The sequence below is a fragment of the Sceloporus undulatus genome, chromosome 3, assembly GCF_019175285.1.
Source record: "Sceloporus undulatus isolate JIND9_A2432 ecotype Alabama chromosome 3, SceUnd_v1.1, whole genome shotgun sequence".
Taxonomy (NCBI): domain Eukaryota; kingdom Metazoa; phylum Chordata; class Lepidosauria; order Squamata; family Phrynosomatidae; genus Sceloporus; species Sceloporus undulatus.
Window position 1 is genome coordinate 220,795,139 of NC_056524.1, and position 72,089 is coordinate 220,867,227.

Genomic DNA, 72,089 nt, shown 5'->3' on the forward strand with positions numbered 1-72,089 from the left:
TATAGTGGTTTGAGCATTGGACTACGACTCCAGAAACCAGGGTTTGAATCCCCGCTCAGCCATGGAAACCTACCAGCTGACCTTCGGCAAGTCACACTCTCTCAGCCTCAGAGGAAGGTAAAGACACGCACACACCCTGTTGCTCACACCTGCTACTCAGTAAGTGGGGACAGGGTGTGTGTGTGTGTGTGTGTGTGTGTGTGTGTGTGTGTGTCTAAAAACTGGGAGACACTAGTTCACTACATAACTAAGGTGGTCATGTAGCTAAATGGATGATCCCTAATTACAAGCATGGTTAGCAAACCTACCTTTTATCAGAAACTATGCTAGAGGAGTATACTAGAAGTTAGTTCTTAATGTGGAAAGAAAAGGAAATACCAACAACATCACAAACCATATGCCCACTGTCTAAGTTTAACCCATATAAATTTAGCCCAAAATATAAACAATGAACTGCCACTGAATGCCCTGAGAAGCAAAGTGGTGGTAAGGGAACTGCTTTTCAAAGATCAAGTGCATACGGGCTACTCTCTCCTTGATTATTAGTCAAGATATGTGACCACATGTGGTGGCTGGGTTCCCAGTCACCTCAGGACTTTTCATGAACTACAAAAAGGTTAACCTGGGGGGAGGAGATATGCTAATGAGCAGCTACATCATAGCTGATGTAAGGCTCTCTTGGCCAATCAACAGTGCCAGAGTGGCAGTTTCAAACTCTTGGCCAATCAACAGTGCCAGAGTGGCAGTTTCAAAAAGATTCCGAGAGAGGGCTATAAATACCCCTGTAAGACCAGTTGTCCGTTGTTCTCCATCTTGGCTGTGTTTGGAGAAACCAGAGGTTTGTCCTCTGAGCAGTTTGGGAGTAGCTCAGGAACAGTGGTAGTCAGTACGTCTAGGTTTTGTTATGTTTATTTAATAGCTTGCCGGAAATGAATATCGTTGTAACTGTATTTTCTGATCTGCCAGGCAAGGATGCCTGGCATGAGTGATACCTTCCTATTCTATACTATTTCTTTAAAATAAACTTCTTTCTTTTAACAGCATCTGCTATCTCTTTGGCTCCTGTACACGTGCCTTATCTCGGTTACTGATTGCTGTGGATTAGCAAGAAAGAAAACTAGATCTCTCTCTCAAGCAAGTCTCAGTGTGTGCTTGGGAAATATAGTTCGTTGACAATTCACTGAGTGGTGGCAGCGTAAAGTTCTTTTATTTAAAGGGATCTCCCTGAGAGTAATAGCCACGAACAGGGCTTTGCTCCCAAGGGAATCATCACACCACAAATACAGAAAAGGTATTTGAGGGAAAAGGTGGCCTTGATATGCAATCACAAATAAAATCATTTCTGCAAACTATGTATCTCATGGGAAATGGTGGTTTTCTTCCACCAATTATATATAAGACCCAGTCAATTAAAGACACATTTATCTGAAGACATTTTTATCAAGACGCCTTCTAGCACCATCTGTACAATATCCTGGCCCAGTATAACAAAGGGGAAGAAAACCTTAGAAGAGGGAGTAGCCACATTTGTATTCACTGTTTAATTTCTGGAGAATCAGGGGAGATGTGTGCCCTAAGGCAGAGTGAAGGTTACAATTCAATGAAGAAAAAAACCACATTGTTCTTTTTTTGTTTAAAATAAATCTGGCAATGTTTAAAAATATCTACAGAACGGCAAACATAGTAGGCATTTGATGTTCTTATCACCTGTGATGTCACAAGCACTATCTGATATATGTCCATGAAAATCTGGGGCAGAAGGCTAATTTAGGGAGTGCAGTGCAGGGCAAGTTCTATAGAACACATAGCTCTGTGGTCATTTGGTATCTGCTGGGGTTTGGTTCAAGGACCCCCATGGCTATCCAACATCCATGGAGTACAATCATATACAGTGGTGTAGACAAAATGGTCTCCCTTATACAAAATGGCAAAATCAACATTTGATTTTAGGATATATTTTTAAAAAAATATTTTACAGACATGGATGGTTGACTCCATGGATGCAGAATCCATGCATACAGAGGGCCAATCACATTGCCAATAGCTGCTTCTTTGTGTCTGTTGGCTGGGGTGGATGCCTCACTGTTTAATTGTAGAAATGGCCCTGTTTTTTTAATAATATAACATAGTCTTTTTTTGTTCTTCCACACTTAGAATCATAGAATCATAGAATCATAGAGTTGGAAGAGACCACTAGGGCCATCCAGTCCAACCCCCTGCCATGCAGGAAATCCAAATCAAAGCATCCCTGACAGATGGCCATCCAGCCTCTGTTTAAAGACCTCCAAGGAAGGAGACTCTATCACCCTCCGAGAAAGTGCATTCCACTGTCGAACAGCCCTTACTGTCAGGAAGTTCCTCCTAATGTTCAGGTGGAATCTCTTTTCCTGTAGCTTGCATCCATTGTTCCGGGTCCTGTTCTCTGGAGCAGCAGAAAACAAGCTTGCTCCCTCTTCAATATGAGATCCTTTCAAATATTTAAACAGGGCGATCATATCACCTCTTAACCTTCTTTTCTCCAGGATAAACATCCCCAGCTCGCTAAGTCGTTCCTCATAGGGCATGGTTTCCAGACCCTTCACCATTTTAGTCACCCTCCTTTGGACACACTCCAGTTTTTCAATGTCCTTTCTGAATTGTGGCGCCCAGAACTGGACACAATATTCTAGGTGGGGCCTGACCAAAGCAGAATACAGTGGCACTATTACTTCTCTTGATCTAGACACTATACTTCTATTGATGCAGCCTTGTACACTCCTAAAGTGATAAGTCCATCCTATGTTGTCAAGGCACTACAAACAACAGATGGGGCAGATGGCATGGAGACAGCGAATTTAGTGATAGTGTCAAAGGTTAGCATTGCTGAGCACCTGCTGAGCAGTAATTATTTAAAATCCTAAGATCTAAGCTTGGTTTCTATAGTAAAGCCCCCGCTGCTGCTTCCTTGAAAACACCTCAAGGATGCATTAACTACGTCCAGGATTCAAATAATCAACTCAGCCCTGACCAATTGCACAAGCTAGGATGAGTAACTGTTCCAGAGAACATGGTAGATTTTGGTTATCTGAGCAACCTGTCCACATGCCTAGGTAGCACACAAAGAAATTTATGGATACTAACATGATTGGAAGGCTCTCTAGCATTTCCTCCCTGTCTAGAATAACAATGGCAGCCAGGTCAGTATGGATGAGACTCCTGGGAGTGATTTTAGCTGCAAAATGCTACATACACTGGTCACATCAGGTTTCCAAGTTGTCCACTATTACCAGGGACAAAATGTAGGACAACTTCTAGACCAAACTGTAGGACAACTGCAGGACAAAACTCAGCCCAAAATGTGGGACATTTAAGGTCCTACATTTTTCTTAAATGTCCTACATTTTGGGCTGAGTTTTGTCCTGCAGTTGTCCTACAGTTTGGTCTTGAATTTGTTCCACATTTTGTCCCTGGTAATAGTGGACAATTATGGCAACCCTATTCCTTTCACCATTTGACAGAGCTTCAAAGGACAATATTGAGCATATGCAGTGGCTTCAGAGAAGGAAGTTTTCCTTGTTAACATCATCATCACCACCAATCAAGATAAAAAATGAATTATTCTATATGTATTTATTTTGAGACTTGTGTTGTGACATACACCATTTGTGACATATTCATTGACCCTGGCATTTCATTAGTCCTAGTTTCTAAGCGTGCCAAAGAGCAAAATATATCTCTGCAACTGAGTCAACAACATTTGGGCATGTTTCTATCAATACCGCTGGTCATCCCCAGTACATGCTGGTGGCTTCAATGCCAATGAAATGGTGAATCCACTCAGGGTTCAGTCCAAACTTGGAGAAGCTGTCTGAAGTTCTGAATCCATTTGCCAGGTGGAGTTGAACACCTTGCATAGCTCCTTTGCTTTCTGAATTTTACAAACAAAAAACCAAGGCAGATTGGCCACCCTATTGACATGAGAGCTGTCAGCTTTTGCTGGTTACTGCCCTACTACAGGCATCATTTCAGCAAATGGGGAAAATGCAGATGAGGGGAAATCCTCCAGAGACTTCAGACAACCACATGGATTCAGTAGTCTCAAAATGGGTTTTCAATTCCAATTTGCAAGATGATCGAGTAACAATTGGGCTGTGCCAATGCAGACAGTAGGTTCCTACAACCATAGGCCATCTTCTATAGTGGGCCCTTGGTATCTGAGGGGTTTGGTTCCAAGACTCTCCATGGATATCAACATCCATGGATGTGCATGTCCTTTTATGTACAGTGGTGTAGTAAAATGGTGTCCCTTATATAAAATGGCAAGATTAAGGTTTACTTTTTGGATTTTAAAAAAATATGTTTTCAAGCCATGGATGGTTGAGCCTGTTGATACAGAATCTATGGGAGTAGAATGTGTGGATACAGAGGACTGACTGTACATCAAATAAGAGAAAGAGAACCAAAATATGTATCACAAAATGTGCTAGGTCAGCTATTATCATGTCCCACCCCTATAAAGGTGATCTCAACATGGATTTTAAGATCAGTGAAGAGTATCATTCTTGAGGACCTCAGTGTCACAATCAAGACCATTGACTGCTAGATAGATAGATGGCCAATACAATGCCAATCCAGTTTCAAACTCCTGCTATGAGATACAACCACACAAAACTGCATAACGTTTGACAGGATACATGACCAGGGATATGAAATCCAGAGACAGCTCCCTGTCTCTCTGTTCAAACCTGGTGCTGAAAAAGACAACTTGGTGGACACATATGAGAGCAGGTTAACCATTCTCACTTCATCCAACTATATCTGGGGGTGGGGAGGGGGGCACAAGCTGAAGTTGGCATGTTTTTTATGGACTGAATCAGAAAAAAAACATTCTATTCCATTAGCCAACCCTTTCCCTTCCTTTAAATATAGGAAATTGTGGGCAAATTAGTAATGTTAATGAGGTGAGAAAATGAACTGGAAAGCGATAAAATGCACAAATGTCTCAATCCCCTTTTGTTCATCTGATGCCAATGCACCCCACAAGGATAACACCTTCTGTGTTTTGCAGTTCAGCAACAGTGTCCCCTTGCTCCTGCTCTCTTGAAAGTATAACAGACTAAATGCTAGCATCTCTCTTCCTCCCTCCACTGGTCCAGACTATGATGCCTGAATATGGCTAGAGGGTCAGCCTTTAGACAGAGTGGCCAAAAATGCAGTTGCAAAAGTAAAGCTAGCTAAGTGTCAGCCCATAAATCTTGCTCAGATCACCCTCTCTGCCTTGATCAGGAGACGGCTCAGTTATTATTGCAGCCAAATATGCCAGTCTTCATTTTGTACAAGGAGAAGAAAATGTCTTGACTGGCATTTGCAAACTACTTGAGGGTTTCAGACACCCAGTTCCCATTTAATTTAGTGACAATTGAGTATCCCTTAAATTACTTTGCGACTCTCAGTCAGAAATAGTACTAAAACTCACATGCCTAATGGCATTTTGGCCTTCCCTTGGGAAGACAAAGTATCCCAGTCATTTCAGCAGGCAGATGATGATGATGATGATGATGATGATGATGATGATAGATGATAATGATGATTATTATTATTTGTTATTTCTAAACTCATCAACTATGTTGTTGTCATGAGAATCAATGTACAATGAAGTAAGCAACAACCAATAAAAAACCTGATAGAGGCTACAATCAAAATGGCTAAGGTTAATTGCGTGGCATATACTTTGACTTATAGAAGTCTTTCTGGTATTCCAACAGAATGACACATTACATCACTTCAGTGAAAAAATGAGGAGGAATCCACCTTTCTCATTGGTGTTCACTACAGCCCATGAATCTTGAAAGGAAGGTGCAGTTTTTTGTGGGATGGGGCAGGAATAGTTTTGGTGTGAGACATGAGGGAAGTGAGGGAAGGCAAGGACTGGTGTACCTCTTCTGCAGCATGATAAGTCTGACCTGAACAATAAAAGGAAGTTTATCCTGGTTGTAGAGATGGGCCAGTGTTTCAGCTTTGCTTACCTACACATTTGAACTTTGCAAACTTTGATAAATGCTGATCAAAAGCCAAGGGAAATGAAATTCTCACTTCTCCTAGTTGGAAGACATACTTGTCATTTTGAGACATGTATTTTAAAGCATCAACAATGTCTATACTAGTCTCAGGCCTTATCTGTACAGACCAAAGACTTATTCTCCCCCTCCCCACCATTCTGGTGTCATCCTGTTGAGACGGGGCACATCCCAAACCCTGGTTCAGGTGCAGCAGTTTGGATAATATCTGGCACATTCCACACCAGAACTGGGGTTTAAAGCCTTAATGCAAAATTTAAAAACTTACCTGTCACTTCAGGTCTTCCAGGAAGATCCAGAGTCCTTTGTTTCTGTGCCACAGTAGCTGTCTGCATGGACATTCTGTCAAGCTTACCAGTGCATTCACCACCACTGCAGGCCATTCGTTCTGAGGTCAGAATGAAGTGCCCAGCCATTTGCTTATCACTGGGTGCCTTATTCTGACCTCAGAAGAGAGTGACTCATGGTGGTTGTGGTGGCAGACACACTGGGCAGCTTGGCAGGATACCTGTGCAGACAACTGCTGAGGCTTGGAAACAGGCTGAGGTAAAAGGAGAAGGTTGCAACAGCTGCAGGGCCAAGATATCCTGTGCTACCCCCAGAGTATCCTGGCCAGTGCAAACGAAGTCAGAGTTCAACTCCTGAAACATAAATACCTAGAGTGTGCAGAGAGGCTATATAGGAAAGCACACAGTCAGATCTTTGACACGTGATCCCTGGAACAAGGGTGTCTGAAATATGATGGCTAGGTGTTGTCTTTTTTTTTATGTGTTTCATTTCTTTCAGTAACTCTGTGCTCCTGAAGGTATCACAGTATGTCACATTTTCTTGATATTGATGGAAGTAAGTTGAAGTAAGACATAGATGGTCTTCTTGTGTCTATCTTGACTTATGGTATTTATAGGAAAAAGCCAGTGAATACTGAATTGCAACAACAGCAATTCCTGACAAGGCAATGGTGAGTATGTAACAGTTAAGCAGTGGCCTTGCTGGTGAGAATCCCAAGTTCAAATCCCTGCTGAGCTGTGAATCCTTCCAGACAGGCTTGAGAAAACTACAGTCTCTCAAGCTAACAAACCTTGCTGGACTGTTGAGAATTAAATCACTGCTGAGCTCCATAGAGAAAGGAGGAGCACGAGGTTTTTTTTAAACCTCTTTTAAAAGAACTGGCAAAAGGAATTGTAGTGCTGAGTATTATATAGCCTCCTGTTGTGTTGGTTTTGTTAGTATTATATGGTCACAACTGCAAAGTTTACCATAATTTTAATCTACTACATGAGCTAACACAAAGCCCACATAAAAAATATGTTAGGTGTAGAACATGTCACGTGAATTATTGCCTCTTTCCTTCCACTGTATCAGTAGTCGGGGACCTCTTTTGGTCAAGGGGCTGAATTCCAGCTCTGCAAAAATCTCAGGAGCCTCATTCTAGCTGTGGGTGGGCCTAAGGGTATAGGACTGAGACCAAAGCCCTGGTGGTGCAGTAGTTAAATGCTGGTACTGCAGCCACAATGTTGTGAGTTTGATCCAAAAGGGTTCCAGGTTGACTCAGTCTTCCATCCTTTCATAGGTCAGTAAAATGAGTGCCCAGCTTGTTATGGGTAATTGGCTCAGATCGTAAACCACTTAACAGGCTGAGGTAAAAGGGGAAGATTGTAGCAGCTGCAGGACCAAGATATTCCAGGCTATCACCAGAGTACCCTGGTCAGTGCTAATGAAGTCAGAGTTCAACTCCTGAAATATGAATACTTAGGCGGGTTACAGACCGCCCATTTGGGGCGGTCTGGCCCCGCCCCTTTCCCCGCTGGAGTGGGGCCTCAGTGGCTAGAACGGCAGCCGCTGAGGCCCCGATCCGCCACTTTTTGGGCTACGGGGAAGCGGCAAAAGGCTGCTTCCCCGCAGCCTGAAAAAGGGGTGTCCCTGGGGCTTCAAGCCCCAAGGACACCCGCGGTGGCGGGGAGCAGAGAAAGGGGCCGCTTGGCCCCTTTCTTGTTTAGTCCGCTGGGCGCAGCCATCTGAAGGCTGCGCCCAGCGGACTAAACCCGGAAGGAGCTCCGAAACGGAGCTCCTTCCTGCTCCGTGTCCAGGGTGCACTAAGCGCCCTGGCGCGGAGCTACTACATCATGGACGCGCCGCCCCGTCTAAAGGCGGCGCGGCCATGACGTACTCACGGTGGCGGCCGTGCGGAAGGGCCGCCGCCGTTTAGTGCGTGTTCGTCACGCACTAGGGTTAGGGCGGTGCGGAAGCACCACCCTTTCGTAACCCTAGTGCGTGACGAATACGCACTTAAGTGCCGGTCTGTAACCGGCCTTAGAGAGTACAGAGAGGCTGTATGGGAAGGCATGCCGTCAGACCTTTTTGAGTTCTGCTTGAGTTCTGCTTGAGCACACAATGAAACAATATGGAAATGTAAATGCTATTGCTATTGCAAAGCGCTGCAGATGGGAACAAAGCAGAGATGGACATGAGAAAGTGTGATTCTCATCAATTTTGGAATTACAGGTCAATTCTCTGTATATTTAGTGGCAAGTCCCAGTCATATTCATGTTTACATAGACATTTAAATACTTGATTTTTTAAAAACAATTATAAAGTATGAAAAGAATAGAATATTTAAATGACTTGAAATATGCTCTTATTACCAGTTACTGCTTGCAGATAACAGCTGGGTTTCTGCTGTCTTCATTCAGCTCTGAGGAGGGAAATCCCAGCTCATATCTCCAATAAGTCAGCAGATACAAGTACAATGCTGGAGGAAGAAGAGAGGCATCTGCTGAAGAGGCATATAGGCCAATGGGGAATCTCTGTAGGCCAAACCCAGCCTATGGACCAGAGGTGCCTGATTCCTGGTATAAATCTTAACTGTTGAGTGGAGACCATTGGCAATTGGGTAAGAGTCGTCTTGGTTGTAGGTTTTGTTTCCCAAGAAGGCACATCCCTGAAGCATTTCACTATCTTCTTGTTGCTATGCAAATTTTTTATTATTGTAGGATTTTACAGTTAAGGTGTAACTGCTGTTGATTTTATTTACTGCACACAATTTATAGACTGTTCAGTGTTGTGTTACCTTCACTAGAAGTATTTAAGCAGATGCTGTGAGCTATCAGTGAGAGATGCAGCAGTTGCATTTTCATTGTAGATCAGGTACTGAAAATTTTGTGGGGAATGGCTTGGACAGGATGACCTCCAAGATTGCTTCAAACATTTAAGATTCTAAAATCCTATAAATGTTTTACATTTTGTTTAAATGTTTGAACTGCCTTTATATTATTTATATGAAAAGGCAGCATAAAAATGAGTAAAGTAACTTCATAAATAAAAACAAAAACAAAACTACTTTGCTGAGTCTTGTGATGTTCTGTGCCTAAAGGCAGCAAGTGCCAAGGAAAACAGACTTTAGTAGGGAGAAGCAGTCCCACGTGAAACAGGTAAAACAGATACACAAGTAATCACTGTGCAGGTCTCCCTTCTGACTTCTAATCAGGGCTGACCTTGCTTAACTTCTGAAATCACACAGGATCTGGTTCCTTCGGGTATTTAGGCATTTTCACTCCAAGTTATTGCCCTAATATGAATGGCTATCATGGCTACTGTTGCACAATTAATATTACTATGTTTCTTTTAAAAATGCTTCAAAATCATAATAGTTCATAATTTACCTATCCAGGAGATGTTATGAAGAGAACTCCTGTTCCGTTTCTGGGTGTTGCCAAGTGAAGTTCTCCATTGGCAGTGGTGATTCAAATGTCAGTGAGGCAGTGAATCCACTATGGATTTTTGTATTAATTCTAAAGTAGCTGTTACTGAATGCTGTCTCCAAATTGGTTCAGCACCTCCTTTCCAGTTCAAACTAAAATTGGAGTGGATTTACTGTGCAGCTGGCTTATGGTTTATCAGCTGCCACATGACATATATAATTAGAAATGTCACCAAATTCTGACATCCCAGTAGATGAAATTTGGCAATGATAAATTGGTATTTCTGATATGAACCATGTCAGAACAGTTGTAGTTCTGGAACACGAATGGATAACATATAGCCCTCTGGATGTTTTGGAGAGTCTGGGGCTCCTGCCATCCATTACTACCCTATCTATCTATCTATTTATTTATTTCATTTCATTTATATGCCGCCTTGCTCCCCAAAGGGATCCAAGTATCATCATCATTATTATTATTATTATTATTATTATTATTATTATTATTATTATTATTAAACTTAATTTATGAAGCGCTGTAGATGTAGGTTATCCTAGCAGGATGATGGGATGATAGTATGATGATTACTACCCTACCTTACTAAGCTACCCTAGTAGGATGGTGGGGATTCACAACAAAAACTGGAGTATCACATGTCTGTCTTAAGGCTTCTGCAATATGGTAGCCTTTGCTATTATGTATACCATTGACATAATACTAAATACAATGACAACAATGAAGCAGGTTGTTGCAGAAGTGCTCTGTTGGTGCTACCATAACTGATATTGGTGTATTGGCAGCAGAATTCTGACCACAAAAATCTAAAACAAATTTTGGAAAAGGAGGTAAACATTCAGTATGTTTGGAAGGGGGGTAGGGAATGAAAAGGTGATTCTTTTCTACCCATTTCTGTATCCCTTTGTTTGCTTGACCTTATTATTTCATTGGAATACTTTGAGTCATCTCTTGTCTAGGGATGTAATTCTGTCTAGGAATGTAATTCTTTCTAACAGTGGAAAGAAAAAAAATATTCATTGCTTCTTTTGAGAAGCAATGAATTATTTTTTCTTTACATTGTGAGAAAGTCTTTGAAATCAACAGTTTTTTGAAGCCTGTTTGCAATTCAGGACGTATTCTGTACAAAATAAGCATGTTGTTACAGGAATCAGGAAGTAGTCTTTTCTGCAAAGAAATATTATTTTGGTGCAGAAAATGCTGTTCTCCCATGCAAATTTGCACTTTCTGCACAAGAAACATTTTTTTCTATGCAGGACATAATAGTACAGTTGGCTTTCCTGTGTGTGTGTGTGAGAGAGAGAGAGAGAGAGAGAGAGAGAGAGAGAGCAAACTTTGATTTTTGCCATTTTATCCAAGGGACACCATTTTACTATGCCATTGTATTTAATGTGATTTGAGCATCCATGGATTTAGGTAGCTATGGCAAGGTGGGTCCTCAAACCAAACTCCAGTGGATACCAAGAGCACACTATATTTCCTGGCCAGAACATGCTCTTTTATTTGTGAAAAACCGATGTGCGAATTTTATGTAGAATAGGTTCTAAACTGCAGGGATTCTTATCAGTGCAGGAGTCTTCTCATCAAGCTCCCCCAACACTCAAAAAACAAACATATTTTTGAGATTCCCCCCCCCCAAATATTTTTAAAATATTATTTTCATCCCTACTCTTGTACCCATACTAAGACCTTGGTGTGATTGGAGAATATGAAGAAAGGCATATATCAATTATAGCAAATCCCTATTGAACCCCTGGGGCACTGCTGCTCACAGTGGCAAAGTCCACTGAAAAGACCAGGAGAATAGCCAGCAAAAGGCATGGAATCTGCCTCAGTATTGTAAAATCTAACCAAAAGATTGTTAGCAGGTGTGGGGTTTCTATACCTCCTCCTCCCTTCAGTCTTCTGACTTGTTGCAGTTTGTTTTTCTGCTGTGCACATCAAGAATAGATGCTGCTGCAGCAGCCTATTGAAGCTAAGACCATGTTTGACCTTGGAAGGTAAGTGCATTAATCCACTGCACCAGGCAGTCCTTCCTTTCCTAATCCTCTTGCTGATGAAGGACAATATTATCATGTTGGCAAAGTCAATGGTAATGCCTTACGACAAGCTGCTTCCCTCCAGCATCCCCTGCATTATATTAACTTTATCTAGAGATTGCTGAACTGCTGGCAAAAGAAAGGAAATGGGGGAGGCTGGTTCTGCCTGACTTGTTAGGCAATGACCTTCTTTTAAAATATCCCTAGAGAATATTAAAGAGCTATGTGAGCAAAAGAGATCCATTTGCAAAAGCCAGTACCCCACTGCCCTCATTTTAATACTCAGTGTGTCTTTGCCTCAAATGCCTTGTCTGCTTTATGACTGGGGTATCCCAACATCTTGGCACGCTGTCACTATGCCAACCAACCAGCCAATCATGCCTCATTTGGTGTCACATTTTTTCTCATTTTAAGAAGTGCACTTTCTTAATTTTTAAATGACTTCAAATCTAACAATTGTGGGTGGTGAGACCTTTTGCTACAATACCTTAACTGTTCTGCAAACCCATTGTGAATAGCAGAAGCCTACAGACAGAAAACAGGGATGATTAAAGAAAGAAACAAAAAATAATGTTTCACATTAGCCTTAAACTAGAATCATTCAACCCAGCTTTTGGGTGGGGATTGTTATATAACTATCTAAACTTCAATATTCTGAAGGTTTCACATTCAGAGTCTGATATCTAATTCAATGACTCTGCAGTCAAATCAGCACAAATACACAAAGGCTAACTAATTCCCAATCCAGTACACTGTTCTTTTATTTACTTCCATATTTAAATATTTATCTACTAAATTTCCTCTTTGGAAAAGTGTGTCAGGGTGTGTTTATGTCCTGCCATTTGTAAGCACACCTTAAAGAAACAAGTGGCTGCATATTGTGGAAACCTGGTTCTCTTGCAATATAAATAACATATCCACAGAAGAATATAAGAACATAAGAATATTGGATCAGTCCAAAGGCCTATCTGGTGCAGCATTCTATTACCACAGGGCCAATGAGATACAGGACATGATTTTAATAACATCTTTTCCCTTGTTTTCCCCAGAAACTGCCATTATGAGGCAATACATAGGAACCATGACTAATATCTTCCTTGCCCTGCCACTATTTGGTATAACACAACTGGCTTAGGGAACTAGTGTGGCATAATGGTTTCAGTGTTGGACTATGACTCTGGAGATCGGGATTCATTTCCCAGCTTTGCCATGAAACCCACTGGATGACCTAGGCAAGTCATATTCTCTCAGCCTCAGGGGAAGGCAATGGCAAACCTCTTCTGAACAAATCTTGCCAAGAAAACCCCAAGATAGGTTTGCCTTAGAGTCACCATAAGTCAGAAATGATTTGAAGGAACACAACACACACACACACACACACACACACACACACACACACACACACAACTGCCTTAGGCAACAGGTACTGAGGAGTAGCAAAGGTAGACCCTTGGCCTGAGTCCTCTGCCTATTCCCCTCTGTTGATGGCTGTTATTGAGTTACCAGTATTCAATTGATAATCCAGATAGTTTCTCCATGTGGAATGCAGCATGGTCCAGGTGGAACTGTCCTTCACTTCTGGAATCAAAATGATTTGGTTCAGTCCTGGATGTTGTTTCCATTGCCCTCTTTCTCCCCCCACCCATACACACACACACTCAATTTTTTGCTTACTTTTGTCTTCTTTCAAAGAGTTTTCTGTAAAGATGCTCCAGCCAATGTGTTCTCTTTTCTTGTTATCTGTCCGCACCTTCTGACAACAATATTGCTCCAGCTCCCAGCTGTTCGTATGCATCACCATTGCTGTCACTCACCTCTAGAGATGTAGGATCCCCCTGCAGATCATCCATTAGGAGACACTTTAACAGTTTCAAAGTGAGTATGTCCTTTACCTGTGCTGATTGATTTGAAAGAAATGGCTTTTGTTTCTTTTCTTTTCTTGTTTTGTTTTGTTATTGACTGTGCACAAATAAAGCATTTTCTTCAAGATGATATTAGTTTGTTAGCATAGCCAACACAATGCTGACTTCAGCAGGTATGTATGTTTGTATGCATGTATATAACACAAACACAATTCTTTCATGTTGGTACAGAAGCCAAGAGCCATTTAGAGCAGCAGTCCCCATATTATCTCATTATATAAATTATCTCACCTTTGGTAACAATGGAAATTGAGGAAATTCACCCCGGAAGAAAAGAAAGCTCAACTTCCTTGATTCTTTGAGTTAAGAAAGGTTGAGAACAGAAATGGATTGAGAGGCAGCATAAGTCACCATCTAATAAAGCTTCATGTAAAATTCATGAGAAGTAGGCCTAGGACCACACAGGATCTCTCATACTCAGCACTATTTGGAAGAACCACAAAATGTGGTGGGAGGATAAAGAGAACCAAAGTATTTCTTACCTTTTAATATGACTGTGATCAATCACATCTCTAACTGACACTGACATCCACTTTTCAAGGTGAATTTAGAGCATCTTTCTGTTTCTGCTCTTTGACAACTTGCCCAACAACTTTCCCCAAGCTTCTGCCCTCATGGTTAATGATACTTCAACATCCAACATCCTGCCCCTTCACATGGAGGCATGGGGATTGTACTCTAACTTGTTTGGAGGCCAGAACACTAGGTTGAGAGAGGCTATTTTAGGCCACTAAAGACTGCCAAAATAAAGCTGCTTCGGGTCTCTTTGGAAGTATACTATTTAAATGATGCATGGGTCCGAAGAGTCCGGAGGTTGCGCCAAAGCCACACTCCATTCCTAAGCACTGGAGTGCAGCTTTGGTGCAGCATCTGGATTCTTAGGATGCATGCATCATTTAAACAGCATACCTCCAAAGAGACCCAAAGCAGCTTTATTCTGGCAGTCTGTAACAGGCCTAAGAAACCTTAAGCAAGTCACACTCTCTCAGCCTCGGAAGGAGGCAAAGGCAAACCCCCTCTGAACAAATCTTGTCCCTATTCCTCCCTGACCCCCCCCCCCAAACCCTCTCTGACTTGTCTTAGGGTCGCCATAGGCAGAAATGACTTGAATGCACACAAGTGCTCTTTGGTGACATTTATAGGTTGAGCAAGAATTTGAGAAATGTAAAAAATCTACCAATGTCTCATTTATGGCCAAGACAGACTATCCCATCAGGACAAGACATCCTATTGATGATTGTCAAGCTCTTACAGGATATCTGACTTCCAGTGTGAGAGTAAACACTTTGCTTTGTGCAATTTGTACACAGAGAGAGAGAAAAAAAAACCTTTAGATTTTTAGTTTTATGAAGCTAAGCAAGAAAAAAGTACAAATTGATTACTGAAAAAACTGGAGACAACCTATCCAAATGTTTCTACATTTAATAGTCTATGCAACAAGGTAAGAGTTGCTGCAGTTTTGCACTTTGTGCATTCACAGAAATGCTCTAAAATTGGTTTCACAAATGTACAATTTCTCCAGCACACACAATCTCACCATGTTGCAGTGAGGAAGAAAATGTTACCTTTCCTATTTAGTGCAGAGTATGAACCACATCACAATTTACATCCCCAATAAAGCTAAATGTGATATGGGAGGTACAGTGATATATTAGTGGAGAAAGACTTTGAAAGGTAATAGGAAGGTTTCTGATATTCATGCTTTTATGCATGACAGTGAAAGTTATGGCTGATATAAGCCTGGCTCCCAGGTGCTGTGTTTACACCAAAAAGTAAATTCATCTTCTCTTGCCTGAAAATATTTACCACTGAACAGTATCACTGCAATCTAAATATAAGTGGACAACTTGTCACCTTGTCCCACAACAAGGCAGTATCTGCAGTTCACTTATTTATTTTTAATTGCATTTCTACCAATGCAGTCATGCTAGCTGAAAGACAGAATAACTAGAGCTGCCTGCCATTGCCTTAACTCTACCACAGGTGAACCCAATATAGTGTTTACTCTTATTTCAGTTTCAAAAATCATCATGGATATGAAGAACATTTTCATTAGAGATTGACCAATTAGCCTATCTCTGAGCTATACCAGTTTCCTATATATTGAGTCATGACTGCATTCCATCCAACTTTCACTGTGGTAAGCATTAAAAAAATACCCCACAAACATTAAAATGTTAATTTCCCTTCATAAGCAATTTTCCTTTACTCATGTGTCCTGTAGACAATATCCTTTCCCTGTGTACAATTTTTTACCCAGAGTTTTTGACCTGAAAGCTGAATTTCAAAGTTCAAAAAAGTACACAGTGCAAAAAATAACTGTGAAAATCCAATCTATAGATTAATCTGGCAATGTAAATTAGGCTATTTCAATTAAAAACAAGGACCTAATGACATTCTATTCCATTTTGTCATTGTTTTTTCCATATGGTTGGTCTCTTGGCCCTACATGGCTTGGGTCCAGAATACTTGAGGGAATGCCTTCTTCAGTATTGTACATTAAGGTCCTCTGGGAAGAATTTATTACAGCCTAAAAGATCTAGGCTAACATCAGTTTCCCAGAGGGCTATTGTTGCTCCAAAATTATGGAAGGACCTGCTGGAGGAGACCCACCACATTTCCACTTTGACAGCTTTTAAGAAAGCACTCAAGACAAATCTCTTCCAGCAGGCCTTTACAGCTTAGTTACTCCTCCCCAGATATATAGATATAAATCTGGATACAAACCAGACATGAACATGATCACGATTATGAAAAATGCCTCCTTGTCTGCTTATTTTCCTCCAAATTCTAGTTGAATGTTTTTAATTTTTTACTGTTTTTAATGCTTTTATACTATGACTGTTTAATCCTGTTTTAGCATTGGGAATGGGGGGCAGGTATAGGGATTGTTTTCTTCTTGGATTTTATTGTAACTTTGATGTATTTTACTGTTGTAACCTGCCTGGATTCTCTGTGATAGGGCGGGCTAGAAATAAATCTTTATTATTTTTATTATTATTGGCGTGATTGGGCATTGTCTAATAACTGTGGAATTGTACAGACTGGCGAAAAGCTCCAGCCTGTAGGTGGAGTGAGGGCTGTTGCCAGGGTACCATGGTGACACACCTCTGGCACTGCATCCAAATCATGCAGCACGGTGGCTATGATGCCCCTTTGAGGGCACAAAAAGGAGCCAGGTTTTTTGGCTCCTTTTTGTGCTCTGCAGAGGCCAGATCGGTGCCACAGCATGGGGTTGCCATGGCACCAATCTGGCCAGTTAAAGGGGCAGCCCATGTATTGCCTGAAAGGGTAAACAACACTTTCCATAGACCAGAAGCAAGCGTCATGGCAAAAATATTTTGTAACTCTGTTGTGTGCGTTAACTTGCCAATAGAAGCCTCTCCATGAATATTTATAGTGTACTGTGATTTTAGTCCCCCCCCCACAGGTACACAAATACATATACACACACCCTGTAAAACAAGAAGACTGAGCACAAATAGGAAAAAAGAAGAAGCAAAAAAAAAACACCTCTGATACAGAATGAGAGCACTTTAATGGAGTGCTCTTGGCACAGGCCTGTCAATTTGCTGGTATCTATTTGTTAACCAAAACCATAGCAAAGCTAACAACCCAACCTCTCTGATTTTCTGAAAAGTAAATACTGTTTCCTACACACCCCCATGGCAGTGGCAAGACACAGCTGGATTCGCCAGGGAAGTGGCATGCTATTAATCATTTTCAGAATGGATTGTTCAACCTTACTGTTTTCGTCTGAGGAACAAGCTCAGCATGGAAGCATATACCTATCCATTTCTATCATGGGAATATTCCAGTAACTGGATCTTGATGGGTTGGTTTAATATCTCATAGGATCAGACTTAAGTGTCACAAGATCACTGTGAGGCTTACTGAACTCTGATGCTGCTATTTATTTATTTTAAAAAAATGAACTTGGGTTAAGAATACTGCCCCCTTTCCTGAAACTTTATTTCTCCCTACTGTCTAGCAGAGTGAATGGGAATACAAGAAGAGTGTCCTTGGGCTATATATGACCCATGGTCCACAAGTTGCCCTGATGTGTCATAAAATCATGATGTATTCCATGAAAAGTGCCCTTGCCCTTAAAATAGCAACAAGATCATCATGATTTCATGAGTCAATTTTGGTCCTGTGGAAACTGCAGTCATCAGGCTAGAACCTCAAAGCCACCTTCCACCATGAGCACATACTCAGGGTATGGTTGCTTTAACGTTTATTTTTAACAGAAGTCTCAGTGGATACTGTCGTTGGCTAGACTTTTAAAACTGGGAATTTAACTTGGAGAATACATTTAGAAAAGGAAGAAGGAGGAGTGAAGACAGGAGAAGGAACATCAACAAGCTAAGATATATGGATGACACCATACCACTAGCAGAAAACATCATAGACTTGGGACAAATACCAAGGGATGTTAAAGAACAATGTCAAATGCAGACTTACTGCTAAACATAAAGAAAACAAAAATAATGGATTTACATAAATTCAACCTAGATAATGAGGAAATCAAAATATTCAAATATTTCCCACACCTTGGATCAAACATTGATCAGAATGGAGACTGCACTCAAGAAATCAGAAGACTAGGAATGGGAAGGGCAGCCATGAAAGAACTAGTCAAGATCCTAATGTGTAAAGATATACAACTGAACATTAAAGTTAGTGTCATCCAAGCCATTTGCATTACCATGTGAAAATGTGAGAGTTGAACAGTGAAGAAAGCAGATAGAAAGAAAATCAACTCATTTGAGATGTGGTGCTGGAGAAGAGTGCTGGGGGTACTGCAGATGGCCAAAAAGACAAATTAGTTTTTGAACTTTCCCTAGAAGCCAAGATGACTAAATTGAGACTGTCATACTTTGACTACATCATAAGAAGGCATAACTCATTAGAAAAGTCAGTAATGCTAGGAAAGGTGGGAGTTCTTACCTCCAACCTATATCCTATAAACTGATAAGCCCTTTCCCACATCTATCTTAGGGCTGAGAGGAGCTCCACTTCTCAATGTGGGGGCTGGAAAAATGCTTACATCCAGTCTGCAACTGATTAAGATGGGGAAAAACAGAGCTTTCCCCACTCAATAGTTGGAAAGGGAAACTTTTCAGTGCTGGATAGGAAAAGTAACTCCTCCCTCAGATAATTTGCATTACTTAGCTAAGAAGATAGGGAAGGAGAGAAGGAAAAACAAAAACAAAACAAAGAGATATAAAATTGAGATTTTTTTTTCAACCAGACCCCTTGAGACCTCTGACTAAACCCTGATTTGGGGCTCTGCACACCTGAAGAAGGTCCCAAACAGCAAATTTTGCACACCAAAAATGGCTGCAATATCATTTCCGATTCTGATGAAGCCTACATGGTTTGGAGGGCTTAAAATAGGGTGGGCACAACATCTGTTCCTCTGCAGCCACCCATGCATAGTGCATGGCACTTAAACAATATCTTTGTGTTGAAATCTGGGAGGGGGGGGGGGAGATTTAAGATAGAACCCTCATCTACTACTGGTATGCTGCCTGTGGTGTGTTGGGTCTTAGGCCAAAAAATACTCCCACAACAACATGAGACCTACTAAGAGAAATGGGCACACGTCTTTGAATGTTCTTTAGAAAAAAATTGTTACCATATTTCCCCTCTCTTATCTGGTAGTAGTAGCACATGGCACCGCTTGCAGACATTAATCTGGCAACAGTTTCTCCATCCATGCTGTGGGTTGCACATTTTAAAAATTTGTCTACCATGCAACTACTAAAAGCAGAAGGGAAAAAATAGAAATATTATAGGGGAAAAAAATCTAGGGAAAAAAAATAGCAACCCTAGCCATGGCTGGTTGTGTTTAGAAGTTAATAAGAAGACAGAAGTGTGCTATGAAAGTTTAAAACCTAAACACAACACTTTGACTATTTAAATTATGTGTCTCTGTGTTTTGAAAACCTGTCTCCTAATATTTAAGGCTGTGGCTATCTTTTGAAGCTTCAAGGCTGCTGGCACCGTGTTTCTTCAGCAGGAGAAGAACTGACTACTGAGGCTGCTAACAGCAAAGAAAGAAACAATTTCAGCATTTAACAACCTCTGGATCAGTAAGCCATATATCTCCTGAGCCTGCTGTGCCCTGCCAGGATTTCATTCTGTCTCATTAGCTGGAATGTTCCATTTTTGGTAACCCCAGAGGTCACTTCTTTTGCACATTTCTTACTGCTTCATAGAGGAAGAGGTTTTCTTCCCCTAAGTAAGAAGCTGCAACTAGTCAGAGCTTTCTCTTTACCTCCTTGCTCACATTTTCATCTCCTCATGTGCTTGTGAAACTGACAGGTGGAAGCCACCAGTTCTGCTATGCTGTTAATGAGTGGGGCTGCTCCTTCCCAACTCCTTTATTCACTGTAGGCTGGGAAATACCCCCTGCAGTTATTAAAAACACTGTTAATCTTTCCAAGGTGTTTGTAATTGGTGTAGCTCACCCACTGGGCTTAGCAGAGGAAAGAAGGAAGGTACAAAGGTCTCTTTCTTTTTCAAAGTTAGATTTTAAATTTAGATCTCAGTAAGTTTTTTTTTTTTTCATCTGTGGAAGGTCAAGTCTACTGATTGTTCTTCCCTAAGAAGGAAGTGACTCATACGGGGAGAGCTTTGCAATGCTTTCTTGTTTTTCAGACCCTTAAGGTGTGCTGTAGAAGCAAAGCAGACTTATTCCATAGATGGCAGTTAATTCTTGTAAGAAAGAAATCCAGTGTGCCATTGCATTCTGTCCCTCTTGCTTGCCCAACTAAATACATTTATCCTAGCTCACTATGCACTACCCTCCACATCATGACAAATTACACAACAAATCATCAGCTAATGAAGGAAATACAGTGGCTTGATACTCTGCAGGAAAAAAACAACACAGCTCCGTCATCCTGCCCCTGTCCACTATTCTGGTGCTGAAAAATCCTCCTAATTATTGCCACTTACACAGTGAACACTAACAGTTTTATATTTGATATCCAGCATTTGATCACTGATGTTCAGTCTTTAGGAGTCATGTTTGGGAATCTTTTGATGGTTTATTAGCATTGTGTGGTTAGCTGCAATGGCTGACCTTGTTCATCAGCAATCAACCAATTAATGACTTGATTACTGATGAGGAATATTGGTCACAACAGCCAAGTGCATAGTGTTACTTTGTGGAGCCCCTGACCTCTTGCTTCCTCTTTCTTTTAATTACTTTTTCTGTGTGAGTGACTTTTGCTCAGGAGGACATGCTAACCATTAATTTTTGCTGACACGGCATGTGTGGAAGCATAATGCTATGCAGAAAAGATTAGAGCATGTTTTGCCTATGTGCCCTCTCTGCTTGGTGAAGAGCAGCATGAAGAGTCCAAGTTAGTAGTAGCATGCCATATAGTAAATACACTCTCAAAGCAGGCACCCTGTTCCCAAAAAAAGGGATCTAACATTCATTAAGAGAGGGAAATAGTTTGTAGCTGAAACCAAAACAGCGTGTCAGCATCAGTTACATTGCACTGTATAGAGAGTGCATCTATACTTCATAGAGACAGAAGTTTGATACCACTTGGTTATGGCTCCAGCCTATGGAATCCTAGGATTTGTAATATAAAGAAATATTTAGATGTCTCTGGTACACTCCCTGAACTATAGCTCCTTAAAAGAGCGGAGGCGGCACAGCAGCAGCGAGGGAGAGAGTGTTTGGTGAAATTACTGATATGGGCAACAAAAAACGCTTTAGAACAAGCCCTGATACAAACAAGCAGAACAAAGCTTCCAAAGAGCTTAAAATCGATGATTTACTTGTTAATGAGGAAACTGTGAGTATTCCATCTACATTGGCAAACTCAAACTTAAAAGAGCATTCTAAGTACCTCACTAAACTAGAAATCTCAGGAATTTATCGGATGGAGCCACTTAAAGTAGTATCAGGCGGGATACAGACCACCCAAAAGAGCAGTCTCCCATCACCCTCATTTGTTGCATGAGGGAGCCGCAGCGGACAAACCATGTGGCTCCCTATCGCAACAAAAAGAAGTTGCAAAAAGCGGCTTCTTTCTGCGGCACCATTATGATTCTGCAAGGCACCAATGGTGTACTTGCGGCGTCATGAAGGCGGTGAGATGTGAAGATGCTAGGCATCCATCACTTCAAAATGGTGGCACCCATGTGTATAGGGCGCCACCATTTTTACACCCTCATTACGTGTGAGGGGCAAGGCATGTCAGGAAGTGCCGCCCCTCGCGCATAATGACGGCGCCCTATAGGGACTATCTATACAGCACCTCAGACTGCTATAAATGTGTAGTTTAGTTAGATCCCAAGTGAAACAGCCACCCTACAGAAATCAACAGGGCTAGAAACAGAACTCATTGATCAAATATATTAAATTTATTTCAGTGGCTTCACTCTGACTATGTTTGTATATATGCAGCCTACTGCATTTCCCACTAGCTAAAACCCATTACCAACTGAAGATGTGGTGCTAACCCCAATGGTACAGGTCCAAAAACAAATAGTTATGATTTTGTTTTGTTCTGCAAAAGCTGTGAGAGAGAGAGGGGGGGAAGAGAGAGAGAGAGAAGGAAGATCTTACAGCTGTAATGGTGCTGTATACAACAGAGCCTGTATCATACAAGCTGCAGTTATCAGAAGCCCCTTTTTATTAAAATTCATTATAAGTTTGTTCCCTCCTGTTACTTTAGTCCTGTATACTCCTGCCTAAAAAGCATTCTATTTTCTGCAAATTTAATTATCCCAATGCTTTGAATTTTCCCCAGGCCATTTAGATAAGTGAAGTTATACTCTGTTACACAATTATCAATTTCTTCTTAAACACAATGCACCAAATTGCCTTCCCGAGCTTCAGTACAGGAAAGTCAGGATTAAATGAAAGGAAAATGTTAATCCTGATTTTATAGACCAAAGCTCAATAGCACCAAGGCAATAAATGCTATTGACCAAGAGAGGCTGACAGTATTTGTATCATTTCAGGTACATTATTGTCATGGACCCATGGATGTTAGAACAACTTTCTAAATTCTACAAGGAACATAGAGATAGAGATGTGGGCTCTATTCAGGCATTATTGATTGAGGATTAAGTAAACATGCAAGGAGAGGGGGCACATGAGTCTTGCCCCTCTCCATTCCCAGTTCTGTCATTCTACACATGGAGGGTGACATTCTGAAGGAAAAAAATAAATCCACTTCTATGTAGGGTCCCCTGGGAAATCAGGGTCTTGAATTACAGGGAGATTCTTCACAGATAGCTTTTCTTTGCAAACTCATGCTCTCCTCATGAAGACAGTGACAGAATGAGTTAGCAGAGTCCCTTTCCTTGTGTGTTAACTTAAATAATATTTGATAAGGCCATAGCTCTAAGCCCTATTTGGACATTTTGTTTTGCAACTAAAATGAACACAGGTAGAAGGGGAGTGTGCTAGTCCCAATTCCCTCTATCTTCATTCTCTATGTGTAGACACTGGAAACAAAGTGGAAATGTTTCCATGGGCAGGAGAACTATTTTCTTTTTATTTTCCCTTTCCCTGTGAGGAAACTGATGACTGAGAGAGTTAGGGTTAGCACACTCAATTTTTGTGGTTTTGCTTAAAGTGCATAGCACAATGCTTGAACTGTGCTATAGCTACAGACACAAAAATTAAAGACATGAAGCAGATTTGGTCATTCTGCCTATTCTTACTTTACCTTGTGGAATAGCTCAGTAATTCACAATCTGTGTCCTGCATATGTCCTATTTTTGGTCACTGTAGAAGTGGGGGGGGGGACTCAACACTTCCCCAAACTTTCTATACAGTCCTCCAGTATTTTTTCCATTAAAAAAACCTCTCAGGAAACCAGTTTTTCATTGTTGATTTGAATATTTTTCAATATTCTTTCCATCCTTACTAGAGGGTCACTCATTTTGTACCCTTTCCTTAACTGTTAATGCACCAAATGTTTGGATGTGCAATAGGAACTACCCCAACCTTCTTTACAGTTCCCCTGTCTCATAGTGTAGATTGCTGGAATGTCCATTCAGTAGAGAATGGGTGTGGTTGAAGAGCATCTGGCTATGTCTTGACAGGTGCCTGCATAATGAAGGAGTCTTCCCCAGGGATCTCCCAGGGTCCTCTGGATAATTATTGTGTATCTGACTATAGGAACATAGCTGGACACTCCTCCACCACACCATACTCTCCACTAGCCACTAAATGGCTGTGTTAAAAGGGTCCCAGCATGAGACAAGTGGGCACTGAGAGAAAGGTGAGCATGATCTCAGGTAGCTAGATCTGTATGCCTTTTCTACCAATGCAGGATCTTGGTCTTTTTGTTTTTTGTTTTTTCTTATCGTGCTAGGGGGAAAAAAGGCCATTCTGCTGGATTTTATCTAAATACCTCTCCCCCTCTCACCCACACATATACTCTAGACGAATGCTAGGTTCAAAGTATTTTGCTTCATATTAAATTGTAGCAAGAATGCCACACTGCCATTTGCAGTGGTAGCAAATAAGAACAAGAAACAATTGTACTACTGGTTTGTACTACTGGTTTGTACTACTGGTTTGTACTACTGGTTCTGCTAATGCTGTGCTCCACAGTCAAGAAACTGCATGGCATGATCTATCCTCTGGAGAAATATGGTTTAATGCTCCCTGCACAATCTGTTTCTTTTCCCACAGAAACAAACAAAGCCATTCATGCACTCCTGTAGAATTAAGTTTTGAATATAAGTCCCATGAAGAAATGAATAAGGTTTAGAGTCACACATTATGCTGCAGCTGCAGGCAACCTTGCACATTATAACAAGCACTGAAAAAGGATGAACCATTAATACATATCTCCTAGTTTTACACTGATATGCTTGAGGACAACACAGATGCCACATGTATGCAGCACAAAGATGCTGATGGGGGGGGGGGAGTTCAGGGTTGCACCAAATAGCCCCTTCCTACCTTGCATTCAAGTTGACCTTGAACAGATTTACCTTCACTTGTAGGCTCCATGCAGGAATGATGCTGAGTGCTTTTAGGGTAAGGAGTGGAGCCAGAAGACTCCTGTGTCTGAATCTTGGTGAAACCAGGCATGACAATAAATGCATGATATTATTTATCATGATGTTCAAGGGATTTCATCATCCCCCCCCATTAATAATAGAAACTGCAAAATGGAGGAGATGGAGAAAGTTCAGCTATGTGACATATGGGGGCACAAAGACCAAGACATTCATTCTATAACAGCCCCACACTAAACATCCCCAACCTACTTCCCACTTCCATTAGGAAACTTCCATTGATGCCAACAATACCATCACTTCAAAGGGCAGTTGCAGCTTTTCAAGGGTGGTGTTCTGACAAAATTTGGGGGAAGCTTATCCCACCCCCCTTTGCATGCACTGAAGTCCCAGTCCAACTCAATATTCTCCATAGCTATTGTTGAAAGGGGGAGAGGGAAATTGAATGCATGAGTGCATGTAACATTAGGTCTGTATTGATCCTGAGTGTGGACAAAGAAAACATCTGTACAAACCAATGCTTTCCCAGGAAAGAGACAGAAAGAACAACCCTGAGTTTTTTTATGCCCCAACCTTCACTAAGAAGATTATGGTCATATCAGGTCTACAGACCTCCTCATATAGACCCCTCGAGCCTCTGCTTTCCCTCTTCCTTTTGTCATTGTCTTCATGACCAATTTTGCTACCCAGAGTGCTTCCTGATTCTCCATTCCCAATTATGCAAATTGCTGATGCTTCCTTTTGACAGGTTTCATGTGCTATGGATATATGCTATCATAAGGAAACATTCCTTATGAGCAGTACCATAGGGAAATAGCATCACTAGCAGATTATGCAAGCAACAGATACACATAATAATCTTCAGAGAGGCAAGGAGGAGGTAGTGGAATTTTCAGAAAGAAAAAAGGTTGTCCATAAGATCAGAGAAATATTTGAGGTAAAATGATGGAAACACAATATCCAAATAATGTGGAGTCTGAAAATGATAAATATCAGCAGGAACTGGAAGGTTGCAGTGTGAAACTAGAGACATGGGCCTCGAGAGGAACTAAAATTCTAAGGAGAGTTGCAAAGCCATGACACCTGGCTGGATGAGTCAGGACCAGAGCTTGGGAAAGTTACATTTTTTAATTCCTAGTTTCAACAGTCCTTCAGTTGGTTCTTGCTGTTCTGAGACCTATTCTCTACGCTTTACACCTGTGCAGTGTTCTTGCACCTGGGATGAACATAGAAAATCTGCTTTGACAGCACATTTGGCCTTAGTATTACACTTGGCTGTCCTTTCTCACCTCCAAATGCATGCCTTTGCCAAGCCTTCATTTCCTAGAAATGTTCTTCTTCTAACTCTTGTCAGTTGTAAATGCAATTGCTATTCACTTCCCATCAGCTTCATCAATGCCAGAGAGGGAAAAGGGAGTGCAGTTTAGCATGTGGGATTGTACAGCAATGTTGTGAACAGGAAATAGATATTTAGCATGACAGACCACATCATTTTCAGCAGATAGTGTGTTGTGTGTGTGTATGTTTCTTTAAGTTGTCTGTCGACTTAGTGCAAGCCCATGAATTTCATAGGTTTTTTTTTAATGGCGAATAATACTCAGAGGTGATTTTGCCAGTTTCTTCTTCTGATATATAGCCTATAGCACCTAGTATTTTCTGATGGTCTCCCATTCAAGTACTAACCAAGGCCAAGCCTACTTAGTTTCCAAGAGCAAGTGGGATATGGTGCCTTTAGAGTATTTAGAATCTAGAGAGTATGTTACAAAGGGCCTATTCAAGGTGTTTTTGTTTCTGAATGAGTACCTTCTGACACAGAAGCCCTGATATTTGGAAGAATATTCAGTATTGAGCACAGCACATCCAAACATTTGATGCATTGATAGTTAAGGAAAGGGTGACAAATGAGTGGCCCTCTAGTAAGGATGAAAGAATTCAAAAATATTCAAATCAGTAATGAAAAACAAAACATATTTATTTTTGGTGCAAACCCCCCCAGTATTTTCTTTTTAAATTTTTTAAATTAAATTTTATTTTAAAAAATTGTACAAATAATATTCCATCAATACATCTCCAATCTCATAACCTTATACATCGAATAATAGAAGTCTTCTAAATACTGTTTCTCTTTAGCATTTCTGTACTTCCTGGTGAGCTGAAGTTTTACCACATTTACTTAATGTTTATTTTACTGAACTCTTAGCATTTTCATTACCACTATTGCTTTTTGAGCTTTCCAAACTTAACTTCCCCCGACACTTCCTACTATACCAACTACATCTACTTTTTCCTATTAAAAGACAAATTCTTTATCATCATAATTTCTTTATCATAGATCTTCATCTATTCTCAACATCCATATATACAATTAACTTTAACCTAATTATAAGTATAGCTTCAACTAATAAATTAGTACTATCCCTAAATCAGAGTATGATTAAGTTTCTGAAATCGTATACATTTTGTTGTCATTTTAGTTTTGCAGATAATCTTTCAAGACCTCCCATTCCTTATAGAAGCTTTCGAGTGGCTTGTCCTTCAATAAATATGTCAGCTTGTCAATTTCATATAGATCTAACATCTTCCATTTCCATTCTTAAATCCCTGGACACTCTTCTTTTTTCCAGTTTTTAGCAAATATAATTCTTGCAGTAGTCAGGGCGAATAACATAATCTTCTCGTATTTCTTATCCAGATTAAGATCTTCCATCATATTCAAGAGATATAATTTTGCAATCGGTCTTCCTTTAATTCCAAATATTTTCTTCATCTCTGTGTGGATACTTTTCCAAATATTTTTGGCTTTAGGGCAATTCCACCACATATGTAGATAGCTACCGACTTCTTCTTTACATTTCCAGCATGTGTTTTTATTTTGTTTAAACATTTTTGCCAACTTATACAGAGTAAGGTACCACCTATACATGGATTTGTATATATTTTCTTTTAGTTCAACACTTATAATTTGTTTAATTTTTACCTTCCAAAGTCTCTCCCATTGTTCTAATTGAATCACTTCATTTAAATCTTTCGCCCATTTTAACATAAATTCTTTAACAATTTCGGTTTCCAATTCATGTGTCAGTATTAATTTATATAATTTTGAAATTTGTTTCTGTGGTTGTCTTCTTATTTTTTTCCAATTGTGATTCTCCTTCTCCAATTCCACCTTCTCTCATATCAAGTAGAAATCTTTTCCTAATTTGTTTATAGGCAAACCAATTAATTATATACCCTGCCGACATTAAATCTTCTCATGATTTCATTATTATTTTCCCTTCTTCCTATATCGTAAAGTCTTCATAAGTCACCCATTCAATCTTTTTATACTCTTCCTTTCCAAACATAGCTTCATTAGTTGATGCTCACAAAGGTATTTTTGGGCATCATTTCTTCTTCTATTTTAGCCATACTCTCATCAAAGGTTTCCTGATTAGGTGATTCTTGAAATTATTATCATATTTGATTTTGTCATACAGCATGTATCCGTGCAATCCAAATTTCAATTCAAATTTTTCCAAATTTAAGTTTCTTTTATTTAAAACCAGTATTTTCTATGCAGAATGCAAAATGCAAAATGCAAAAAACAAAACAAAAAAACAGTTTTTGATGTTTTCAAAGAATAAGTCCTGAACTACAATTTTGTAGGATTATCTCACAAAGATTGAGAAAAATGGCAGAATTATTTGTTCAGTGCCTTGAGGACTGGACCACAAATCTGGAAAACAAGGTTTGATCCTTGCTTGACCATGGAAACTCAATGGAAGAATCTGACCAAATCACACTCTCCTAGCCTCAGAAGACTAAGACAAACCATTTCTGAACAAATCTTGCCAAGAAAACCCCATGATAGAGTTGTCTTAGGGTTGTCATATGTCAGAAATGACTTTAAGACATAAAACAACAAATGAAAATGAAATGAATATAATTTTATATCCCTGCCCTCTAGATGTTGTTACCACAGAAACAGTTTATTAACTAAGGAGTAATTTATTGGTATTAATTAAGGCATAAATTCACTAAAATTCAACCATACAGATTAACAGTTAGGCTAGATAATTGAATTTCTTCTGCAAGAAAAATCAAGGTTTCTTTGGATCATATAGAATCCACACACTAGGCTGAAAATCTACTGATTAAATCAGGGGCAGGAAATGCCTGTGATTCCCAAGAACCCAATATGATGGGCAGGTGAATCGTTCTTGATTACTTTTGGTCGTCAGTAACCGAAATTCCCTCTAGGTGACATGGAGGAAGTTCACCATGATTTTGTCCCCGCATTTTAGTCCTGGGGAGTCATTTTTCTAACAGGTGAACTGATAGTTGACTTCCATGGCCCCATCTCCACTCACAGATAAATCAGTATGCGATCCGAATTGATGGATCAATTCAACAGTGGAACGTGGTTCCCACTATATTTGTCCTGATCACATTTTTCCCCTCCAAAATAATCCACTTGTGGTTCACATTCAAGCATGACTCAATTCAAAATGAACTCGCTCCAGCCAAAGGGCAAATTTAAATCGATTCCAATCCACATGTGGTTCACATTTGTGCAGATTTGATTTATCAAAAAAGAAGTGAAAAAAATCAGGGTCAAAAAGACATGGGTTAAATGGGTCTAGCGCATGGCCTCCTTCTTGGAGTCGCTTCAGTGAATCAGATTATGTGGGAACCAGGGTCATTTGAACCGGTTCAAACCAATTCATGGTCCGGTTTAAAAGATAATGGGAGTGAGCATTTAAAAAATGGATGCTTCTGGGTCTAAAATGCACAGGGGTACTAAAACATGGCAAACCCCCCCCCCCCCCACACACACACACAGCCATAGAGAGTATTTGGCAAAATTTTGGAGTAAAGTGGTTTGTAGGAGGTATGCAGTGAGATGTGTGAATCTCCAACACCTTTAGGAGGGGCACGTGGTCTCCTAACCACCAACAGTTGCCCCCACCTTGTTTAAATGCTCCAAAATAAATATGTATGAGGAATATGTTTCATAATATGTGTAAGTATTTTCTTCGTCTACTTCTCCCATAAATGTAAGAAACATGTAAAGACTGCAGATGAGAAGGGTAACCATAGACAGAGAAATAACAAGCAGCATGAAGGAATCAAGAAGTACAGTACAACAAAAGGAATAAGTATGGTCGATGGGAAGAGGGGAAAATGTGAGAAGAAAACTCAGATGGAGAGAAAGGAATAATTACTAAAGCCATCAAAATAAGTCACCAAAAGCAAAAACAAACAAACATGGCTTCTTAACCCTCCCAAAAGTTTTAACTCACATATTCTTTTGGTATCAATATCTGTCCCTCTGTTCAGTTACTGTCTCTATGCAGCAAAGAGGATGGAAAGTGAAATTATGAGCCTTCACAGTCAAAGCCCCTTCTTCAAAACATAGTGATTTGAGAGCTTCTGGTAAAAGTGTCCACATATTAAGGTGAATTTGTCCATCACTTGCTTTCATAGAAACAAAACCTGAACAACACTCCACCATGCCTTTCTAAAGTCTGAACCATTGGTACTGATGCACATCTGATGCACATCCTCAATCCAGATCATATTGCTAACTGAAACTTTTCATGGAATACAAAAAGGTGGCACTCTTCTTGCTGCAGAAAGGGATTCTGTCTCACACAGATATTTTCTTAGGATGGGGCTAATGGGAGTAACCAAGTATTCTTTATAAAAACAGAAAAAGTGTTCAAATTTTTATCCCCCCCCCACTCCTCTTTTTTTGTCAGCTATTGATGTGATAACATCACCGATCAATCCATTTGTGGGTACAAGTGTAACAAAAAAAGTAGGTATGGATACAGAAAAAAAAAAATCAGTTGACTGTGGTTTCCCATTCTGAAACATCTGTTTGCACCTTGAACTGTTAACTCACAAAATGGATGCCAGGGAATTATTATCCTCATATTCTTGTTGCCTCTCCAGGTCACTCACAGCTAAACGTCTATCTTTAGGGAGCCTATTTTTTTCCTCGTTCTGGATATAACAATTCTCCTTGTTTTATTTAACCTGATCTTTTGAAAGAGAAGTGCTCATGAAGAGAGTCTGATTTAAGTGCTGCCTATTCTCTTTAGCCTCCGGTTCACCTCTTCTGCATGTAAACAAATCAGAGACTAACTACACCTTAAATATGAATGTGAGTGACTGAGCGCTGATGCCATTTAAAAAAACAACCAGAATGCAGTAGCTCAGTCTTAAGACAATGTGGATCTTTTCATTATGCACTGGAATAGGTTAGACCTTGAAGGAAACATTAGAGAAGAGGTATTTACAAGGGTAAAATAATAACCCTATGTAGTGGCTTTCTCTGATAGCATTCACAGTTCATTGTATTATTTCATTATATATATATTTTCCAAAGCTGTTTACACTTTAAAAATAAGAAAAGCAGTTCTCATTTATGGAATGCCTAAGGAAGTACTGAGTGTAAGGGGAATGTAAGATGTATGGAAGGTGATAGGATATTATGTTTGATATTTGGATTTTAGGCTCTACTTTTTTTGTACTGTTGGTGTATCATGTTTGTATGTGTATAATTCTTTTAAACGATAAAGATTAAAAATAACAAAAACAGCTTTGAGAGAGAATTAGAATGGCAAAGCAGTGATGTGCATTCATGTACACACAACTGCCTTCTAAACCCTTTCTTCTTCTGTCATTCTATCCTGTAATCACTCTTCCCTGCAAGTCCCTTTTCAATTTAGGAAATATGTTGTCCTATGAGAAAACAAAACAAAACAAAACAAAAACATGCTTGCAAACAAGCATTTGAGATTTTGCAAGAGAGGCATAATTGATGGGAAACTGTTGAGAATACCTTCTTCTATTCTAAATTACTGTCTTATTCCAATCAAGGATGGAGAAGGTGTAACCTTCCAAATGTTGTTCGATTGCAACTCCTATATTCATTCAATATGATAGCAAAAGATGATGGGAATTAGAATTCGCCATGTTCTTCAAATGTAATATATGGGCTCAGTTCAGGACTCACTTACATACATACGTGTAATGTGTAGCCAACTCCTCACCAGAACTTAGAATAATTCTCCTGATCACCTCACCACAAAATTCCTAAGCAAGTGTACAGCTTGCTGATATCAGGCATACAAGTGAGGTGGCAGGGGTGTAATAAATATCAACATATGTTCCTACCTACAGACAAATTATCTGTTCCTGACAGAACAAGAGCACTGTTCGGGAAGAATTTTGCCTTCCACAACTTCATTCCCAAACTGTGAGAATGAACAGACCCTCATTTATTTTGAGCCTATATGATATAGGAAACTTCCTATAATCATTAATGACAAGTCTACTTAAATTGCTTTGAGATCAACTTTTCCAACAAACTGGAAAAATGGTCCAGTGTCACAGAAATGTAGTATAGTTAATCGGAGGTTGTGGTGGTCCCCCCCCCCACACACAATTTTCAGAGGAAGATGGTTGTTAAAAGGGAGGGCTTGGAGGATGCCAACTGCCCAGTTTCACACTTGCATGACATGGTGCTAGTCACTGACCATTACTGCCTGACAGTTGCATTCCATGTTCCAAATAAAGCACACAGATCTCCAGCTCTTAAACTGGATTGCTCAAGTTTTATGTTGTCTAAAGGGGGGGGGGGGAGAAGTCCCCACTTCATAAAGGCCAAGTTTCTTGTAACGCTGCTCAATTTCCTTTTGGTCTCCACTCATCATTTCAACCTGGTTTGTGGAAAAAGGCACAGAAAATAAGAATATATCACATGGCATGAGTTGAATAGAATAGAAAGCCCCATCCAAGAGGTTTTCATGGCCCTTTGTATTCCCCTTTTCCTGTCTGCTCCTGTATTCCTGTGCAGGGGCATTGTGGATTAAGAAATTATCAAGTTTGTTATCCATAAATCAGTTAGTCACTCGTAATTAAATAGCTGCTGGTTCTCTTTCTCTTCTGACTCATCCTCATTCATCTTCCTGTGGATGCTCTTAGAAACACCCTACATTGGAAGCCAAGGTAATCTTAATAGGGAGACTTTTCTTCATTGTGAATGCCCCAACAGAGAACATCTTCATTTCAGGTCTCACAAGATTTCATTAAATGTTCAGGAATGTAGGGTATAAAAAAATTAAAAGGAATTCCACAGGCTAGGAATAGGATAGCAGGCAAAAAGTACCAAGAAATAAGGGTCTGTAGTAACTAAATCCATCCCCATTAGACATAGCTATTAATCTATTAGCCTTAGCTGAAGCATTACAGAAAACTATAACAGTAAACACAATGACTGCCACTCCAGTTTAGGGCTTCTCTTCAGTTGTATGACAGTCTCAATTTAGTCATCTTGGCTTTTAGGGAGAGTTCAGGCTTGATTTGCTGCGTGACCCACTGATTTGTCTTTTAAGCAATCCACAGTATCCACAGAACTCTTCTCCAGCACATCTCAGATAGGTTTATTCTCTTCCTGTATGCTTTCTTCATTGTTGAGCTTTCACATCCATACACAGAAATGAGAAATACAATGGCACATACAATCCTAACTTTAATATTCAATTATGCATCTCTATCCTTCAGGATCTTGACCAGTTCCTTCATAGCTGCCCTTCCAAGTCCTAGTCTTCTTTTGATTTCTTGACTACAGTCTCAATTCTGATTAATGATTGAGCCAAGATATGAACTACCGAATTTAAATGTCTTTGTCTGCTTTAAAGTTATATAAATAATTTGTGATCATTATTTTTGTTTCTTAATGTTTAGCTTTAAACCTGCCTTTTCACTTTCTTCCTTGATGTTCTTCAACAATCCTTCCAAGTCTTTGCTATTTTCTATTAGTACTATAATGTAATCTGCATATTTTAGTGTTGATGTTCCTTCCTCCAATTTTTACATTTCCTTCTTCAAAGTCTGATCCTGCTTTACATATGATGTTTTCAGTATACAAATTAAACAGGGTGCATCTGTTCAGCCTTGCCTGACCCCATTGCCCATTGGAAACCATTCTATCCTCACAGTAGCCTCTTCTCCTGAGTACAGATTATGTAACAGTAGAATCAGATGCTGTGGCACATTTTAAAAGAGAGATCCATGGATTTTCATGATCTATACAGTAATAGGCTTTGTTATAATATATGTAGTACATGCTGAAATAGATTTGAAAAAATCAAATTGTTTTCCTCCTGTGGATAAAATTATCTTAAGTGGAGTGCACTATGGGGGTTTGGGACTTACCTTATTTATGGGATGGCTGAGGTGTGTGCATATGTCCTGTCTTTTACAAGACACTCATGTTTTCTATGTTCTGCAGTCTTCCCAGTCTTCAGTTAAAGCCCAGGAGAAGACATGAAGTGTCTCACTGCATGAGGTTACAGCAATGGAGAGCAGAAGGAAAGAAAGAAGGAAGATAGAGCTCTTAGAAAAAATAATAAGCAATAACTACTTGGCTAAAATCACCCCCCTGGAAACATTTAAAAAGAGGCTTAAAACCTTCCTCTTCTGTCAAGCCTTCCTCTCTGGAAAATGAAGTTGTGCATTTTGATCCCATCGACTCTCTGCCTCACCCTATTGAATGACTGTTTTAGATTTGTATAGTGTATATTGTGTTACTGATTTTTTTTTCTATTTTTATGATGTGTTTGTAACTGATTTTAATTCTGTGTAAACTGCTTTGAGCTTATGGAAAAGCAGTATATAAATAAAATTTATTATTATTATTAAAATGAAGACACTAGAAAAATACTGAAGTATCCTGATAATGAGGCAGATTAATAAAAGAAGCCTTGTCCACAAGGAAAGGCGACAAAAATGGTGAAGGGTCTGGAAACCATGCCCTATGAGGAACGACTTAGGGAGCTGGGGATGTTTAGCCTGGAGAAAAGAAGGTTAAGAGGTGATATGATAGCCCTGTTTAAATATTTGAAAGGATGTCATGTTGAGGAGGGAGCAAGCTTGTTTTCTGCTGCTCCAGAGAACAGGACCCGGAACAATGGATGCAAGCTACAGGAAAAGAGATTCCAGCTCAACATTAGGAAGAACTTCCTGACAGTAAGGGCTGTTCGACAGTGGAACAAACTCCCTCAGAGTGTAGTGGAGTCTCCCTCCTTGGAGGTCTTTAAACAGAGGCTGGATGGCCATCTGTTGGGGATGCTTTGATTTGGATTTCCTGCATGGCACAATGGGGTTGGACTGGATGGCCCTTGCGGTCTCTTCCAACTCTACGATTCTATGATTCTATGTTCAGGAAGCTATACAACAGATTTCAAGAAAGAACTACCTTCACATCTATCTTTCTTCACAAGAAGAATATCTTACAGCCCACCAGGTTTGATTCAGAATTGCTGTCAATGATGCCAGAGAGGCGTCTGCTGTGACTCTACATGCCATTTCAGGGGGAAAGGACCTCAAGCACACCAATCTAATGTAATGCATGTATATCATATTCATCCCCCCCCCAACCAACATGCTTAGAAAAATATTTTGTAATAAATTTAATCCAAATTACTGGTGTCCATCTCTTTATTTTTCCTCTCCATCTGTAGCTTTATGCTTAGGACTGCTACAATGAAATCCAGTTTTTAGTTCCAACCAGAATAGACCCATTAAAACTCAATAGGAGTTTTGTAAATAAGTATTTATGCAAATTCCATGTATTCAATGGGTCTACTTTAGGAGGGACAATAATTGGATTTAAACCTAGATTAGACTAAATAGTTTTTAAAATGGTCTATTTAAGGGAACTTTGGAAATCCATTGCCTAGTTTTTTTTCAAGAATCTGTGTACAATCTTTCAACCAGAATGTTAAACAATTCTTCCTAGAGTTTTGCATAGGAAAGATTGCTGCAAATGATGCACATGAATCAATGTGATTATATACTTCTCTCAAGGAACTGAACTAAGAAATATTCTGCCTCTCTCTCTTCTGAAACCCACTTCTGTCACTTCAGCTGAAGCATGCCAGAGATAGTTGTGAAAGTAGCAATGAGCACAAGAGACTTCAGGAGACTTACCCAGGCAAAACAAATTGACAAGACAAGATTAATATCCAGAAACTATTAACTATAAGACAGGACAAAAACACAAAATGACAGAATATCCTTAATAGTCACCTACAGTTCCCAACTGAGACCACTCAGCAGCATCATTAACAAGCTACAACCAATTCTGGGGAATAACAATCATTTTCAGAAGCTCTGGGAGACAAGACATTATTGGTCTACAGAAACTCTCCATATCTTACTTACAACAGGATATATAACATGGATGGTAATACAGGGACAAGACCCTGCCACAAACCTAGATGCTAATTCTGTCCCCACATCTACTCTGGGAGCAATATTAAACAGACCAATAATATCATTCACAGCATTAGAGGTACTCCAATGTGATATATGCCATGCTATGCCAGCAATGCTCCTCTACACATTACATTGAACAACATGAGAATATCTATGCAAGAATGGACACAAATAATAATAATAGTAATAATAATAAATAATAATAAATAATAATAAATAATAATAACACAAATCTGACATTAGAAATAGCAATAGCCCAAAACCAGTTGCAGAACATTTTAACCTTCATGGACATGCAGTGAGTGATTTACAGATTGCGGTTCTTGACCACAGAGATTACAAAGGAAGATCTGAAAGTCAGTCTGCTGAACTGAAGTATATTCACGAATCCCAATTCATTAGCAGATATATGAACAAGGACAATGGTTTCATGGCACACAACATATATTAAGACAAGAGTCCTCTTTACTGCACATATAATAAAAGGAACCTTCTCAAGGAGACTTTTGAACCCTAAGAAATGGACTTTTGTTAAACTGGTTTATTGCTTTCATGCATCAACACCAACTGAACACTGCAAATATCTGAAAGATATGATCATCTTATGTAGCCCTCTGAAAATTTAGAACAAGGGTCATTATTTACATTTTTCTGGATCCTATTACTCTCACACCCACAACTGCATAACTATGATCTATGTCTGTGGCCTTAATACCATTTGGTACTGCAATCAAAAACCTAGGTTTATAGCTATGAAATGTGTTGTTGGCCATTCAAGTCATCTCCAACTTATGGCAACTCTTAGGTGAAGCTATCACAGGATTTTCTTGGCAAGTTTCTTCAGAGGGGGTTTGTTATTGCCATCCTCTGAAGCTGAGAGAGTGTGACTCACTCAAGTTCATCCAGTCAGCTTTCATGGCTGAGCAGGGATTTGAACCCTGGCCTCCAGAGTCACAGTCCAGCATTCAAACAGCTACACCACACTGGCTTTCCACAAAAGCTACTGCGAAAATAAAAACAAGTTAGTCTTAAAGGTGATGCCACATTTCACAACACCTTTTCTCTGTTGTCCTTCCTCCTTTTGAATTTTTCCACACACATGTCTTATACCAATCCTGATCATAAGAACCTTCTATTCTAATTTTTCAGAGTCTCCATTGGTACTTCACCAGTCTTTACAGAAGTTCTCCCACACTTTTGTCCATGTCTACCTGATTTTTCCACCTTTTCTCACTTTCATATTTCTTCTTCTTCATGAAGGGCAATTACATTTTCCTGGTCAGACACAACCAGGCCACAGACAAGACACTCAGAGAATGTATTATCTACTTTGCTTCAGCAACTCCATCACAATGTTCTAAACAGTCAGAATGAGCAATTCGAACCAGTGCTTCTTATAATATAGGGCCCAAACAGACAGAACAAAATAAAGCTGCTTCAGGGTCACTTTGGAAGTATGCTATTTAAATGATACACACATCTTAAGAGGCCAGAAGCTGTGCCAAAGCTGCGCTCCAGTGCTTAGGACTGGAGCGTGGCCTTGGTGTGGCTTCCAGCATCTTAGGACGCATGCAGTATTTAAACAGCATACCTCCAAAGTGACCCCGAAGCAGCTTTATTTTGGCCTGTCTGTTCAGGCCCATAGTTTCTAGAACATTTAAAGGCCCAGTACAGACGGGCCCTGAAGGATGCCCTTGTCATGTGCGAGGGTTGCCCTGGCCACACTCCGCTCGCCCCACGCACGTGATGAGGGCATCCTTGCTGTGCGGTGCCGAATAAACGGTGTGTGTAGCAATGACATCACTGCTGCACGGCCTCCAGATGGAGTCATGCAGCAGCGACATGCTCGTGCCGCCACCAGCAGTTTGCGATGGTGCAAAAAGGACCCGCTTTTCAGTGCTCCTTTTTTCTCACATAGCCGAGTTGTGCAATTTGGTTGCTGCAGCGTGGCTATGTACAAAAGAGAGGCAGTTGCCGGCCACCTCTTTCTGGTGGTCTGTACTCCACCAAAGTTCTTCAAATATTGCACATGTGCTAAGTTTTTTCTACTAATCCATGTATTTTAGATTGAGGCTGGGGGGGGGGGGTAGGGAGTATTGGTCAGTCAAAATATCAGGTGGGCCATCTATAGTTTTCTTTCGAGTGAAAAACTTATTTTATCAGCTCCTGTGCTCTTCTTTTCCAGGGAAGAACAACATATGCAGAATGTAAGGTTCACTTGCTAGCTTAACAGTTTCTGGCAGAATTCCCTATTAGCCATGACAAATATTATTATGCTGAAGTCTGTAGCACCTTAAGCAAATGCCCAAGTGAAGGCATGTTAGCTTCCCCTTCATTGACCTACTTTGCCTAATGGTAATAATGCCCTAGACCTGGGTACTGTAAACTGAAATATGGGGAGACTAGGATTGGGGCACAGTCTTATAGTCATGGAGGGAGGTGGTTGAGCAAGATCATATTTTGCAAGAGCCCAGCTTTTTGAAGCTGCCATGTATCTCACATCTTTTCTGTGGTGCCTTAGTGACTCACTAAGCAGCAGGAGGGATTGATCTCCAAGTGCACAGGTGCATACCATGCCTTTGGCACTTATGCAATATTGTTCACTCCCTAATTCATTCCCAGCACACAGCACACCTTTCCTCACATTTAATGCAGCTGTCTCTTGAATACTGTCTAACTTGCGTTCCTCCCTTTGAAGCAGACTTTGGTTGGATGAAACGCATACATGAACAGTGATGCATTAAATACCATTCTTCTTCCAAATGCTTAGCTTCAGAAGATAGCTCCCGGAAGGGGGTCAGTCAAACAGCCAAATTGTCAGCACTTCTCTTTAAGCATTTATGCCTCAGTTGGTTTCAATTCTCTTAGGGTCTGATTAAACTGACAAGGAAAGGGATGATTCAGAAGTGCTTATTATGGGGGGAGATGGGGCAGAATGAAACAAAAGGGGTCACAGGGAGCAGTAATTTTTAAAAGCTTCTGGAAAAAAATCTTCCATTAATGCATAAGTGTCTAGTTAGAGACAAATGGGCAGAACCTCCAGTAAAACCAACTCCTGACATCTCATTAATTTTCATTCTAGAACGTCAGCAAGCTTGGAATAAGACAGATAAGCTCCCAAGCAGACAGATGAGTGAATGAGCTCTGATTCCCAAGTTGCACGTGTGCATAGGACAGTAGCCAAAAATTTAAGGAAATCAGTATTTACTTATGAACCAACTCAGATTGTTGTCCAGTTTATGATACCAGATTATCTTGTATATGTATTCATACTCTGTATACATGCTCAGATCTTTGTGAGAATGTGGAAACACATAAGACTCTGTGTGAGCACATTCCATTACATTTGGGCTGAGATCTTACATTATTTCAACATAGTGTAAATATCCTCCAGTGGAGTTATGTTATACAACTCCTATGTTATTGGGTGCCTTCAAGTCACTTCTGATTTATGGTGACCCTAAGGTGAACCTATGAGGTTTTCTGAAGCTGAGAGAGCTGAGAGTGTATGGCTTGCCAGGATTACCCATTGAGTTTCAATGGCCGAGCAGGGATTTGAACCCTGGCCAGAGTCATAGTCCAACATTCAAACCACTGTACTAGGTCATACACCTCCTATATGGAATATCAATACAGCACAACATATGTGGATCAATTTTCAATGTGCATGGCTGACAATATGTTGTACAATTGCAATGCACAATTTGCAGAGGCAATGCATATTCACATGGCACTCTGTACTTTAATGCACTGCTGCGTGTGGAATGATCCTCAAATGTGCAACTACACTTACACCAAGAACAGTTGAACAGGACTATAGTGCATTGACAACATAAATCAATTCACATAAAGAGCACAACTTACACCTGTGTTTGTCACTAACAGAATGCTGGCCAAAAAATGTACCAGGATACAAATCCAGCAAGCTAAGTACAGTGTACATGTGCTGTGGGTTACATGTGAAAAATTCTACCTGCATACAGAACAAGAATCTGTGTATATATGGACATAGTACACATTTCTCATCAGGGGTATCATATGTAGTGGCACTTCCATTTCTTTAAGGGTATTCCATAACTTTTCATTATCTATGCAGTCAAAGGCTTTGCTATACTCTATAAGGCACATTCTGATTTTCTTTTGATATTTTTTGTTCCATGAACCATCATATGTTCACAATGTTGTCCCTAGTCCCTCTTCCTTTCCTGAACCCCACTTGCACCTCTGAGATTTGTCTCTCTGTGTATATTGATATATACACTACAGTGGTACCCCGGGATACGAAAGCACCGCCTTACGAAATTCCCGGGATACGAAAAAATCCTATAGGAAAAAACTGTTCCGGGTTACGGTTTTTTTTTCGGCTTACGAAAAAAATTTTTGGTGCTTTTCAGCGCTTTTTCGCACGAAATCGCGGCTTTTAGCGCTAGCGCCTATGGCTTTTTCGGGTTACGAAAAAAATCGGGTTACGAACGCCGCGGCGGAACGAATTAATTTCGTAACCCGAGGCACCACTGTACAGTATTTTGAGCATGATTTTGCTTGCATGGTAAATTAATGCTATAGTTCAATAGTTGCTGAAGTCTTTTGTGTCTCCTTTTTTTGTGGATGAGCATGTATATTGATTCTTTCCAATCTGTTGGCCATTGTTTTGTTTTCTATATTTGTTGGCACTAGAGTTGCTTCTGTCTGTGTGGATTGTAGCAGTTCAATTAGGACATCATATGTTACTGTTAATTACATGTGAAAGGGATCTAGGGGTCATAGTAGACCACAAGTCGAACATGAGTTAGCAGTGTGATGCAGCTGCTAAAAAAGTCAATGTGATTCTAGGCTGTATAGATTCTAGAAGGATAGTGTCTACATCAAGGGAAGTAATAGTATCACTCTGTTCTGCTTTGGTCAGGCCTTACCTGCATCCAGTTCCAGGCACCACAATTCAAAAAGAATGTTGACAAACTAGAGTGTGTGCAGAGGAGGGTGACCAAAATGGTGAAGGTTCTGGAAACCATAAAACCCTATAAGGAGAGGCTTAGGGATCTGGGTATGTTTAGCCTGGATAAAAGAAGGCTAAGAGGTGATATGATAGCCCTGATATTTGAAGGGTCATCACACTGAGGATGGAGCAAGCTTGTTTTTTGCTGCTCTGGAGACTAGGACATAGGGCAATGGATGCAAACTATAGGAGAAGTGATTCCAGCTCAACATTAGGAAGAGTTTCCTGCATAGTGACAGTGGAACACACTCCCTATGAGTGTGATGGAGTCTCCTTCTTTGGAGGGTTTTTAACAGAGCTGGATTAAACAGAGTTGGGGATACTTTGATTGTCTATTCCTGCATGTCAGGGGTTGGATTGATGGCCCTTGAGATCTCTTCCAACTGTATGATTCTATGATTCTATTATTTATTCTTCCCAATTTTCTGTCAGTACATCTTCCACTTTACTTTCTAAGATTTGTGGTTCTGCTTTGTATGGTTCTTCATACCATGTAGTTTTTTAAAAATCATTTTATCATCTCTTTTATATAACTCTCTGTGTATTGCTTCCACTATATTTTTATATTTTCTTGTTCATGTAGTATGTTCTTATTATTATTGTAGAGTATCCCTGTTCTTGGTTTAAACTTTTCTTTGAGTTGTCAGATCTAGTGGAACTGATCTCAGATTATCTATGTTGAATGTAACTTGTGAACATGCTTGAAGAATTTTGTGAACATCAAATATGTGCCTAATTCAATTTCAGTTTAAAATTGTCTCTACACAAGTCTTGTTTCTGCTTTCCAAGCCAGCCACATTATTTACAAACTTCTCTAGCAGATTCAGATAATGACATCTTTCATTTTTAACTCTCCCATGTTTCCTCATTGCTTTTTCCATCATAACACAAGTAAATCAGTCTTAACATGGTGATTCCATGCCACCTTACTATGAATAATAATGGAAGGAAAGATGTAATAGCTCTACAATGAATTGTATGTGTATACACATACACATGCAAGATTAATTACTAGGACTAGAAGTCTTCCATCTGCAAGCAGCCTAAGTCAAAATGTATCCATTCTGTATCTTCTATAAGTCAAAACAAATAAACCACCATCCTCTAAAGGAGTGCAGAATTTAGGGGACAAATTCAACCGTCACATATTTTTATTCTAGATTAAATTACAGTTGGCTCTCCATATCCACAGATTTTTTTATCCATAGATTCAACTATCCATGGTTTGAATACACACACACACACACACACACACACACTGTGTGTGTGTGTGTGTGTGTGTGTGTGTGTGTGTGTATACTGTATATATATTGAAAACTCTCTTTGCATAGCGTGTGTTTCTGTGTGAGTTGTTGCTGAATATATTCTGAAAGTGTTGGAACTCTTGTTGTCAGGGCCTGCCAAAATTTATGTTTGGTGATGGTTGGGAAAGATTAGTGAAAAAGATACAAAAGTGAAATTCATGTAGCTTTATAGTTTTGATATTATTTTCAGAGTGATCCATGACAGAGCTACTGCTGTTGACTTTGTAAAGTCATGGGATTAGTCTTGCGGTTCCTTAAAGATTAATATATTTATTGGGAATAAATTTTCATTTGATTGTTCTGATGTGTAACCTGTACTCAGGACAAGAGGATATTGTTAGGACAGGATATAGAGAAAAGGAATGTTTCCACTTGGCAAGGAGGTCAGGTAAGGCTGCATTTTATCACCCTATCTGTTTAATTGTATGCTGAACATACCATACATCAAGCAGGACTAAACCCAGAGGAAGGAGGTGTGAAAATTGATGGAAGGAACACCAACAATCTCAATAGGCAGATGACACAATACTGCTAGCAGAAAATTACGAATACTTTAAACAATTACTGAAGAAATTCAAGAAAAAAAGTGCAAAGGCAGGTTTACAGTTGAACAACCCTGAGGAAACTGGGAGAAGGTGTGAAAGTTAGAAGCAAAAAAGTTTTGGCCATCCAGCTTTTTGGGAACAGAGCTGCCATGCAATTGGTAGGAAGCTGTGAAACATGTGAATACTGGTAAGACTCCAGCTTCAAAAGAGAATAATGGTTCAAAATAGCATTCATTTGGCATCTTTTTGTTTGTTCTTCTGACACCAGTGTTATGATGGTGTTATGGAAAATAAGGAATAGAAAGGAGGGTGCAACAGTAAGCACTGCTCCAATGGTCAATTCCAAAAGTCTTTGTGCTCTAGGGAGTGTTTTGTGTATTTTCTTTTCTCTGTAAGTTGCTCAGTAATTTTATTACTTTACAAAGCAATGTCCAATGGCTTAACTAGAGATCTTCCCTGCTGGATACAATGGAGACCAAAGGAAAGCCAGCTTACTTTAAAAGTAATCATGTTTTTCTAGAACAGGCTTTGTAATCACGGGTTATCAAAGTGGCCACTATGCTATCACATAGTGAGTTATAAACTTTAATACAGAAGGCAGTTGATGGAAGTGGAAAGGCTTTAATCAGCTCTGGCATGTGGGATGAGAGGAAAAGATATACATTGTGTTTGCTAATTTATAAGGCAATGTAAATGCCTTTCCAAATACACGCAAAAACTGGCTGTCTGAACCTAATTAAAGCTGTTGAGTGACAACAATTGTACCTTCTTACCACATCATGTGCAAATCATGGGCACTAAAGCAAAACAATGAATACTTAAGGACCAAAGTACTCTTGTCTGCATAATAACCAGCATGTTCACATACTGTGGCTGGGGTATATTTTATTTTATATTACAACAGCTTTCAGCAGGGTTGATCTAAGGAAAACAACAACAACATGGCACCCTCTTCCTGTTCCACATATCAAAGGCTGACTGAATTTTAAGTTTAGCACTGATGATCATAGAATCATAGAAGAGACCACAAGGACCATCCAGTTCAACCCCCTGCCATACAGGAATACACAATCAAAGCACCTCTGATAGATGGCCAAATGGGACAATGGCTTCCATTATACTTGACAGCATCACAATAGCTTAGGTGGAGAAGGTGCAACAGTCATCATCTCCATTTTCACCTCCTAGCATGTGCCATGTGAGGTAGCAACCTCATTTCCTAATGGTAGGGTTGGCCCTGGCTTTCAATAAAATCCATCTGCTAGGCAAACATATTCTAGGACAACCTATTGCAGATTACAATCAAATTTTGCTAAAAGCTTTATTTTGAATTTGGTATGTTAATTTTGGATAAAAAAAATCCGAGGAATTTCAAGAAAAGCTAAAAAAATGTAGAAAATGAGTTAAACTGATTAAAAGTGGTATAAAATGAGATAAATTAGTTGTGTGCATGCAAAAATGAAGGACTACAAAAATGAAGGTGTGAAAATGGACAACTACAAAATTCCCAGCTTGAGCATGAAACCCACTGGGCAAGCATCATTCTCTCAGCCTCAGGGGAAGGCAATGGCAAACTTCTTATTAAGAAAATCATGATAGGTTCACCTTAGGGGTTGCCATAAGTCAGAAATGACTTGAAGGCACACAACAGCAGCAGCAACAGTAGCAACAGCAACAACAATGAGATTAGAAGATCTTCACACATTTTTTATTTTTTGGTATTTCAGGAGGTTTTTTGGTTTCTTTTTTCAGAAAATTCATGCATAAAAAAATTGTACAAAAGTGTTTATGCATTGAAAATGTACTGCTTTCTGATGTAATTACTCCATTTCATGCAAAAGAGGGGAAGCAGAACCCAGTGGGTTTGGGGCAAACTTTATTTTTGACATAATTTCCTGAAATGCAAAAATATCTTGCAGCATTTCACAATTTTTGAAGAGGCTTTCTAAATGTATTCAGAAAATCATTTTTGAAAACTGAAAAATCTGCAAATGTACTTTACATCTATAGTATGTGTGTGCATCTACCATTAGGAGTGCTGCCAAAAAAGATTTGGTGTTGTGCTGTGAGAGCACTATCTCATTTTTTGGATTAAACATGAAATATAAAAAAGTAACTGATATGAAGTCGAAGGCTTTCATGGCTGGCATCCATAGTTTATTTGTGGTTTTTTGGGGGGCTATGTGGCCATGTTCTAGAAAGTTTTCTTCCTGACATTTCGCCAGCATCTGTGGCTGGCATCTACAGAGAGTGCTTGCCTGGAAAGGACTTGAGTATATATATTGTGTGACCTGGGAAGGCAGGAGTGATTTGCCTTCCCAGGTCACACAAGCAGACACTAATCCTCCTTTGCAGACCCTCCCACCCTGAGGCCTGCCATTAGCTACAGAACAATACACATGCAAATCAGTCCTGCCTTTTCAGGTCACGCAATATATATACCCAACTCCTTTCCAGTCAAGCATTCTCTGAAGATGCCAGCCACAGATGTTGGTGAAACGTCAGGAATAAACTCTTCTAGAACATGGCCACATAACCCAAAAAAACCCACAAAAAACTAAGTAACTGATATGTTTACCAATGCGAGGGAATCACGGGGCAGACTGATTTCCCAATAGCCAATCCTGCTTCATGCTGACTGTAGGGTGAGATGCCACAGGAGGAGTACATATAAAAGGGAGGAGTAAGTGATGGTTTGGGAGGCAGAAGAAGAGAACTGTTTAGTTTAGAAGACTTCAGTGGAATGATCAGGTAGAGCTCCATTGAGAGAGTAGGGAGAGTTAGGCAGATGAGTGAAGTCAGAGATCAATTCAGGGAAGGTTAGTAAATAGAATGTGAGTGGGGAATTGCCTGCAACTGTTGATTTATTGTAACCATACTATTTTTGAATCTGTCTACATAAACCACATTCTTACTACATGTTATTAAATAAAGTTAAGGTTTGTTTGTTACAAAGAAGCTTCTGCCTGAGTGTGTTCACAGCCATATAGACACAGGAAATATGCAACCAAAGGCATCAAACGTTTAAGAGCAGGACACTGTGGACCCTAGCCCTTATACATTTAAGAAAAGTATATAAAGGGTGAATCTTGGGCAGATGTCATTGACAAGAGGTCTTCTCATGTCTCTGAGGTAATAAAGTAACCTTTCAGCATAGACAGGAAGCCCCTTGTGACAACCAATTACAGTGAGAGTTATTTGTCCAATAGGCAAGAGAAGCAGCCTATTACTGCATGTCAGGGGATGGAATAGATCCTTGTAGCCCCTTCCAGTGCTATGATTCTATCCTGGAGCCTACTTTTGCTTCTTTATCTCTGATGATTTCATGATTGTATCACAATTAACAATTTCTGCTTCTCTAACTCAAATCTCATTGTAAGGGGGGAAGGCACTACTAATAGGATGACAGATAAAATCAAAACGAGGTGGTTGAAACTGGGCTCATAGCTAATATTTATTTGATATTGGCTCACTGATCCCATTGAAACCCCATGAAGAAATGGGAGGCGGGGTTTACTCCTATGTTGCTTTTCTTTCTATTTTAAACATATCTCGAGAAAATAAAAATAGTCTTGATCCAATGCTTGTAGGCAGGAGGGGGTGAAGATAGCCTGCATAACATCTTGGTTCTCTTGATGATCCTGCCAGTAAATATACCCAGTGGTGCGAATGCTTTTCTGACACAAAGGCTTGAGGACTGAACTTGATGAGATCAGTGTGGTTCACTAAGGCCACTGAGCAGCTATTGGGCAATAATAACTTTCTGCAAGCTGGATTTGAACTAGTGATCTAAACAGAGAATGGCTTCTAAGCACTTTAATAATCCCTTAAGATGTCTGCTACCTGCCTTACAGCCAGCAAATAAGACCTTGCTGTCTGCCTGTCAGTTTCTGTCCAAAGATCAGACAAAACAAACAAACAAACAAACAAAAAACAAAGCAAAAAATAATAATGATGAAAAACAGAGCAACAACTTAGAGACTGTCCTTGCTGCAATAATTTTGCTTCTGATTTTCTTTGTACATGGAGTTGCCTATAGTAAATTAACACACATTATTGCACCAGGGGATCTATTGTGAGTCCAATGCTACATTCCTACCCTGCCATTGTTAAACATGGCATGCAAGTCTGTTTTTCCAAGGAAGTAATTGAAAGAGGACTAAGTACTTGCATTTTGATTCTGCAGCTGGGAAAGAGTGAAAGCGTGGATAAGACTGCAAAGCACAATAATGATGGTGGAGGAAAGACAGCACCTATTTTGTGGCATTTTAATAAACCGAATGGATCTAGATTGTCCTCTTATCAGTCTCCAGTTCCCACTTTGCTTGCATGACACCTCAAGAGTAGCGTCTTGTGACACTGGGCTGTGTTGCCATGGAAACTCCTAGGATATCATCAATAAATGCATGGCAAGGTTATATGGAAATAAACATTCGAACTTTGGGGGTATAAAAGAAAGAAGACTGATATGACAAATTTCCACCTCAGAAAATTGACTATGAAATAGCTATGTTTGTCAAAGAGTGGCAATCTTTTTTAATAGATTTATTCTATCACAGACCAGCTTTCAGGCTTTGAGCTTCAATGCTTTAAACAGGATACAATATATTAACTGTATTTTTAAAGCCACTTTGAGCAACCAGTGGAATGGTGTGGCTCAAGGAAGGTAGTGATTTTCAATGAATCTTCTATCATCTGCCAAACATGCTCACATGTAGACCTCTGTACTCTCTGTCCAACTTCTTTGCCACAGTGAGTCAATGAATCTGCTGAATCTTTCCTACCATAGCGGCTGGGCTTGAAAAAGGTGAATACCATGAAACTAATTCAGTGAGTGCAGCTTTAGATCAAGCTAGATGAACATGAATCTCCTTTCAGTGTTATTGAACATTGGGTTGACCACTTTTGGAATCAGAATGCTGAACTAGAAAAACAATTGGCTGATCTAGCAAAACATTTGTGTATTCCTTTTATATTCAACTGTTAATTTTTACATTTCACTTGTAAAAAATACTTGCACCATCTGTAATATTACAACCTGATCTCACGGCCTCCAGGAGATATCACAGCCAGCAATCTCACCCCTACCTCTGATTGCATGGCTGGACACCTCCTGGAGACATTCAGCCATGCAACCTTCTGAGAAAATGGGGTGCTTCTCCAGGGAGCATCCAGTCATGAAATCTGGGGTCACTCTACTCCTGCTTGCTGATCACAAGACACCCTGTTCTGACTTCAGCAGAAGTGCCAGCATGCTGGCCAAGCACTCTCAGGGAGCTACTGTGCCAGAGAGGAAGTGACAGAGGTAGCTCCTTGTGCTGCTTAATGCAGGGTAAGTGGGATGGTGCAGCTCTTGGTGTGTGGACAACTGGATAAGATGAATCAGACGTGCTCCAGCTGTCCATGTGGACAAAAGGACTGGCGTAACTCTAGTTTTTTTGGGAAACTCCAGGATTTTGGCCAACTACTCACTTTGTAGCAAAGTTGGCTTAAAGGCCAAAACCACAGATTCTCCCTGGAAGAAACCATTTATCAAGAAGACTGCCAGCTCCTGCTTTGGGGCAAGTGTGGCATTTTTCATCAGTGTAGACAAACTCCTGGCCTCTAAACCATGGCTTCTACCCAGATTATCCCATGGCCAATCCTCCTAGTCCTCTGTATAATGAGTCCTCTGGGTGAAAGAATCCCAATCACTGGGAGATAGATCCCTAAAATTATTTAGAAATTATATAGAACCAAAGAAAAGAAATTTATCTGTGCAAGTGTGATCCATTTTCCACCCTAACTGTTATAAGGTTATATAAGCATGTTGCTAATGGAAAAATTTACCCTTCTCTCATTTCGAGCTGTCAGTCTGCTCCCAGCCATACACAATCAGGCTAGGCAACCTCTCCAAACTGCAAACAATGGACAAGTTCATGCTTTATCAGGATCAGGTAGCAGAAAATATGAGTAATACAGTAGTGTTTTTTTAAGTATTCAGGTTTAAGTTCATATTAAGTTAATTAACATTACATTAAGATAATTCAGTCACTATTAAGTTAAAGATCAAAAATTAAATAAAAGGGGTATTCAAGCTATACTGAAAGGAATAAAAATTATAAAATAGTGAATAAAATCCACAGGAGCATAGCAAGCTATGAACATTGGTCCATCTAGCTTTGTGCAGTTGACATTGATTGGCAGTGGCTCTCTGAGGTTTTAGACAAGATTTTCTTTTCTAGTCTTACCAGGAAATGTTGCGAATTAAACCTCAGCTGTAATGCATGTTCTCTTACTTTTAACCTCCATGTTGTCTCTCTTTCATTCTGTGTAAATAGTAGTCCTAAACTTAGTTCTTCCCATCATAGCAAAGCTGTGCTTCTACAGCACAACAAACAAGATAGCACAGCTATGTGCTAGTTCTGAGAAAATGGGGTGCACTTCTCCCCTGGGGATGTTAAGGCAGTCCCCCAAATAAAAAGTGTACTTTACAATGAAATTTCACTTTAGCACCCAAATTTCTAGCATTGTAGTAACTTAAAAGTCCAGTTGAGCCATTAGAAATACAGATTAGGCATCAAAAGAAAAAAAGGAGGGCAAGCCAAGTTACCAAGGAAATGCAGACAATTCATATAAGAGAGTTCCAAGCATGAATGATTTTCAACATCTCACTCTTTGTGTTGTTAGAAAATTGAAGACTGAAAAAAAATTCATTGTGGGAGCACAATTCATATTGGGGGGATGCCCTCATTCTCTCCCCACCCCAATAGCTACAACCTGCCTCTACCTCTTTCCCTCTCTCTTTTATAAAAAAAAGAGCAATAAGGTGTTCTTTATCAATTAGCTTTTATAACATGAGCTTTGTAATTATTATTTTTGTCTGATTACCCTGTGGAGAGGGGAGACTCATCAGCCATCCAATCCATTAAGTCCACTTTACCCACCTCTTGCAGAGTTTCTGATCCTTCCAGAGTCTCCATCTTCTTGCAGATTCTGTGATTCTTGCAGGTTCTCTGATCCTTCCAGGGACCATGGCACAGATTGCAAGTGCAGACAGTGCAGCTGGTGGTATAAATTCTTTATTTCCAGTAAATATACTAAATGATGTCACTTGAATTCCCCTGCACATTGAAATAACAAGGAGACATGGGGCTGTGCCTGCCTGGTGACCATGCTTCCCCTGTCATTGCTGATATGCATACTAGCCATAGTGAGATACATGCATATGTTACCTAAATGGATGTTAAATGTGTATCACCTTATATATGTTGAGCTGTTCCACATGTGAGGGAGGTTCCAGGCCTCATAAATATATTCCACTTTGTAGATGAGCTCTTTGCACATATGTTTGTAGATGTATGGTGTCCCCTCACTTTGGGCTGGCAAAGGTCATGACTGGTGAGCATGTAGTCATAGAGGATAGCACCCACAGCTCTGTGTCTTTTGTCTACTGTCCATGGGGTGAACATACAAGAAGGTGTTCTGTATCACCTACATATCATGACTGGTAGAGGTCATGACAGATATGACCATGGCAGCCATGAAACTCTCCTAACCAAGTAGAGGGAAGTCTAGTGGGGTCTGATTGTATGTATGTATGTAAGTATGTATGTATGTATGTAGAAAGAACAGTGATTCCCAAACTCTGACCTTCCTAATGTTTTTCGACTTTGGCTCCCAGGATCCCAGATTATTGACCAAGATGGCTGAGACTTCTGGGGGATGAAGTCCAAAACACCTGGAAAGTCAGAGTTTGGGGGTCACTGTTGCATAGTTCCCTGACCACAGGCTTACACTCTAAGAAGAAATGACACAAAAGGAGAAGAGAAAAGCAGTGGGAATGCGGATCATGTCCGGTAGATACTGCCAGTTCTTCTCTCCCTTCAAGGCCAGGGCAGTGGCAGTTGGAATGGAGGGAGAGTCTTTCATCTGCCTCTGGGTCTAGGCATGGTGGAGTTATGCTTACCTCTTTTTCTCTCCCTCAGAGGCCAGGGTGGAAGTAATTAAGATGGATGCAGGATCTTTCATTTGGGGCTAGGTATGGTGGAGCTGTGGCTGCCTCTTCTTCTCTCCCTCTGAGGCCAGGGTGGTGGGAGTTAAGATGGAAGGAGGATTGCAGGGTGAGGAAGACAGAATCCTTACCCTGACTGTGGCTTATCTCCTCAGCTGTTATTGGTGTGTGAAATCATTTTGAGAGCTTGGTTGTGGAGAGGTATACAGTGGGCTAGGGAATGTTCAGCAGCTCTATCCATGAAATGTTGTAATAAAAGTGGACCATTTGCACACTTCCAAAACGACCAGGTCAGTTCTGTGTTCAAAGATATTACACTCCTGCTGACACATTTAGTTTGGCCCTTTGTGATTAGGAATGCTGAACAGATGCCTGATATTCAGTGGGCTGAATAAACCAGAGCCAAACTAGAGATTGCTGAGGGGGCTTTCATTTTTACAAGAGATGCAGAATGGTTACTGGGCAGGGAATGTTTGGTTTATTTCCTAGAGGATTTTCTGCCCCCAGTCTCTTGATGTTTGCTTTGAAATACAGCCTGCTGTTTTGACACCTTTATATTACCTTTCTGTGTTCATTGGAGCCTTTGTTGTTTTAACATCAAAGTGATGCTGTCCTGCTCTTTCAGGGAAATGCCTGTCTCATGTTCTATAGAATATTTCAAATCTATCTTAATGGATCCTAAAATGGATTCCACTGGTGCTCCATGTATACATGATGACTTTAACTAAGGTCTGGACTTGTGTTTTTAACAGTCACCAGCATAGTCCCGGAGATACAAATTATACAAGAAGATCATTGGATATTTTGAACAGACGCGCTTCATTTCAGCATGGCTTCTGAGGATAGTTAAGAATTTCATTTGGATAATATCATTTTAAGAGAACAAAAAAAATTATCAAATTTCTTCATAAGCAGAACAGAAAGAAACGTTTTAAAAATGGATTGTGGGGGAATATCAAAGTGGCAGGGAATGTTGAGTGCAGAACTATTTTTTTAAAGTCTCCATTGGAATCTCTTTGCATTCAGTTATGGCTGTGTTGCTGAATCAAGGTTGCCACCACTCCCCCCCCCCACAAATAATTCTTCATTTTTAATGTTTCATGGCAGGCAGGTGCAACATGGGTCTCTCCATCTGTACTTAGTACTTTGATTATTACAGATGGATGAGAATTTCATTTGATTCATTTTTGTAAACCTTACCAAACTTTGCAAAATATTCAAAAACAGAACAGAATTACATTGGGAATTTAAATTTTAAAAATACCATTAAAACTGACAGATCCATCAGCAGGATCATTCTGCTCTACTCTTTTCATAATTGCAACAATTCAGAGAATTGTGAGGTGATTTGTCTTGTTGTTCTGGATATGTATTTGGCCATTACCATGTTCCTATTTCCTTTTCATTAACTTGGATGAATACATTCAGTTTTCATACCTCTTAACTTATTTCTTTTGATCCTAAACTATTTTACTGGAAGTTTCTTTCTTTCATCATGGCTAGATCCCTTCTTTTCCACAAAATCTTGGGATGATCACCCTCCTAACTGCTGGGGTTTGATTATGAAATTTAAGCTCCACACATGAGTCAGTAAGTTAATTGGATTCTAAACAGAGAATAGAACTCCCTGCAGGACTCTTAATATATGCCTACAGCATCTCCTGGATCAAGAGTGCCAAATTGCAATCCATATGTTCTCCTGAAGAGCTGGACTGTACTCCCCATAGTGGCATCTCTGAGGTTGGTGTGTGTGTGTGTGTGTGGGGGGGGGGAAATGCCCCCCCCCCCCCCCCCCCCCCCCAGAAATGCCTTCAGAGTCTGGTGAGGTTACAGCCATGCTGGACTCTGAAGGCACAGCCCCCTAGTAACTGCTACTAGTGAGGGGGCAGCTCTGCAGCTTCCAGAAGACCCATTTAGGGTCCTGTGTCATTGCTCGGTGAGTGGGAAAGTGTCCCTTTTCACTCACCCAGTAGCAGTGCCAGGCCCTACAGGTGTACTGCCCCACTTGGTGACACCTACCTCTGGGGTAACACCTACCTCTGGTGTTTAACCTGGTGTGGTACACCTTGCTGCACTCCCCACTTTTTGAATTTTTGTGTGTGATATTTTCAAATTAGTGTACAAATGAAAGGAGGTTTGTACATACGTTGGAAGTATATACCATGGATTTTTTTTGTTTTGTTTTTGTTTTTTGCATAATTTTCAAATGTCCACATGTTGTCAAATGCATTTTTCTTTCTTTTAAGGAGGCCTGGTGGTGCTGTGGTTAAATGCCAGTACTGCAGCCACAAGGTTGTGAGTTCGATCTCAAAGGATCAAGGTTGACTTATCCTTCCATCCTTTTGTAGGTCGGTAAAATGAGTACCCAGTTTGTTGGGGGAAATTGGCTTACAGATTTAAACTGCTTAGAGAGTGTGGGGTTCACTATTAAGCAGTATAGAAATGTAAATGCTATTGTTATTGCATCTTTTATAGAATGTATTGCAAGATCTGTACTCCACTTCCCCTGAAATTGCCACAAACACAGCCATGAAAATCAAAACATCCCACAAAGATCAGGGATTTTATATCATTTTGAAAATTAACTCAGATCACAGCAATTTATGGATCTAGAAGAGAGACCAGAAACATATTTGGAAAGACACCATCCTTTTTCTTCCAGGTCTAAAATCAGAAAATAGTTTGCTTGATTTTGGGCTTCAGTGATTGTAGAAGCTGTTATTGTTACAAATGTGCTTTCTCCAGTTCCTTATCTGTGAAAGAACATGTTTAATATACAGTTGGCCTTCTGTTTCCACAGTATCTGTATCCATGGATTCACCCATCTACAGCTTGAATATATATATAGTATATATATATATATATATATGAATTAATTTTAGAGAACAAAAAGCAAATCTCAATTTTGCCATTTTATATAAGGGGCCCCATTTTAGTATACCATTGTATATAATGGGACTTGCATCTCCATGGATTTTGGTATTTATGGGTGGTCCTGAAACCCCAATGGATCCCAAGAGATCACTGTACTTCATTGATGTCTAGTGTATCTAGTTTGGCCATAAAAGAGATGATGCATGGATACAAAAAGAAAAGGGGAAGCTGCAAAGTTTGTATCTGTCTTAAAACAGAATTCAGGACATGTTATGGAGACTTAATTGAACTTGGTTGGTTTGTAGACCATTTGTAGACCTAGACTGTGCTCTACAGGCTAATGATTCCTCCAGCTCAGACATCAGAAGGGCTGCAAGATACAGAAAAACCCATAGGAGTGCAGACAAAAAACCACCCAAAGAGAAGGTATTTTTACTATTCATCAAAGGAGTTGCAGACAGACTAGGGCACACATGAGGCAAAACATCAAAAATAAACTTTTCTAGAACACAGCCTCATAGCCTGAAAAACCCACAAATACTATGGATGCCAGCCAAGAAAGCTTTTGACTTCACAGTTCTGAAGAACTCAAAAGCCTGCTCAGTCTTTTGTGACATTTCAGTTGGCCCTAATAAAGGTATTAGCATGTGATGTTTGATTTTAACTAACAGACAAACAATGGCTTGTACATGTTGGTACACAGTAAGTATTTATGTGTTTTAAAAAATAGTAAACTAGCTTTTAAGGGACAGTAGTGCTTCTCCCCCTTCATTTGCCACCATCTTGCGGGGAGAGAGGCAGGCAAGCTCCAACTGCCAGCCTGAAAGAAGAAAAGCCCTTCCTTCAGCCACCATCTTGAGGGGATAGAGGCAGGCAAGCTCCAACTGCTGTCCTGAAAGAAGAAAAAGCCCTCCTTCTGGCCACCATCTTGAGGGGGAGAGAGGCCTGTTATGTTTTGTTTTTGTTTTTTGACTTTGTATTGTACTTCCTGTTGTACACCGCTTTGATCTAATTTGGAAAAGCGGTATATAAATAAACATTATTATTATTATTATTATTATTATTATAAATCAGAGTGTTATCCACATTAGTTCTATGGGAAGACAGTGAGAATTATAATTCTGTATTTGAAAATGGGTTTATACTGAAAGGATCCCACTGAGGAAAATATTATTTGAAGTATTTCCTTGTCAAGGATTTTGATATGGCTTAATCTGAAGTTAGCTTGTACACAGTTTCACCCAAGGTCTCAAATAGTGGATAGCAATCTGTCCTCCCTGTTATATTCTTCTCATTGTTTAACCTTACTGGGATAGATTCTCCTCTGTCATAAGGGGCAGAATTGCACAGGTCATCAGTGGGAATCAAGTCAGTCTGCCAATCCTGAAAGCACTGTCTTTTGTAGCAGTTTCTGGTCTTAAATTGCCCTCAGTTTTTAAAACAGACAGCTAAGGCAATAATAAACAGAAAATGTAAAAAGAAGTTCCTAATGTTTCAGATTCTAGAAGCTTATACTCCTTCCCAAAAAACTTTTTAAACTACTTAGTGCTGACAAATTGTGTTGTTTTAGGACAGGATTAAAGGCTTTTTCTTTGTTTCTGTTTTTTAATTAAAGTGGTGTGATATTAGGGGATATGGCTTTCCAACTGACAGTTGCCCACACCTCCTTTAAAAACAAGAAGACATTTCTATAAGATTGGAGGACAAATATTTTTCAAAAACTCTTCATGGTACAAAATGTATGTGAAAAGACCCTCCCCCTAAATCACCATTCTCTACTTTCTCTGGCTTGAAATACAAGAACTGTGGACATACAAGATGAAAGTGTAATTACAGTGAACAGCGGAGTTACACCCACCGCCATTCTTTTTCTTCTTGTTCATTTACAATAGAAATGCCCATGTATGCCATGTTTTCCTTCTATGTCCACTGAAAGAAGAATTTTCATTTGGGGTAGCCAGCGAGATCTACTTCTTACCTTTCATCCTAAAGATTCTTTGTGCCACCTCTTTTTTTGGAGGAGGGGGACAACGAATCCTAACTAGCAAGTTAACTGGGCAAATGTCAAGTTAAGAGAAGGTGGCTGGACCAAATAAAAATAGCAATCTAAACTTTACCAAGGGTTAAGGGACAGGTGTTGACAAGAATAATCATTGCTATGTTGTGAGAGATGTTTAACTGTTGTTACCAGTGGCTCCCATGTCATTGGGGTGGTGAATCTTCTCCAAGCTTTCCCTGGACTATAAAGGAGCTATCCAACTTTCTGAACTTGTAAATTCTGAAAGGATAGGCACTTTATATAGCTCCTTAAAAGTTTTGACTAAATCCCAGAGCAGAATCTCCACTGAATTGAAAACCACCACCTATCACTCATTGTGACTTAAGTTAAGAATGCTAGATCCAGTTCTATAGATTAGGTCTTTGCTTCCTTTTATTTCGTGAAAGAAATGCCATAATATCCAAAAGAGGAGGGAAGTGGCAGCTGCGTTTGTAAATGATCTTGACAACCTCATGCCACATTCAAAACACTGATTTTAACAGTTTTGTATTTTGACTTCTGCAGGGAAGACTGAGTTCTCTTTTTCTCTCCTGCCTATCTGCCTTCCTAGTCCAGAGGACTGTTGCCTTGGAATGCAGAGTCCCAGCAGGGAAAGGATTGAAGATATTTAAGAGGCCAAGGGCAGCCCAGGGCTATTGACTGGTCTGTGAAAGCTGGTGGAAGGGCTGTCTTGTTGGTCCCCAGGCAGCCAATCAATGCTAATTCCCTGCTGATCCTTGTAGCCGCTGGCCCATTGCTCAAGCAAGAGTGCTGCCCTGCTGAGCAATGATTTGTGGGATATAATTGGCTTAATGCTTGGCTTGGTCGTTTAGTGTTACTAAATGACATAACATCAGCTGCCTTCTAGCTCCACCAGGAATAAATCTCTGTAGGCAAGTAAAACCTAGGGTAAATTGGCAAGTTTTCTTGCAGAGGACAAACAAAGACATTTTTTAAGTCATTGAGGTCTAAGTTTGGCAAATTCCATCAAGGATGTGTGGATAGTCAGGATGGTGTTTATGATTCCTCATAGTCCATCAAAGCTCCTCATGTTCATACTCTGTGCATTCAGCATATCTGTTGCAATCTTCAGACTCATCTAATGTCATTCTACTCATAGCAAAAAATAAAAAGTGTGCTTGAACCTCTGAGGCAGATTTATTGCAATATTACTTGATGAAGGAAACAACACCCTAATCTTTTGGCTGAACAGAATAGTCAATGCATGGGGAAGAGCATAGGATTACTCCAATTGTCTATAGATGGATATGTCTGTTCCGCACAGGACATAAGATCTCTGCTCACTTAGAACTCCTGTAGTTTGCAGAGATTTAAATGTGTACAGAGATTGTCCAGGCATACAAGGTATGTCTAGTAAAGAATTTATGACAGCATTTTTGGATCATGTAATTTATTTTTATATTTATTTATTTATTTATTCCTAGGATTTATATACCCTCTTTATCCCACAATGGGATTCATGCAATTCAAGAAAACACACACAAACACACTGTCAGGAATGACATGTTCTGTTGTTTGTATGTGTATACAAAGTATTTGTTACCCATGGGCCAAACTTGGAGGGTACGTTTGTCTCTCACCTCCATGCAGTTGCCCCACTTTTCTGTGGTTGCAAATGAAAGAAGGGGAAAAGCCAGAAGCTCACATGCCTCTTAATGATGTTGGGCATTGGCAGCTAATCCAAAAAGAGGCTAAGCCCTTTTTAGTTTAAGATTGGCTTTCTTCATATCATGCAACTATAAGGACAAACTTAACACAGTAAAAGGACATTTGCTCTCTGTGACATTATTGTACAGCCAAATATGATTGGCCACATGACAGCAATTCTGTTATTTGTCAGGAAAACAAAATGATTCTGAACAACAACAACAACAAAAAGATGCAGCAACTAACTGGAGCAGCAGACTGATATAAAAAGAGTATGCTATCTGAGGTTATCCATGAAGGATGTCAAACCCCTGAAAACCTCATTTTTGTGTTAGCTTCCTTACACCCCTCCTTCTTTGATATCAGATCTGCAATATGGTCAAGTATGACAGCATCAATTTAATCATCTTTGCCTCCAGGAAGAGTTCAGGCTTGATCTGTTCAAGGACTTATTTCTCTGTCTTTCTGGCCATCCATGGAATCCTCGGCACTCTTCTCCAGCACCACATCTCAAATGAATTGTCTTTCGATCCACTTTCTTTACTGTCCAGCTCTCATATCTATACATGGTGCTGGGGAATATAATAGCTTGGATGATCCATCCACAAACATCTAGTAACATTTCCCTTCATGTCACCCATTGACTTATGGAAACACCCTGAATTTCACAGGGTTTTCTCTAAGGTAAGGAATGCTCAAAGATGGTTTTTCAGTTCTTTCTTTGGAAAAATAGCCTACAACACATGGAATTCATTGTGATATCCTGTCTGAGTACTAACCAGAACAGCCACCATGAATATGCTAGCATTTTATACCTGTTCTGCCAAGTTATTGAAAGGGGAAAGATGGAAGGGAAAAGAGTAAGAAAAAGGTAACAGCAGAGAATAACAGCATATAGCATTCTATATAATGTTAAGTTCAGGATTATCCCAGGCCCTGCAGTTTCTGGTCCAAAACCTGAGACCTGGGAAAGGGCCTGTGATGATCTCAGTCAAGGTTATGCATTAAGTCCTGACTACAAATGCTTGCAGCTTCTCATTCTCCCTCACAAACAGAGAACATATTTTCATAGTTTTTTGTGAGTTTTTGGGGCTATGTGGCTATGTTCTGGAAGAGTTTATTCCTGATATTTCCCCAGCATCCTGGTGAAATGTCAAGAATAAACAGTTCCAGAACACAGCCACATAGCTTGAAAAATCCACCATATATATATATATATATATATATATATATATATATATATATATATGGATGCTAGTCATGAAAGCCTTTGACTTAACATATTTTCATGTTTGGAAATCAAGACAGAAATCTTAGATAATAGGACTGTACACAAATAAAGCTGAAATGTGGGGATCGTTCTTTCTCATTTAGGTAGGGAGAAGGTATAAGGAAGATTTAATGTAGCCAATTTGCTTCTAGCCATAAGATGAATGCAGAGCCCAGCAGAGGGTGAGCCCTGGAATTGCAATGACTGGGAGGGAAGGAAGAAGCTAATTAAATTCCTCCACATTTGCAGCTTTGACTTTTATGGATTTGATTATTCATGGATTTTATTAATATGTCCTCTCTAGGAATATCTAGGTCCTCCAGCGCAACCCTATGGTCAGCTTTAACAAAAAGTCACATTGAAGGACCTAGAGATTCCTAGAGAGAACACTCCACTAGGCATTTGTAGCTCCTCCAGTACAATTCTATGCTCAATATCTGGCAGATGTTGACCAGAGTGTTGCACTGGAGGACCTAGAGATTCCTGGAGAGGTGTTCTCTCAGGTAAAAACATAATGCTAGTATTTGCAGTTTTCCCAGATTCATGGAGGTCCTGTGCCCAGTGAATGTGGAGGGATCAGTGTCCATAGACTTCCTGGGGAGTTTCATCAAGTTGTAGCAACAAATCAATTAAACCTTGCAAATTGCAGGAAGCTGCTGCTCTATACTAGCTAGCTTTTTTCCTTTCCTTTTCTTTTTGCAAGGAGCTGAGTCCATCAAAATTGGAAAATGTGCACCCTCCTCTCCCATCTGGACACAACCCACAAAAAGTGGAGCCTCAGGGCCAGACATTGAAATATGGCAAACCTAATTCTATAAATTCCTATGTCATGACCTTAATATGGACATTGATTACACAGGCCACATGAGACCCCCAGCTATTTTTCAATGCCTAAAGCCACCTTCAAATTTAAGTGTCTAACATGTGGGGTTTTTTAAAATCTACAAAAAAGTGAGTTTACAAGGAAACAGTTTCCCCAGCAGTCTTTTAGAGAAGACTATCACTTAAAACAAGGCATATGCTTTTCAGAGAAATGGGAATTCAAGCAACATTCAAGCAATATTAAATGGCTATTTCCTAGCTTTAGTTTCCACCATATTGCCACATTTCAGTGGTGATAGGGGCAGGATCCATAGTCATTGACTCAGGGGCAGTACAGACCAGCACTTTGTGCCGGCCTGTACATGTGGTGAGGGCTGAATTTCTGCACACTCTAAGCCCTCACTGTGCTGCCTGGGCACCATCTTGGCATGCCCCTATCCACACTGCATGCTCCATCCTCAGGTGCAGCTCTCAAACAACACTGCACGGAAGGGGCATCATCATGGTGTGCCAGCACTCCTATAACACCCCTTCCAGGGAGCAAGAAGAAGCTGCTTTTCATGGCTTCTTTTTTGTTCCCTGCAGGGAGCAGTCACTGCCGTGATGTGTGGTTGCCACGGCAATGATCTTGGATTAAAAGGGGCGGCTACATGCTGCCTGTTTGTAGAACCTCTCAATAGATCTTTGGCTGGAGGTGTGGCAGAACAACCTGTCAGGAAAGTCTTACTCTTTGGAAGGCAACCAACTGCACGGGAAGGGGCTACTCTATTTCACTTGAGAGGTTTCTGCACACATCCCAATAGTTTTCATGAAGAATGAGAGCACAATAGTTATGACCATTAAAAATACTTTGAAATTAAAATGCAAGTACATAGAGACTTTTACTTCCCTAAGTACTATTCAGAATGTGTTCTGATTCCAAATATTTTTGCAGACAGGGCAGAGAATGGCACTAGGAGTACTGATAACTTCCTTAGAAAAATGCCATCCTAGCACTCTGGGTCTTACTCTGTCAGTGGAATCTGCCAAGATTTATAACGTACCAAGTGAACTGGGTTCATCAATTTAAGAAGTACATTTTATCCTGGAAGATGAGACAAGATGGTTGACAGATTCAGCAAGGGTGAGCAAAGAGTAAGGACTCTGACAAATTGACTGTTGGCATTAAAATCAGAAATCCACAGATAGGACTGGGACATTCCAGGAAGTTAAGATGACCAGACAAGGATGAGGCCAAAGGAGCAATATCTACAGAGCAGCTCATTTATAGCCCATTAACCTAGCCATTCTGTGTATTTCCCTTCTCCCTGAATTGCAAGATGTACACAATTAGCTCATGCTATTCTTTGCATGCCTCAAATTGTTGTAGTCCAAAGCAGAAGTAGCAAATTTGACTAAATGAACCATTTACATTGAGAATAAGTCACCTGAATTGCTTTGAGCACCACAGATCCTGATTTTTGCCTACATCTCTCTCATGACAGAAACTAAAAAAGGGCATTTTACACTTCTAGAGACAAAGACCCAAAACACAATGCAGAAACAATCCAGTTTGAAACCACTTTAACTGCTCTGACTCAAGGCTAGGGACTTTTGGGAACTGTAATTTTGTGAGACATTTAGCCTTCTCTGTCAGAGAGCTCTGGTGCAACAAAAAACTACAATTCCCAGCATCCTCTAGCACTGAGCCAGGGCAATTAAATTGGTCTCAGACTGGATTATTTCTGCAGTGTATTTTAAACCAAAGACAAAGAAGTAATTAAGAAAATAACAGCACCCTGGAGCAAAAAAAGGTAGTATTTAAAAGGGTATAAATACCCCACTGGAAGGTATAAAAATGCTAAGGGTAAATATATATTGATAATAAAATTTTCAAACCTCAAAACCAGAGAAACTAGCCCTGGAGAAAAGCCAATCAAACAACAGAAAGGATAGAGAAACCCTCCCTCCTTTTTTTCGTTGGCAAATATGGAAAAGAAACAGTTATATTAATAAAAACACAAGGCCAGATGCGTTTCGACTGACGTCATCTTCAGTGGCCTGCCAATGTTTAAAATATAAAATGTATAATAACTCCTTAGCACACAATGTGACTTTGCTGAATTCAAAAGCTGCAATGAGTTTAACCTGCTCTCAGAGTGTCTTATATAACCAGCTGTGCTGGTAATGAGCATAATCCTGCTAAGACTGAAGGAAAGATCCTAGGGAAAAACATAGGGTGTGAAGTAACAATAAGAATCTGAAAATCACCATCACACATGAGGTCAACGTGAATTAAAAAAACCATCAATGGCGGGGTACAGACCGCCGCTTTGCGGCGGTCTGCCGCCGCCGCCGCTAGGTCCGCGGGGGAGCCGGAGCCTTCAGACGGCCCAACTCCCGCGCGGACCGAAAAAAGAAGCTCCAAAATGGATCTTCTTTTACCGTCGCGTTTGCGACGTAGCGAGGCGCCAGGGGCTACGTCACAAGCGGCGCGACACGTCTGGACGCTGTGCATCCAGTACGTAAAGATGGCGGCGCCCGTATGAACAGGGCGCCGCCATCTTGTACGTATTCAATACGTACTAGGGTTAGGGGGGTGCGGAAGCACCGCCCCTTCCTAACCCTAGTACGTATTGTATACGTACTATTTGGCGGTCTGTAAACCAACAATGAGTTCATTTGAGTTCCAGTATTTATGGTTATGTATCAGATATCCCATCTGAATACTAAATTTTAAAGGAAATACTTCTCCTGTACCATCAACCCTTACAAATCCAATATCAGGAACCATCATGCCAGAACACAAAGAAAATAGGAAACAGGTATAAAAATACTCAAACTAACCAATTCACATTTTCATTTAAACCAATCGGGGATTCAGAATTCAAACGATGGATGCATTTGAGTTCCAATATTTGTAATTGTTTTATGTTTTTCATATTAGATATCCCATCTATGCACCAGAATTTGAATGAACCAAAAGTGTAATGTTCCTCTACAAAATGATTAACCAATGGGGCTTCCAATTTTCGATTTTTGATACAACTTGTGTGTTCAATAATTCGGGTCCTTATCTCTCTGCTGGTCATACCCATATAGATTAGTTTACAAGGGCATTCAATTATGTATATGACATTTTTATTCGCACATGTAAAGAATTTATATAATTCATAGCTTTTACCATCAGCAGTATTAACAAAACATTTAAAATTACTGCGGTGTTTACATACTGAGCAATGTCCACAGATGTAATGTCCCTTGACTGTCAGACTTTTTTGTATAACTGGACAATCAAAGCCTGCCCGTACTAATATATTCTTGATGTTTTGAGTACGTCTGTAAGCGAACATCGGTTTGTTTTTGTATCCAGGTATATTTTCCAGCAAATGCCAATGCTTCATAATGCTTTCTTTAACCCTCTGTGAATGTGTATTAAAAGTGAGTAGTATGACCTCTCTATCCGGTGCTCTCTTAGGTCTAGAATCAAACAGAAGTTTCCTTCAGTCCAACCTCCGAACTTTATCTTGTGCCTCTTTAATAACCTTCAAGGGATACCCTTTCTCCAAGAAGTGGAGGCATGTGATGTTTGATTCCCTTTCAGAGAATACGTAAGAATTGTGAATAAGGAAGGTTATTTTTAAGAGGCTTGGGATGGTAGCTATCGTATCTTAAAAATGAATCTTAAAAATCTTAAAAATGAATTCACATCCTTTGGTTTTCTATATATGTTACAAAAGAGCCCCTTTCTATATGAATATTAATATCTAGAAAATTCACTGTGCACGGATTGTATGTCATATCAAATGTAATACTTTCATGGATCCCGTTAAGAAAAACCAAAAATTCCTTAAGTGAAGTCTCAGGACCCACCCATATACAAAAAATATCATCTAAGAATCTCTTCCACGTATTTATATGGGGGGGGGGGGTGGATAACTCATTACTTAGTATATGGCTACGTTCAAAATGATCCATGTAGAGGTTCACCCCAGAATTGGGTATGATGGGTATCAAAATTCAAAAAATTGTAAACTTAAATGATAAACCCTTTCAAATATGGAATAAGGAAATAATGAAATTTATCTGGGATGGGAAAAAGCCGAGGGTTAAAATGAAAATGGATCTCATCCCAGGAAGCATTTTATAGAAGATAGATGATGGGAGGAGAGAAATGGATAACATATACAACTTTAATTAAAATGGAAGGAAGATGTAGGAACATAAAAACACTGGAAGAGCTTCGAGAGGAGCGGGTGGAGATCAACTGGTTTAATTACCAACAAATCAAAGAGTGATTTAAAAAAGATAGTACAGAACAAGGGTTTGAGGAAGAGGAAAATGAGTTAGATAAAATAACAACTGGGGATAAACCTAAACTGATTAGTAACATTTATAAACTCATACCTAACTTGGACCAGGAACCAGAAACTATCAAAAATGTAATGATTCAGTGGGCACAAAATGCAGGGCATTCAATAGAACTTAAAAAGTGGGAAAACATTTGGAACAAAATAGGGAAATATACAAAATCACAAAATTTGAGGAGAATTTCTACAAAATGTATCCACGTTGGTATATTACCCCAGAAAAATTGGCCAAAATGTATAAGAACAACTCAAATTTATGTTGGAAATGTAACAAAGAGCCAGGGACATTCTACCATTGCTGGCGGACATGCAGCAAAGCAAAACAATACTGGAAGAATATAAATAGTATAGTAGAAAAGATTCTAGAGAAAAAAATACAATTCAACCCCGAATTTTATTTACTAAACATGTCGGGCCCTGAAGTAGAAAAAAACCATGAAAAAATTTGTTCTTATATGACTACGATGACACGTATAATGTTTGCACAGAATTGGAAATTAAAAATAGTACCCGAAACAACAAATTGGCTAACCAAATTAAATGATATGGTAGAATTATGTGAATTATGCCCCTATGTTGTTTCTCTGAGAGCCTTTCATTTAAAAATACCCTAGTGCTCTCTCATGACTACATTTCTTTTTTTCTGTGTGAAGCCATAGTACCCCTTAATTTTGTACAAGTATAAGAATTACATAGAAATTGTCAGTGGGAAATGTAAATTCTGTGGCTGATAATTTTGCTTATGTCACTCCAGAAAACATATCAGAAGCTTGCTCCCCATAAGTTGAAGGGAGTGCAGTAAGACAAGTTGTTGCTGCTTTGAAACTGCAATTTTAATATTCCAGGTTTACTTTTGCTTTTGTGAAGGAGTTTCCTTCTTTTGCTGTTGATGCTTGATTTTCCATGCTTTCATGGATGTACTGTGCTTTTCTTCATGCCTGCTGAAGGATAGCTTAAGGCAAAATTTCTTCAGCTGGAATTTCTAGAAAAGAGGTTCAGGCAAAACAGTTGAAGTTTTCTCTCTTTTCCCCATTTGTGGTACCATCTAAAGCAAAAGTGGGCAACATGTGGCCCACCAGATATTGTTACACTACAATTCCCACATAACATCACATCTGGCTATCCTAGCTCGGATTGATGGGAGCTGTAGAAATGATGATGATGCAGATGATGTGGATGACAAACCAGCAGTGCAGCAGAGACCAATAGGACAGTTCTATCTATGCATGTCTAATCAGAAGGAAGCCCTGTAGATTTTAATTGGAATTGTTGTTGTTGATAACTGTGATTAAATTGACTTTGACTTATGGTGACCCTATGAATGAAAGGCCTTCAAGTCACTCTGTCATCAAACATTCTGATCAGGTCTTCTAGACTGCAGCTTCCTTGACTGAGTCTATCCATCTGGAATGTGGCATTCTTTTTTTCTTACTGCCTTCCAAACTTGCCAAGCATTATTATATTTTCTAGTGAGTAATGTATTTTCATGATATGGCTAGTCATCTTGATACGGCTACTCGTCAAGGAGAATTCAGGCTTGATTTGTTCTAGGAGTTGCAATAACAAGTTGCCTGTCATAAAATGCTGGGAGTTAGGTGGGATGGGCTATACAGCAGAAATGGTATTATTAAAACATGGTGCTCTCAGACACAGGTATTAATGCTGGGATGAAGGCAAACATGACAAACTGTTCAAGATCATTCTTTGGTTGTAACAACATAGAAAGCATGGTATGAGAAAGAAAGGAGAAGTGTGTTTATTGATGTGATAATGGAAGTTCTCCCCCCCCCCCCATTGTATTGAACCCTTGTCTTGTTTCTTGGAATTCATTTTCATAAGTTTCAAATCCACTAAATTCCTAAACTTAGCAATAATATTTATAATTGTATACCAATCCAACTTGCTGAAGCTGTAGAGGTGATCTTTTACTAGTTAACAATCTGCTGAGTGAATCCCTGTAAGATTGAAGCAGATTTATGCATGACATTTCTCTATCTTGTAACAGAGAAAATGTAAATTATTTTTATAAGTCAATGCAATAGCTTTCAGTGAATTTGACTCTGAGGTCTAGTGTTTTCATAGATTTCACTCCTTTCTACTACTATCCCATGCTGCAAGTCATTTAATACAAACACACAACAGGAAGGAGTTAGGACTGAGTGATTAATTCAAATTTCTTTATTTCTATTTTCTAGTCCTGCATTCTGCATATTAAATCTCAGGAGATTTATTCAAGAGATGCTTCTGCTTATAAACCTGAGAGCAAAATGCCATCAAGAAATAAAAGAAAGTAAACAAATGATCATTGTCCAGTAGAGGTTCTGAATTTGACATGGGATGCATATACAATGAATAAACAATATACCAGCATTGTTCTTCATAGAGAATCCTCAGAATGGCAATGCACGGCAGAAACATTTTAGAAAATATATCCTGCCCAAAGATAATCCAGAAAACAACAGAGGAGATAAATGCTAAGAACTGATTTATTGTTTGGCCAGTGCTCACAATAATGAGGGATGGCAAGTTGATGATGGGCCGTGAAGTCATGTGTTTTTTTCTCTTTATTTTCCTCAACAATAGAACAAAAACACGAACAGCTTGTCCACTGAGTGTAAAGAGTCTAGTCAGGTTAGAGGGTGTGGAGAAGGGAAAGCAGCTGATCAATAGGACAATCATAGCAAAGATTTCCTTTAAGAGGCAGTCCACATGTTATGCAGAAAGAGAAGGTTGGCTATCTGCAATGTGCCAGTTGAGAATGAGGCGGTGCATCATATTGTTGTAAAAGCACAACTTAGGTCAAGACTGTCAGAAAGACCTTATCTTCCAATATGCGCCTGCTTAGGTCCTGTGATCGTTTGGGGAGGGCTTTTCCTTGGTTAGCAAATTTCCCACCCTCCCATACTGTATCTTCAAACATGTCATGGATGAAAACTGGTAAAGAGAGTTCAAGATGGTAAAAGTTATTAATGTGAAAGAATATAGAAGCTAGGAGAAGATGCAGCAATTTATTTTTGCCTGAATCTAAAAGAAAGGGCAAGTTTTTGCTCCCCTCTTCTCTTCCCCATTGAGTTAACCAAGTACAAACTAATTTTTTCAATTTGGACTCATTTTGCAGCAATTCAAGTAAGTTGAGGCCAAAGGGACAAAGTGGGAGGAGAAGAGACAAACTGGGACATTTTAAAATCAGATAAAAAACTGAGATGAGAGAGGATTAATTGGGACTGCCCCTGCCAGGTCAGAACAACTAATAGTATACCCTCACAGACCTTTCTGGGAGGATACAGGAGAGACAGGCTTCTCGGAGGTTGCTTCCAAATTGTGGAATTTTTCTGGCTCCCTCTCTGCTTTCTTCTCAGTAGCAGACCTTGCACCTTTTTATTTAAACAGGCTTTCCACTTTTTATGCATGGTGGTGTAATTGTTTTTTAATGTGGAATTATATATATATGCTATACACAGCATCGCTCCCAAGCGCCCTCTCAGGCCTGCTTCCAAATGTAAGCCCTGGTATACGGAAGATCTCCGGGCAAGGAAGCGGGTTCTGCGACGGCTAGAGTACTGTTGGCGGAAACACCTTTGCTTAGACGACAAGGCTCTCCTAGACCAACTGTTAAAGGACTACGGAGAGGCAATACGAGCAGCAAAGAATTCGTTCTATGGTGCTCGTATTGCGTCCGCAGAGTCACGTCCAGCAGAGTTGTTCAGAGTGGTCAGGGAGCTAACTCAGCTCCCTCCCGCCCTGAACCAGATCCTTGAACCTTCTAAGGCCTGCTGTGACCAATTTAATGACTTTTTTGCGGATAAAACCTCTCGTATAAGCGAAGGTCTTAACGCCGACATTCAAGCAGAACCTAGAGTAGAGGTATCCAGAGCCTCCGTGGACTCCATTAACTGGATCGGTTTGAGTCGGTGAGTACCGAGGACGTGGACAAGATCGTCGGAAGTGTTCGGAAGACAACTTGCTCTCTCGATCCCTGTCCCTTGTGGCTAGCGGCCCAGGGGGGGCCGGCGGTTAGTTTATTGTTACGCCGGATCATTAATACATCTTTGAGGGAAGGGCAATTTCCATCAGAATTGAAATCGGCCATCGTAAAACCAATATTAAAAAAGCCCTCCCTCGACCCCCTGGAATACAATAATTATCGGCCAGTCTCGCTGCTGCCATTTCTGGGTAAGGTGATCGAGAGGGCGGTTGCAATCCAGCTTCAGACGGTCTTGGATGAAACTGATTATCTGGACCCATTTCAAACTGGCTTCCGGGCGGGTCACGGGGTTGAGACGGCCATGGTCGCCTTGGTCGATGATCTCCGTCTGAGCATCGACAGGGGAAGCGTGTCCCTGTTGGTGCTCTTGGACATCTCAGTGGCTTTCGATACCATAGACCATGGTATCCTTCTGGGGCGCCTGGCAGAGGTGGGAATCGGGGGCACTGCGCTCCAGTGGTTCCGGTCCTACCTCTCTGGGAGGTCCCAGATGGTGCAGCTGGGAGACGTGTGCTCCGATGAGAGGCCCTTTAAAACCGGGGTCCCTCAAGGAGCCATTCTGTCTCCCATGCTATTTAACATTTACATGAAACCACTGGGAGAGATCATCCGGAGACATGGGGCGCGGGGTTATCAGTACGCTGATGACACCCAAATTATTTTCTCTATGTCTCCGACTGATGCAGTGACTGAGGATGGCGTCTCTCCTCTCGAGGCCTGTCTGGAGTCAGTAATGGGCTGGATGAGGAAAAACCGACTCAAGCTGAATCCAGAGAAAACGGAGGTACTTGTGATAGGTTCCCCTGGTCCAGGAATGGCGGTGGTTCCACCTGTCCTGAATGGGGTCACGCTCCCTGTGAAGGACTCCGTACGCAGTCTGGGGGTGCTTCTTGACTCATCGCTTCACCTGACCGCTCAGGTGAATGCGACGGTCAAGAGCACCTGTTATCAGCTTCGGCTCATCCGCCAGCTGCGCCCATACCTGGCCCAGAGGGACCTAGAAACTGTTGTACACGCTCTGGTAACCTCGAGACTGGATTTCTGCAATGTACTCTACATGGGGCAACCCTTATACCAAACCCGGAAGCTTCAAATGGTGCAAAACATGGCAGCCAGGCTGGTCACTGGCGTTTCCAGGACCAGCCATATAACACCTGTGCTGAAAGATCTCCATTGGCTGCCCATTCGCTTCCGGGCTCAATATAAGGTGTTGGTAATTACCTATAAAGCCCTAAATGGCTTGGGCCCAGGATTTCTGAAGGACCGCCTCTCTCCGTATATTCCGTCCCGCACCCTCAGAACATCTGGGCAGCAATTACTGAAGGTGCCCGGGGCCAGGCTTTCCTCCACTATGAAGAGGACATTCTCCATCGCCGCCCCGGCCCTTTGGAACACGCTGCCCACTGAGCTCCGCTCATCAACCTCCCTGGCCCAATTCAGAAAGGATTTAAAAACCTTTCTGTTCCAACAAGCATTCCCCGAATAAAATCCTGTGGGCCTTCCCTCCTCTTCCGTGGCCAAGAGGTTGGGCTAATGGGGCTTTTAGCTTGTTATTTTACTGTATGTATTTATTTGATTTTTTATGTATTGTATTTCCTCTGTTTTAATATATGTTGTAAGCCGCCCTGATCTTGGGAAGGAGCGGGATATAAATAAAAATTTTATTTTTATTTTATTTATATATATATAATGCACTGAATGTGTTTTTAACTTTTTAAAATGTTTCAGTTGGACTGTTTGTCTTTTAATTTTTGTCTTATTTGTTGTTAACTTATTCTAAGCAACATTGGCTCACATATAGAAAGGTGAGATATAAGTTAAGAATTAATATTATAAATACTCACCTATGTAAATAAATATTCACCTATTCACCTGGTAGTCAAGGACTGCTGTCCCAGCCAAGAATTTTCACTGGATTCACCCCTTTTCACTTGCTGCCCTTCACTCCTGGAACCTCCCCCTCCCCCCCAGCATGGTTCATCACCTCTTTAACCACCTTCAAAACTGAGTTAAAGACAATACTGTTCAGGGATATTATGTTTAATTATTTTCATTGAATGTATGTCACAGGCAGGTTTATTTTATCTATTTTACTTGACTGTATGTATAGTGCTGTGTAAATTTACAGCACTTTATAAATAAAGCTTAATAATAATAATAATAATAATAATAATAATAATAATAATGTAAGGAGGGATTGTAAAATCCTCTTTCTGCATTTAGAAAGCTAGCATTTTAGGAGAATGTGCAGCAGATAGAGAGAGAGAGAGAATAAGAGAGAGTTCAGAACATGTAGAATATGTAGAACATTGTAGTGACTTGTATGTTTTTAGTTACAAATATTGAAACAACTGCTGAGTATTGAATAGCAAAATAATTTATCTATCAAGAACTCTCAAGAGTTGTAGAAAAAAAACACCACACATGGCTTTTCCAAGCTTTTCTAATTTGTCTAAACAGTATATGTTTAATAATAATAATAATAATAATAATAATAATAATAATAATAATAATGTATTTATAGCATAATTTATCTATCTTGATTTAGCCAGAGTTGAGCAGAGTTGAGCAGATTCCACTCCCCTTTACAGCATTCAACATAGCCAAAATACAGGAAAGTCTTTTCCTATGCTCATTTGAATATATTCCCTTCAGAAGTACTTGAAGGTCAGTACAGGAAAATCCCAATTTAGAATCAAGTTTGTGTATGTGGAGAGGGAAACACTGAAATTGTTGTCCATGTCATACTCTTTTGTTCTTTTAACATAGATTCATGAAAAAAGTTAAGCCTCTTTGTTACTATTTTCTAAATCTCCTCCTTGAGGATTGTGATCCTATGAGCATATTAAAAACAACTAAAAGTACATTTATTATAGTTGTGGTATTGGGATAACACATAAATCATCTCTTAAAACATAATTTCTTAAAAATCAAATAGCATCTATTATCCACATTATCATATACATACCTATTATCAGGGATTTCTGAAGTTGCAGTCTGCACTCTCAACAAAGTGGACACTCATTCCCACTACGTTTTAAACGAGTTTGCAAACCTATTTGAAGTGGTTTAAATGACCTTTATTCACACTTGAGGAGAATTGCTGAAGCAATTTTTTTTTGGGGGGGGGGTTCATGAACTAGACCCATTTCACCTTTTTATTTTTGACACTCATTTTTTTCTGCATCTTTTGCAATTAATTGATTCAGTGCGAGTGTGAACAGGATGTGAATCGGAATCTATTCTTTTGTATAACATGATCAGATGATCATCCATTGAAAAGGGTCCTTTTTGGAATCAAATCATTCATTAATGTTATTTTACAACAAGAAAATGCGATCAGGGCAAATGCAGTGTGAACCACACTCCACTGTCGAATCAATCCATCAATTTGGATCATAAACCGAGTTATTTGTAAGTGGGAATGAGGCCTGAATATTACAAAGAAGGGACTAGGACTACCAATGGGTTCATATTTATGGATTTTTGAATAATAATAATAATAATAATAATAATAATAACAACAACAATAGCAGTAATTATTTATTTCTATCCTGCCTCTCCAATAAGATCGAGGTGGCTTACAGCAATAATAAAATCCATACAACCAATGGGAAAAAAACATGGAGAAGTAATTTTAAATTTACGGTCTCTCAGAACCTACGGGAAAATTTTTACAAAATATTTTTTCGATGGTATTTAACCCCAGTTAAATTGGCAAAAATGTCTAAGAACTCAAACAATAAATGTTAGAAATGTAGGACGGAGGTAGGGACATTTTTCCACTGCTGGTGGACATGCAAATTTGCTAAAGAATATTGGAACATTATTAATGATCAAATTAATTTGATAATGGGTAAGGAAATTAAACATAAACCAGAATGCTTTTTGTTAGGAATATTTGAGGAAGAAATCAAGGATAAGGAGGAAAAATTGTTGTACTATATGGTTGTTACAGCAAGAATCTGTTATGCACAATATTGGAAAAGTCAAGAGAACCCAACATTAGAAGAATGGATCTTTAAAATGTATGAAGCGATGGAAATGGACAAGATGACTCAAAGTTTGCAAGACAAACCGATAGATGAAATTAAAGAAGTTTGGAAGGGTTTTTATGAATATTTGAAATTTAAATGGGGTAGTGTTATTACAAGTTATGTATGATCTTTCTTTAGGAATTAGCAATATTCCTGTCTGCAAGTACTGCTACTTAGGAGTTTAGGTGTTATAA

General features: G+C 39.9%; 1 long non-coding RNA gene across 1 annotated transcript; it reads left to right on the plus strand.

Annotated features, from left to right (window-relative positions):
- The first annotated feature begins 8,710 nt into the window (after positions 1 to 8,710).
- Positions 8,711 to 34,176, plus strand: LOC121926528. The gene is made up of 3 exons (XR_006103036.1): positions 8,711 to 8,946; positions 13,583 to 13,683; positions 34,027 to 34,176. It is a non-coding gene; the product is annotated as an uncharacterized LOC121926528 (long non-coding RNA).
- The last annotated feature ends 37,913 nt before the right edge of the window (positions 34,177 to 72,089 follow it).